The sequence below is a fragment of the Rattus rattus genome, chromosome 1 (assembly GCF_011064425.1).
Source record: "Rattus rattus isolate New Zealand chromosome 1, Rrattus_CSIRO_v1, whole genome shotgun sequence".
Lineage (NCBI taxonomy): Eukaryota > Metazoa > Chordata > Mammalia > Rodentia > Muridae > Rattus > Rattus rattus.
In genome coordinates this window covers 135,129,789-135,201,877 of record NC_046154.1, presented here as the reverse complement: position 1 = coordinate 135,201,877, position 72,089 = coordinate 135,129,789, and positions in this window count along the sequence as shown.

Sequence of the window (72,089 nt, the reverse complement as noted above, 5' to 3'; positions counted from 1 at the left end):
CATATTAGAATCTATGGCATTTCAGCTTCCATTTAAAGACCTGGGTTAGAATCTTTTCTTTTTCTCCCCTGTAAAATGTAATTATGAAGAATGGAGAAGCTTTTGAGCAAATTATGTGGAGTAGGAAATCTTAAAACAACCTCTTTTTAGGGCAAAAACACTCAAACCCGGTGACACGGTAATTCTCAGGTTGCAACAGACACAAAAGCTCGCTGTTAATGCTACGCTGTTCTCATTGTTAGATCATTGACAAAGATCACAAATAAAGATCCAACATCCTAAAACACACGGGCCTGATTCTGCATGCCGTTGTAATGAAGTCCTTTGAATTATTATAAATGCTTGAGCATTAAAAATTCATCAGTGAGGAGAGAGAGGTGCTCTCTATTTGTGGTGTTCTGAATTTAAACACAACCCACTAAGAATGGTTGATTGTCCCGAGGAAGCGCTGCTGACAGCCATCAGCGGGTCTGTGCAAATGGTATTTGGAAAAGGTAATAGGAGCTTCGGGAGTATATTTCAGCCGTATAATAAAGTAATTGTGAAAGTGTAATTGCAGTCTGCCTCCATACCATATTAGGGTAAGGCATGAGCTGGTAAGAAAACATGAGATCTGCAGAATTATTTTATAAGCTTGCAGGGCCTGTCTCACAGAATTCAGAGACTGTATCAGAAAAAAAAAATTGTAACTGGGCAGCGGTGTTTACCTTTTGAAATCTATTATAATGAACTTGAACAAAACTGCCAGTGATTATGTTACCATTTTACAAACATCCTGAACTTGAGAATGGCTTCCAACCTAAAAATGGCATTGGGTAATGTTGAACAACCAATTTCAGCTCCTGGAAGCATCAAAGGAAATACCCAGCACGGTCCCCCGCTGCTTATTTTTTGAATGATACCTGGTTCAAATTTCCAAAGACTTAAATATTTGTATGACTAGAATTTCAATTTTTAAAAATGTATTCCCTCAGCCACTTCATAAACAATCACTATTGGCTTATGTTACCGAGTCTCAGTATCCCACGGGCATCATCTGCTTTCCAGGCAGAACTTTAGAAGGGGCGAGAAACGCTACTTCTGTTCTCAGCACTCTCATCGAGGCTACAGGAATGACCAGGACTGAGAAAGGAAATGTGTGGACAGAAATGGGGACATGCCATGCTGACTGTATTCAGTGGTCATGGGAAAATTTAACGTTAGCTATTCCATTTCTGGTTCTCTCTCATCTTTCAGTAGAGTTACCTAGAGCATAGGTAAGATGATCACTTCTACAAGTGCACGCAAGTTTTAATAACTTCAGCACTTGTCATGGCACATAGCAACTTATGATACAGTATTTAGTGAGTATGCAATGAAGATAGAGAATACACATAGCCACATTTCTGCAATGACAGACAAAGATAAAGGTCCCATAAGGTATTATCACTGGGTGATGGCGCTATGTTAACATACACCCTACAATGATTACAGATGAAATCTCCTGACAATGGGTCTTTCATGATATACCCCAACACTGGATGATGCTTGGCTCTGTTTACAAATTCATTCCACTCTCCTGAAGTGAGTCCACAGCAGCCCTGTGCCACAAACTCCTGGAATCAGGTGAATGGAGTCTGTTTCTCATTGTTGTCCAGTTTTGTTCTGTTACAATGGGAACTAGGGAATAAATTCCACAAACAGTAGCTATATATAATGCATGTTCTCCCAGCCTGCCATTGTGGGCATAAGTTTGAGATATTTTAAGTATAAAATAGTTATCCTGATTTGGATAGAGGCAAAAATCAAAAATAATTATGGTCTATTGTGAGTTTCTTGGAGACAAAACATGTCTCTTGGAGGAAATTTCCACTACAAACTCTACAAAAAAACAGGTGAAGGAATATTGAGGGGTATAAAAGAGCAATAGGAAGGACTTTGAATTTATGGTAAGTTCTAAACATAACACTTGGGAAATTCTTCAAGCATATACATGAAATCTATTCATGCCATCCATCTAGCCATAGATGCTGTCTTCCTAATACTGAGAGGTCTGCCTAGCTGTATCCTTATGATGAAAAGGATGTAAGAGAACAGAGTCCCCTGTAGGTGGGAAAGAGTCTAGGGATAGGGAAAGGAATCTAAGACAGTAATGTAAAGGAGTCTTGAAAGTAACGAGTCATGTTACAAATTACATCAGCAAGAGGTGAAAAGAAGTCAGGCTTGTAGTGTGTGTGTGTGTGTGTGTGTGTGTGTGTGTGTGTTTGTGTGTCTGTGTGTGTGTGTGTGTGTGTACATGCATGCATGCATGTATGTGACAATGTCTTTGCCATTTATTAGGTCATACTCTCTCTTTGCCTCCAAAACCTTCACTACCACTCTTTAATTTCTTCACCTTTCCCTCCTTTGGACTTTGCAAATTCCTGGCATGTTAGTTCTTGTACTGATACCTAAAAATACAAAAGCATACTCAAAGACCTTCCTCCATCACTAACCATCATCGGTTCATCCTGTGACATGAGCACATTATTCTCCCAACTCCACCCACGCTGTCTGGCTCCTTCCCTCTTCATTGTTGCCTCTCTTCAAAGCATAGTAGAAAATTCCTGGTGCCAATCTTCTTGCTATAGCATCCCCAATGCCGAGATTACATGTGTGCATGTCTATTCTTGATATGTACCTTCTTATGTGGGAAAAGCATCAGTCCATTGACAGGAAGCATTTGACTTCCAAGCCAACTTCCCCTGTCATATTCTGTTTAGGTTAATATGCTCTTGAGAGCTACCACTTCCACAAGTGTGTATCACTCCACGAGTCCTTCCCATTAGCTAGACCCAATTCTTGTTCCAGTGCTCTCAATTCATTACCCAATTCCAGGAGTTTAAGCTACCACATCTTATGCTCTACCTTCTGTAGCACAAGGGCTCATACCTCCGTGTCTTTCTTCATTTTCAGTGTTTTGCATCCTTTGGCTAGAGTTGTTACAGCTTTTCCTACAGAAAACCTTTGGCTGTGTAGGTAACTAATGCTTACACAGGGCTCAGAAAGTCAGAGATTTGTTGCTCCTTGTCTTCTCCTACTTTCTTCTCATCAGGAGGAAACAAAGGCTCAATATCTCAATATTTATATAGTTTAATACTCAAGACAAGAGGCGGGTGTTCCTTGTTCCCTAGCTGGACCCCATATGCTTTTAAAAGTCCCTAAATTTGCTTTGCTGGGTTTCTTTAGATGTTTGGTTGTTTGCTTTGGTTAGTTTTGTTTGGCTGTAGAGGCTTGACCTCAGGCAGGTGGAACATGTACTTAACCATTGAGCTCTACTGCCAGTCTCTCTCCTTTCTTTGTTTAAGTTGCCTCATGACATTCGGAAAAATAGGAGTCTAAAACATAATCAAAGAGTCAGAAGTAATTTTCCTCTTCTTTGCCAACCAAATTTTAAGGCCAGCTGAAAGGCCGCCCCATCCAGGAAGCCACAGGGGTCCTCCAGAATCAATTCCTTGCCTATTTTCTGACCCTCCCACTAAACTTCAAGTTTTCTGTCATGGCCCTTATGCTGTGACTGCACCCCAGTTGCCTGGATCTATCTGGGGCCAGAGCTCTCAGCCTCTTTCTTGTCCCCTGCACATTCATAACTAGGCTCTCCCTCCAATAGCAATCAGTAAATACTTCTCAGTTTCTCACAAAGAATAAGAATGGCTTGTTACCATGACCAAAGCTATATAGCGGTGCCTTCCAAATAAAAAGTCTACTTATGCTGAAATATTCCGCTTCACCTGTGTGCAATTATTTATGTGGGCTCTGCACCAGACCAACCTGAACATCAGAAATTATAATAGAAATGGTACTAGGGCGCAAGTGCAGCAGCTGACATGGAAATGACCTTAACACTTTTACTGCTATGGTCTCTGTCTGGTGAAACTCACTACCAGAGTATCTGCTGAAACACGTTCAGACGAATACTTTCTTTAAAAAATCATTTTGCAAGTGTATATATTTTCTCTCTTGTCTGATCTCTCAGGAAAAAGTATGAAATAGTCTGCCAGAGCATTACAAAAATGTCACCCCATACAAAAATCCCAACATCTAAATGCAACAGCATTTGCTTTGGCATTTTAAAGACATAGTTGTGCCTTCATTCAGCCACCACCACACACAGCAGAGGCCATTTCCTATGTCCTAAAATGTATTGAGATAATATTTCAGAGCCCAGAACAGAGTTAAATTTGCGTGGGACATACTCAGGCCGTGAGGTCACCCCCCCTTCCGCCTCCCACTCCTTACATGTATTAAGGATGACCGCAACATTGACATTTTCTTGACTAATCAAAGTGACACAGAAATATAGCTTTGTTCTAAATTAACTAGCCAAATACCAAACTCTGAGATTCCATAAAATGAAAAAAAGAACAAAACCAAAAACAAAACAAAAAAAAAATCCCCCCAAAACAATAGACTGTGCCTTTATTCAGAATCCCAGCACGTGGGAGGCAGAAGCAGACAGATCTCTGTGAGTTCAAGGCCAGCCTGCTCTATGTAGTGAGACTCTACATTTTAAAAAGCCTCTTCTCTTTTTTATATATTAATCAGCTCTTTATTTACCTCGGGTTATTGTAGCTAAAGATATCTTACAAAGAAACTTTTACTTCACTTAAAAATCACCTATGATTTATATTGCAGACAGTTCAAGATAGTAGAATATGCCCACTAGTGCATCTTGGCAGAGAAGTGCTTCTTATAAATAAATAAATCTTTGCCTTATATGTTATCAACCAAAGTGGAATTTTTCTAAATTTATACTCGTAGGCTTATTAATGTCATTTAAAAACTGAAATGCAGTACAAATCTTCCACATCTCAGAAATACATTGCCTAGTCTCAGCCTTCATTCACTACTAGATCTATAAGCTCTAGTCAGAGAACTGACCTCAGTATATTTTCCCACTGGTTTAGGAGTCTTCTCTCTTCTCAAAGTACCATTAGGAAAGGCTAGTCAGAATGGAGCAAGAGAAACACTTCTCATAGCAAGTGCCATAAAAAAAAAAATACGTTCTGGCAGACTTTCCTCAACTTGTAGCTTAAGAAGAATTTATATCATCCAAGCACATTATAAGTGCAGAGTTAAAGAGAAAAAAAATCTCTAAATAGTTTTTTGTTCTACTTTCAAACTCTGAAGAAGTTATTTCACTTCATAAATGGATAACACATGATTTTAACACACACACACACACACACACACACACACACACACACACACACCACACCACCTTTCTAGTTTGGAAATTGCGTATAAAAGAGCACAATTTTGGCACGGCTGACCTGTACGGATATGGAGCTAAGCACAGTCATGAATTCACTCACTCTGATATGCACACATGATACGCAATTAAAATCTCCATTCATATTCCTGCCGGCTGTCAATCATGAGGTAAACCTTTTTGACAACACTCAGCCAAGCGTACCAGCGGACTGCTCCACAGGAACTTAAACAGTAGCAGCCTTGCTTACTGGCAAGAACAGGTTCTGTTCTGAGAAATCACTGGATTCTGAAGGCTAGACTCTTTCATTCAAAATGAAAATGTCAACAAGATTGCATCTGGAAAGCTATGTGATGTCATATCTAGAAAATAGAAACTACGTTTTAAAATATATCCTTTGCAACTAGGGAAAGCTCTCAAACCCCTTTCTCCTGTTTAGAACCATGAGCAAATGATCATTCTGAGCCAACTGCGAAAGAAAGCACTTATTTTCCTATTTCCACTTCATTATGTATGGTTTGCAGTTGAATTTTAAAACTTTAAAAATAGATCATGACTCTAAGTCCACATGAAAAGTGGCCATCCAGTTTATCAACCACTGGAGGATGTGACTTTTTTAATCAGGATAAGACTATGTAGCAGGTGAGAAATGCCATACCCATCAAAACTCCCAATTTATGGAGCTCTATAGAAAACGTTATGCCCATAAATTCTTTCCAGATGAACCCAGAAGAAACCCTGCTCATAAGTTAACTTCTGTTGAACATTGAACACAGACTGTGCCCTTCCTACCAGCACATTAGTGTGCTGCTTAAAGTCCCAAACCCATGAAGCAGGGCAGGGGAACTGAATGCAGCACGCTTGGTAAGTCGGCTGCTGTGTCTGTTTTGAGCAACTAACCTTGGATTACGAATTTGAAACAAGTTAATATTATCAGATGTTGAAATATCTGTCTCCTTATTTATTGGGCTGTGCACATGAGAGAGTGCCTGCATCCTGACCATTAACAATCATGACAAATTGCCTTGCTAATGAACGTTACACACTAAAAGTGCCATAACTGATTAAAGTACAATTTCCCACTACTGGAGAGAGAGAGAGAGAATTGGGGGCTCCAGCAGTGGGTGACTCTGATACTCTGCCAACAGGCCTCCAGGGCTCACTGAGATGTTTAGAAAAACACTTCCCGTCCATATGATCTTATTCCGAAAGCCTATGTGTATACAACAGGTTTTTAAACTGCTTAGGTCCGAGCTGATGAGCCACGAAAAATAGATGGGTCTTAACTATTTGGCCTCCTTGCAAATGTATGTTAAAGAATATTTTTAGTGCGGGCTTTCTTTTCTCTTGCTTCGCTTTCTTTCTCCCCACCCCACCCCCCAAACATTGCTTTGCATTTCACATAAAATCTTTCTTTTGTCAGTTCCTTTGTTGGTGTAAAATTGGCAGCAGTTCAAATTCAAAGTACTCCTATTCATTTACTGACCAATGTCATTGTAGTTCACATCAGCCGGAGAGGTAAGCTCTAAAAAACATAAAAGACTTGCTCTGCTACTGACGAATAATGTGTACATTTTTACAGAGCTTAAACCTTAATGCTTTCCCTGCAACTAACAATACAGTGTATCTTATCATTCCCTTTCACAAGCAGGCAGCTGCTGAAACGCTTGCCACTTCAAAATATCAATTGCTTGCCAGGGTTGTCCTCAACACACCCTGTCAAACTCATGTATGCTGTGCAGGGAAAACCGTGCTGGGCTGAAAGCTAGAAATTGTGTCAGATTCTGCTGTAAGGGTGTGATGTGCAAAGAACAATGTATGACAACCGTAGAGACTACAAACAATGGCACCGAGCCAGGGGCTTCATAGATCACAACTGTGCTGTACATATTGGATTGTAGGCATTATATATTTAAAGCATGACAAATGCACCATTGTACACTAGGTTTCCCTCACGGAAGCTCCTCCCACTAGCAGACTTGAGGGTGGGAGCACAGTTTTGTTTTGTTTTTCTCCTCTGAAAATATCTAAGCTTTCTCTCTCTCTCTCTCTCTCTCTCTCTCTCTCTCTCTCTCTCTCTCTCCTTCCTTCTCTTCCTCTCTCTCATACACAAATATACACTCAGGGTTATCATAATAGATAATGAAAGCCAGGAAACAATAGTATAATATGAGAAAGCGAGGTCTTACTCGCTTAACACTTTGTCTTCTCTCAAAGGACACAAAAACATGGGTTATGTTACATGACCAGTCACAGAGGCCAGGAAGACAACTGGGCTGTCACAATGTCTACCTAGCTGGCTTGCTGGTTTGCACAATTTTCCAACAAAATGAAAAGCCCATGCGAATATAATATTCGCATGTAGAAAATATGGCGTAGGAAATTTTTACTAGTATTAGTTTCCTAGTTATGAGAACAATTAAGAAAACAATATTTCACTACTACCTCAGACCTATAGACTAACATTAATTATTTTTTTTAAAAATTATAAGTATCTCTTCCCCTTACTTGATTTACTCTGAGTACATGAACTAATTCTGGTTATATGAAACTGTTTTCTTCTTAAATGTCTTCATAAATGACATATAAAGTTGGACTCGCCTCACTTTGCTATGCGCCTTCTTAATTACATAGGATCTCATGGCTGTTAAAATCCCAGACACTAATTCCGAAAATGACTGTGGAAAGGCAAACATGTTTATGGGAGATTAGTATGAATATATATTAATCTCTTCTATGACCTAGCTCAGGTTACAAAACCTTTATCACACAAGTAGTTTGGAGTGGAATTAACTCACTGGAGGCTAAGGAAAATAAAGAGATGTGCTGTGAAGGTCTTAATAAATATTTTGGAAAGAGGCTAGGTAGTTTAGGTGCTTAGGGCGATGACCTCTGCTGTGTTGATTAGTGGGACAATGATGCATTATTGACACGCAGCAGCTGTACCTGAACCACTACCACGAATATAATAGCCTTTTATAGCCATCAGGGGAGTGAGTAGGAGGTCTTTATTAACCACCAGACATGATTAGCACATTATGTAAACTTTAACAGGCAAATTATCTCTTATTGAAATATAATGTTGGTTATAACTAATTGTAAACATGATTTTCAAATGTCTCGTTGAAATATTCCAATGTCTTGGTAGCATTTGGCTCATTATTGGCTGGTAATGGATGAGAAAAACACGTTCTATTGTAGTATTAGAGGCACTCCCCAAAAGACAGAGTGTGCTACACAAGTCCGACTTTAAAATTCTCTAGTATTACAGGGTCAGTGATATTAGCATGCATGAAAACTTTCTTTTCTCCAATTAAGAAAGATTGTTCACACAACTGGTAAGGCTCTGCTGGGACTCCCTTCCCCCATCTTTTTATTACTTTAAGCAGTTCTTAAAAGATTAGTTTTGCAGTAAATTTTTTAGAGTTACCTTGAAAAATAACAGCATAATTTATTTCAAAAGCTTAATTTTGGGAGAGGAAAGATTATCCCATTAGCCTTAGTAACTGAACAGAGCTCTGAGAGTCCATTATGAGAGGTCTTTTATGCCCGAGCAGAAAGTCATTAACATAAAATAAATCATTAGCTTTGATATTAAGCTTCTACTATCTGCAGGTTTCTATGATTAATGTTCATGACTGCATCTGCCAGATGATAAAATATACTTTTGTTGAAAGGTTATCTTGCCTCTTTATTATTAACATTTCTCTTTATACAATTGTTACTGGCATTTTAGGCTAAGGAGTACTGGCTTCAAAAAAAAAGAACTGGTATTTACCATGTTGAAAGGATACCAGTGAATGCAAAACTTTATCCACTATTCTTTAAATTAACCATTTCATTGAGTTAAAGACTTAAAGAAAATCAGGTCGTGCACAGACATTCTTCTAATGCAACTGTAATTTCTGTAGACCCAGTTGCTGCATTTAATAATTCATTATTCATGTAATATTGTAAATATCTGACTCATATCACAGGAAAGGGCAGAGAGGTAATCTTGACTCCCTGAATTCAGGAACTTTCCTCTTGGGTTCTAAACTTCTGTCCTCTCTTCTGACAGTGCAGATCAGGCAATGATCCTATCCATAGCATTTTCCTTCTTAGGTAGAAGACTTCTGACCGTGGGGAAGAAAGTTTCCCGGAGAGGCATACCAATGTCTAAAGAAAGGGATCACAAACTGTACCTCTTCAGAACCCTTCCTGTTCATTTTCTCTTTTGCTCTGCAAAGATTTTCATTTCTTTCACTAACATCCCAAAGATTTCCTGATTTGGGACTTTTGAGAACACTTCCATCAGGGTAAGAGAAGTAGATATGGGCTGAGCATCGTGTTTGACTATAGCTTACCATTCTCTGAACCACTGGATCTCTTTTACCAAAGGGTCATGAAATAATCTACTTGCCTTGGCTTCTTAATTATCCTGAAGAAATTCCAATGTTAGTCTTTTTTTTTTCTATCTTGAATAAATGGGCAAATGGGACACACAGTTTTAGTGTCAGTTTTAGCCAACCTCAGAACAAAGCCAGGCTTCTCCAGACACTGATAGGCAGAGCAGGAGGGAAGCTCACCCTCTCATGGTTGGGTTTGTTTTTTTTTTAACCTAGAACTAACAGGCTTATGAGGTTTCTTCCTGAACTATCAACAAAAAGAAGTCTTTTTTTGAGAAAGGCCTGGAGTTTTCCTCAGAAAGACTTGGTTCTCTAGTCCACCAGGTTATGTAGCATATGTCCAATTAAAGTCTTGGCATTCAGAAGCATCTTTCCCCCTGAAATATGGCTAAGTTTCTTAAAAGGGAGTAATCCCCAGGGCTTACTAGGAGCTGTGATGATTTCCTTAATTGCTGTTCTTGTACACATTGATTGATGGAGTCTGCCAGTGAGGATGAAGTCTCCCGTGCACTTATGGCCAGATATAGATTGAGAACCATGAGAGGCACAGAAACACACTCACAAACCCAAACCATATATGATGCAAATACTCAAATACTGTCCACGCAATTTCTCTGGAGAGGCAGATCCTCACAATGGCATCCATGACATTAGTCCAAGGGCATTTGTTCATTGGTGTTGTGGATCAGACACATGTAAATCCATGTGGCTTCTCAAAACATAGCATGTTTTCCTGGCCCCTGACAGACGTTTTTATCAGCCAACCAAGCCTGAAATTCTCCAGGAATCCCTCCAACATAGATTTTTGCAAAATGCCACAACTTGTGGATAAAAAACAATAGGCACTTGGCTAAAGCCAAACCACTTAAAACTTTTAATTTAAAAAAATAGACAAGAGAAAATAACTCATAGTGACACCAGTGTCGTGAAATCTGGAACTGTAAACACAACTGTGATGATGCTTCCTGAGTGAAATGGAAACTGAAGATTCGTCTCAAAAATGGTCTTCAAACTTTTTCATCAACTGAGGTAAACTTGTCAGTGAGCAAGCTGAAGAGGGCTTGGAAAATACTGCTCCCCACATCGTGAAAGAACAGAGGCTTCTTCTTGGAAGGACCTTGCCCCTACCTATTCTGCTAGTGCTATTGTCCAAGCACACAGCAGGATAATGTCCCATTTCATACAGGAAGTTGCAAGGGAAACACATGCTAGGACCAGAAACGTTCATGAAGGTCAATGCTGACTGCACATGGCCAAGTGTGACGAAAGTGCTGCTGTAGTTAACACTCTGTTGGCCCCTCCATTATAAACCACACCGCTAAGCAGTCTATAACTCAATGTCTTTAATGAGAACTTGCTCTTCAGAATAAAACTTGGCGTAGAGAGATTCAAAGAAAACGAAACAAAACAAATCTCAAATTCACCAGAGCACATGTAAGCTGCATCATTTTGGCCGGCCAGGTTCCATGAAAGCAAGTCACTACCAACCCAAGCAGACCTTGGACTACTGACTCTGAAAAGCACACATTCAGAGAAGACTAACTGAGAAGAGGACAGCAACTCAAAAGAAAATGCAAGGACAAGCATGATATCTTTAGAACTAGTAAGAATTAGACACGCAGTTTAGACAAACTAGTGTTGTGTCTTGGCACTTCAAATGGAGGCTTCCTGTAGCCAAGAACTATGTTTGAGGGTCGCGGCATTCATGTTCACAGTGGACTGCAGTCTTTCTTCCCCTACAAGCAGAGTCTCTAGGACCTGGATGAGTTGCATGAGTTTACCCTAGGCCATGCTTAAAGATATTTTTTAAAGGTATAATCATTAAAGGTGTTCAATCAATTCATGATGTGTGTAGTTCTTATTTATTGAGATACGTGAAACACAACTCTTACTTATGACTTCCTGGAAATACTCAAGACTAGTAGTATTCAGTGTGGTCATAAGACCTAAATATAAGGTGGTTAGTTCAATAAACTCTGCAGGGACTACTCTTCCCGTTTTAGTTCTTTGTGGGTGTTCTTATGGGAATATATGTCAATGATAAATATTTTCTCTCTAGCACTGTAACACACCGAATGTGGTGTATATGCCAATTAAGAGTCACAGTCACATATTTATACTGTTCCAGAACCCAATAGAAACTTTCTTGTTTAGGATGAGCTCCATGGAGCATGTCTATAAACTCTAAGTGTATTGAGTAGTAGAAGAAAGATGAGATAGTTTAGAGAAAACAGCCACAATTACTTTTCCTCTGCAGCACCACATCTAAACTTCTTAGCCTATTACACTATGACAATAGTGTTGAGGTGGATGGGGATGGGGGCAGGGTATTGGGATTTTAAAAAGTAAGTAAGGGTCAGTTCTAATTAGCCATAAGATACAACCAGGATCCTTAAGAGAACAGGTAGGTTAACATGATGGTAATGATGATGTTAATAAGAAGAGGAACAAGGCAGCCAAACATACGATGTCAGAGGCCTGCAAAAAGGGCTAAGAGTAGACAGCACATCTCCCATGGGTTCATATGAACAGTGGGCAGGACAGTATCCAAGTCAGCTTTGTTCAAGAAGTGAAGGCAGTGGAGAGAAAATATGGGTGGGATATTAAAAGCATAGGTGCCCATATAGATATCCTTTTCCTCTAGCAGCCTAGGTTATTTCTCTTGAACTGAGCCCGTCACATGTACAAAATACTAGGAAAAGACCACTACAAACAGCTCATAAACAAAACCAACATGAATTTCCTTACCCCTTCAGGCTTCAAATTTATTTCCATTGCTATCTGACTCTTAATCTCTTTGCAAGCATGTTCCCAAAGTAATTTCAACCCTACAGTACATATTCAAGAAGATATTAAATATTGCTTCAGGTTTTATACCTAAGCAAAATATCAAGTCTACTTAACATGATCATCCAGTAACTTTTAAAATAGACAACAAAATTTCAGAATACTCAGCCACATATGCTATGTTAAAAATAACATTAGATCTCTGCAGACCTCATGACTATAATTTTGGCACATTTAAAAATTGGGATTGGTGACACTAACGTATCTGACAACGTCAAGATAACAACATTAAAGATTCTGTGTGCTATAAGATTCAGTGCCCCAAAGTATATAATGCCTTAGTTTTTCTTGTTTATAAATTCATTGACTAATAGAAGGTTCTGACCCATATAACTCCCAAGGAAGCTTTGATTAGACAAATGATGCATAGAGTATCAATAAACCGAGAAACACATCGATAGAAGTTCTAGGAGTTATGGCTAAGGCTAACTCCAATGCTTTAAATTACCTACTGCCCTCCCTTTCTTCCCTTTCCATCCCCTCTCCTCCTGTTCCCCCCCCTCCTTCTGTCCTCCTCTTTCTTCTTGTACTTATTCATCCAAACTGGAATAAGAGCTCCATGTCTGTGTGCTTGCGAGTCCAGCATCTTAGGCACGGCATGTGCAGCTACATTAAAATACAGTGACTAATACAGTACAAGTAAGAAAATAAGTCTGAAGATTTCATTACTGTGAATAATAATGTTTAATCAAAAGTTATCATAGGTGCAACATCTGTCCTTAGATGATTCTTTCCTCTGGAATCTTCGTAGAAAGAGTATTCGTTTTCCATTGCAATACAAAAGAACAGAATTCCCAGTGACCACTCCTCTTTAATTGCAGGTAGCTAGTGTTAAGCCTGAGTTTGTACGTAGGGCTCCCAGTTCATTACATCCACCAATGGATGACTCAGTGCATAAAAGCAGCTCCCGTGAGCAGTAAGCCCTATGATTCCCCTCCCACAGCTGGGCGAGGGAGGTCAGTATTCCTATCATTAGCCAAGCCAGAACGTAATTTTATTAGGACTCCTTACGTGGGCAGATACTGAGCAGTAGCGGAACACATCGCATCGTTGCAAAAATAAAGCGCCACGTCTTTGTCCCATTTTAGCATAAAATCTGTAAAAACGGTCTTTAGAAATGACACTACACTAAGAAACTGAAAGCTGTTATTATTCCTGTAGGTATATGTTCAAAATGATGATTTGACATCTCCAACTAGAACAAAAAAAAAATAGGACTATATTTTGCTACAGAACTCCAATTGGGAGCTCATTTAATCTAATTTCTTTGGTAACATTCAGTTCAATTAAGGGATACACTGTTACTTAAAATAGTCTAATTGGATGAAACTCTGATCTGGTACCCATCTTTCAATGTCTACAATAGCACTGCGCTTCCAAGAAGTGAAGGCTGTTCCCTCTATCCTACATGCTTCTGGCAGGGCTCTGAACTCCACTGCTCTTTCAAAAGCTGACCTACATAAAGCACACACCGTGCCACCAGTTCTAGCAGTTTGTATAAGGGAGGGGATGGCCTCACACACTTGCTCTAACTGACATCATGGACCTTGTCCCCCCAGTGGACTGTGTGAATGTGAAGGCCAGTTTGCACTGTGATATGCTCATCGTGTATCGTGCTCTTACAAAAGACCACTGGGTTAAACGGCTTCCAAATGTGCCTCCTACAGAGTTTATTAACTGAAAAATCTAAATAGTGTTTTGGCACTGGACAGAGCGGAGGGGCTGGGAAGTGTCAGTGGAGTAAAACAACCACATTTCAATTCAGAAAAGCTCAGCAAGAGGATATTCGTTTTCTCAATTAGGGTCTCTTCTGACATTGAAAAAAAAAACGCCACCAGAAAACTATATTTACATTTTGTAAGACCCCAAAGCATAGAAAGTTATGGTTCCACTGGGACTTAGGACACCGACTTTAAACAGTATAGTGTTGACAGGTTTAAGATAAAGATAATTAGTAATTTATGATCTTATCAACCTGTTAAAAACAAATAATCTAGCAAAGTAAGTGTTATTTCAAATAAACTGTGTATTCATTATAACTCAGAAGGAAAAGAGGTTTGCATTGCAATCTGTCTCTATGGGGAAGTCTGATTCAACTAGGATTCTGCTAAATATAGATATAGATTTTTTTTTCACCTTTCAAAACTTCTCCCCTTCTTTCACATCTCTCTACACCTCCCTGCTAAATGAGTGCTAATTGACTCAGTCCTAAGCAATTCAAACAGTGGATCGAGGCAGGAATTTTATACCAATGCAAATCACCATGGGGTAGGGAACAAGTGCCTGGGCTTTGTGAGATCTTGAGACCTTCTCAGTATGTTTAGTACAAGGAGCAATGACAAATATATTTGATAGACTGTGCCACAGAGGTGGGTAGGGGAAGAGTCCCTGGAGAAACCTTTCCATTCTCCGAGAAGAAACAAGGCTTATGACTTTGCATTTTTAAAAATCCATTATTCCCCGTGTAAGTTAAATAGAAGTCTTGCAACTAGTCTATAGAAAGGACGGCTAATTTGCATTTAAAAAGAACAGTTTGCTTCTTACACACAGGGTGACTTAAAAGGAACTTCAATGAACTAGTAAAGAAATGGTGAAGACTTTCAAAATTAATTCATTCCATTCACAGCACAACCCTCTAAAATTATTTAAGGCACTTAATTAGAAAATGATTTAATATATTGAAGTAATTCCTGATTTTTCCAAAGCATTTAACTTTTAAATTAAATCTGACCCTACTATCACAGGAATGATGAGTGAAATGTGTATTCAAGTCATTACCTTCTCTTTTGGAGCCTACATTCACTGATAAATGTAATAAGACTTGTATAGTTTTATTGCCCAAAATGATGCCGATCTTTTGATACTGGTAACAACTACAGAACAGGTTTTGAATCCCCAAGATCCACTTGCTACTTTAAAGAAAAAAAAATAATAGTACTCTGGTTGTTAGGGGGAAAGTATTAAGCATAAAACCCTGAGTTTTAAAGTCAGAATATACTCTAGGCTGCAAGAATGGTGTTACCAGCAGAGTGAAACTTCACTTCACCAACTCTGCTGTGTGTGCTGAAGTTCCCAGTAGCTTTTAACTTGCCTCTGGCCTCTTTGCCTAACTCTTCTTTGATCATAACTCTTACTGAGTATTACAGCGGACACCGCACCCAGTTGCTTCTCCGTGGCATGACTGATGTCTGTAGGCTTTGTTTCACTGAGTGCGTGTGTGTGTGTGTGTGTGTGTGTGTGTGTGTGTGTGTGTGTGTGTGTGTGTGTGTAACCCAAGAGTGAGAGCTGAGAACTACTAGCCTGTCTCCTAGTAGAGAGCCCAGGCGCCAGGCGTGCTAAACACCTCTATATCACATTTTAAAGTGAGGACTCCTCAGCAGACAAATGTTGGGAGTTTCAAAGACTTTCCCCCATAGAATTCATCTACTTGTCAGTGAGAAGTGCCTGAAAGGACTGGAAGAATCTGGTGGGCTTTTCATCAAACAAGAACTGGAGTCCAAAAGGCCCGCCACGCATTTCAGAGAACTAGTCCCCACCAAAGCATATCAGCCAGGACTGCTTAGACAAGTCCAACAAGCCCTAGGAGAGAAGAGATGTGGCCTGTGGCTGCTCTTGGGAGGCATCTCTCTGTGACCCTCTCGGGTTTTGCGTGCATGAAGCCAGGAGAGCAATGACTTCCCTAGAAACTCCTGGCTGTCCTATCCTTGGGCCAAGTCGAGCACCGGAGCAGTTTCACCAGTGTCCTTATTCTGGGTCACCAGCATAAAATACCTTTCCCCTGTCCCGGGTGGCCCTTGCACTGGTCGTCAGCAGACTATGGTGTAGCCCAGCCAGGGACCTTGCTTCAGCCAGGCAAAGAGCGTCGGAGCTTTACACTTGAATGCAAAGAGCTGGGCTGGCTTCCTGTAAACTTGCTATTTCCACACACCCCAAACGAGATCTATTCCCCCAAATCATAATCGGACTAGCCCACTGCGCCATGGGCCTCGAGGGCCGGCGTCGGAACTCTGGTTCTGTGGCCGGAACAGAAAACAAAAGAGTTACAGAATAATTTTCACGGTGCGGGAACGCCGGAGCCTCCGGGGTCCGGGTACCCCACTCCTAGTTGCTCCTCTGGCAAGTGATCCGAAGCAAGAAAGCGATGCCACGAGCCCCCGCTGTCCAAGAAAGGGAGGGAGAAGTAGGAACTAGAATATAAACTGAATTCTCCTACTCTGCCTCAGTTCCCAGACCCCAGACACACCCCCAAAGTATTCCGTGGGTTTTCTCTCTCGATCGCTCGCTTTTTTTTTTTTAAATGTCTCCCGGCAAACCTAAGCAGGGATCCTTAGTGGCGAACAGCAGGAAGGAAAGAATCCGAGCAAATCGTGTCACTTTCCGCACAATCGCGTTGTTTGGCAAACCCCCGGAGCTGCTCCACAATATTTACTACCCGAGCGCACGCAGCGCCGCGGCGGGCTGCGACCGAGCGCTCCCGGAACGGGCCTCTGCGAGCCGGCCCAGTCCGCCCAGCGGGCCCCATCGCGGTCCAGCCACCGCTGCCCCCCTCCCGGGATCGAGCCGCCAGAATCGGTGCAGACAAAAGCAGAGTGTTCACCTTGTTGCAATAGTAGGGGTCCAGGCAGGGAGAAGGTCCCAGACAGGGAGCGGCGGGCGCAGCAGCGGGCTGGGCTGGAGGTGGATAAAATCTTACGTCCATTTCACTCTCACATCAAGCAACTCCTTTTCTTTTCCTTTTTGAAAAAAAAAAGTGCTCAGAAGAAAAAAAAAAAGCTTAGACGGAACAGAGAGAGGCGTCTGGGCTCAGGAGTAAAAGAAACACCTTCCTTCCCTCACATCCGTTTGTGGTTTGTTTAAGAAGAGGAGGAAAAGAGAGAGAGAGAGAAAAGAGAGAGAGAGAGAGAAAAAAAACACAGAGGGTGGAAAAGTGCTCAACTCTCCCCCCCTAAGCCGCGGCGCGCACCCGTCCACGCCGAGCGCGCAGCCTGCCTGGTCCGCTCGGCCCCGGCGCTCTCGGCCCGCCGCCGGGCAGGTAACTTCACGCGCTCATTGTCCCCCCCGCCCGCCGCCCCATCCCCGCCTCCTGCGCCCTTCACCGCCCGGTACTCGCGCTCGGGCTCGGGGTACTGGGCGTTTTATTGGAGTCTCTGCCTTGCTCTGCTTTTGGTTTTTCTCCACGTTAGAGGCCTGGGATGGGGGAGTGATGGGGTGTGAGTGTGGTGGGGGGAGATCGGGATCGGAGGACACTAGAGTCTCAGACCGGAGGGGTGGCGACAGCAGCGGGACGCGGCCCAAAGGGTACAGTTGGGGACCGGGGACCAGGCGAGGGACAACCGCAGGGGGCAGAGGAGGGGAAATGAGGCCCGAGCAGTAGTGGTGGGACCCCGGGCAGCGTCCCTGCCCTAGGCAGCACCTCCGGGTGGGTGCCGTGGAGGTGGATAGAATCACACAAAGGGGCTGGAGAGTCGGAGCACGGGCTGACTGGGGCACCGCGGGGCTCACACAGCAAGGGGGCGCTGTGGAGCACCCCCGCCCAGCACCCCGCAGTCCCGCCCCCCTCCCCACCCCATTCTCCGAACTCCCCCACCACTTACTCCCGCCTGGAGTAGATGCACTGCCAACCTCTGCACCACGCGGGAGGTAGAGGAGAGGGTGTCCCGTAGCGCTGCTCCGGAGCCTGCAGGGAGCGCAACCTCTGCTTCATGCTAGTGGGCAACTGACCAAGGGACCCCAGCTGATCGCAGTGCGATGAGCAGTGCTCCTGGAGTTAGTGCTCAGAGGGCATCCGCACTCTGCTTGGGTACTCCGCAGGAGGGTTTGCGGAGGCTGAGCCTGCCCTTGGTGGACTCACAAAAAGACCCTAGGGGTGCTTAGAAGGGTAAATAAGGAAACAGTTATCAGCACACCATGAGCTAACATCTGGGACTGTTAGTTGCCTCCTGGAATTATACTTTCCCTGCTGGATTCCCAGTAGTACTCTTGGAGCCTCACTTCCCACCCCAGCCTCCATAACCTGCAGTCCGCTTCCCTTTTCTCTCTTGGCAGGTAGGCTAAGGATACCATCCACATTTAGTTTTATTTTGTCAACCCCCAAACTTGCAACATTGTGTCCCCTGGCATCTGAGAGCGTTTGGGGGCCCTGATGACTGTCCAGTGGACATCCTCCATTCTCCAGAGAAAGACTTCAGAGGGAAGTCAAAACAGGAGTGGGCAGTGTTTACCTTTCGAGGGTGAATTCCTCATTGCCGCACACCTCAGAGGCCCAGGACCCGGTAAAAAAAAAAAAGCTGGAAGTTCGTGTCCACGGGTTTCCAGCGTCGAAGAATGTGTGGAAACAGTCTCCTTACCTACCCCCAACTTTTTTAGAGCACGGTGAGTAGTAGCCAGCTACTCTCTGTCTCTCCGCAGCCTTTTCCAGGTTTCTCGTCCCCTATAATTATTAGGAGCACAAGTCAAATGCAAAGGATCAGGGGAAGCTACAGATGCCCTGTAAGGATGATAAATTAGCATCCCTGGGTTCTCTCCTCTAAGCAAAAGCCTTTGGGAACAATTCCTTGATGTTGCTCTCCACCTCTGGTAGCCTCTTTCTCTTAAGCTGTTATCCTCGGTCTTACTTTTATGGGTAGCAAGAACACAGCCTCTTACCTTAAGACTGAGACAATGAATGTTGGCATAAGGAAAAGAAGAGTCAGGAAGGATTTTTCTCTCTGCATTCAAAGCCTTTGAGTCACAAAGTAAGTGGAAAGATGATCTTTCCTCTATTAAAGGTCTTTATAATAACAATAACAAGAAGTTTGGCTGTTCATAACATTGGTTTTAAAATTCATTTGTAGATGTTAAAGTATGTGTGTGTGTGTGTGTGTGTGTGTGTGTGTGTGTCCTCCCAGGAAAATAAAAAGCCTGGAGCTTTAAACGGAACATATCTAAAATCAAGTTTCTGTCATCAACAGATATCATCAAATTATACCATATAAAGTTTGAGCTTTATAAACTTCCCTAGGATTCATAATCAACTTCTGTTTGGCCCTTGAATCACTAGAAAAATGGATTGGTTTATACCTGGAATGGTTTTTCCTGTCAGTGTCTTGACTCCTTGGACATACTGGATGTGCCATACCACTTCTTTCTGCTACCATTATGGGAAACCCAAATGCCAGGGACCCCTGTCTTAATGCTACAAGCAACCTGATTTCTTTCACAGGAGGCGTGTGGAGTCAAAGTGGGATGTTTGAGCTTTGCGTGCTGAGAAATTTGAGCTACTGGGAAGAAAGTGCATTCACCACCAGAGATCTTAACACTAAAGCATGCTCATCTCAATATAATAATTCAAAATACCCACCACTGTCTAACATCCTGCCCAAGGTCCACATTATACTGAATGCTAATATTCCGTTCCACTGGAGGGAAATCTAAGTAGCTACACTTTGGAGTAAACACTACTTTAAAAATGAGATAGTTCTCTTCATAGCATGCTACGTTTCTCATTCATTTCTCCATATAGAACTAAGCAAAGACAGACAGACGTACAAGCTGTACATGGCTATGATAAGTACCAAAACCACCACAACAAAACAATACTTAAAACAGCAAAGCAACGAAGTAGAGACTTTCCTAGACATTCACGAATGAATAATAAAAATGTGGTCCAGGGGCTGGGGATTTAGCTCAGTGGTAGAACGCTTGCCTAGCAAGCGCAGGGTCCTGGGTTCAGTCCCCAGCTCCGGAAAAAAAAATAAATAAAAAATAAAAATAAAAATGTGGTCCTTATACACACTAGGATTCTATGTAGCTGTGAAGGAAAAATGAAACCAAGAAAATTTCAGGAAAATGTGTGGAATTAGAAAGTATTATAGTGAGTTAACTCAAAAGGACAAAAATTGCATTCTGTCATACGCAGACCCTAGCTTACAGCAGTTGTATGAGTGTATAAAAGCAAGAGTAAGTGTGTCTATAGGGCATGCAGCTATACACATACTTGAGATGGGACTGCAGAGTTGAGGAAGCTGGGAGGGCAGTAGAACATAGGAGACAAAGAAACACAAGATAGGACAGGAAAGTTCAGTGGAAGGGTTCAAGGAGGGACGGTCAGAGACACGAGGAGAATCAACAAAGAATCAACACAAGTCTTGTTGGAAAATGTCATTAAGGATAGTTAATACTGTACATGTGCTAGTTAATAATAAGTTTTTTAAAAAGGTGCAGGCAGAGGAATCAAAAAGTTCAAGGTCATTTTCAGCTATGTAGAAAGCTGGAGGCTAGCCTCGGACTACAAGAGTCCTTGTCAAAAAAAAAACATAAACAAACAAACAAATAAATGAATTATAGTAAAGTAATAAAACACACTGCTGAAAATGGTCCCTAGATGAGGTCCAGTCTTTATAATCTTTTCCAAAGTTGTTGGGTCAGTGACATCATCTTAACAGCTTTCACAGTTGCCAAGCATTCAGGGTCCATTTATTTAGTGTGGGCCTGGCCTAAGGAATGGCTTTAGTCCACTGGCTTTAAAATCTTCAGGAAATTTCATGAAGTATTATTTTTGATAGCTGAGTAGTACTCCATTGTTTAGATGTACCACATTTTCTTCATCCATTCCTCTGTTGAGGTCCCTCTGGGTTGTTTCTAGTTTCTGGCTATTATAAATAAGGAGGCTATGAACATAGTGGAACATGTGTTTTATTACATGTTAGAGCATCTTTTGGGTATATGCCCAAGAGTGGTATAGCTGGGTCCTCAGGTAGTACTATGTCTAGTTTTCTGAGGAACATCCAGACTGACTTCCAGAGTGGTACCAGCTTGCAATCCCACCAACAATGGAGGAGTGTTCCTCTTTCTCCACATCCTTGTCAGCAAACGATGACTTCATGAAATTTTCAGGCAAATGGATAGATCTAGAAAATATCATTCTGAGTGAGGTAACTCAGTCACACTTGGTATGTACTCACTGATAAGTGGATATTAGGTTAAGAGCTTGGAATACCCATGATACAACTCAGGGACCACATGAAACTCAAGAGGAAGGAAGACCAAAGAGCAGATGCTTCAGTCCTACTTAGAAGGGGGAAGAAAATAATCAAGGGAAGTAGAGGGTGGGAGGGGCTTGGGAGGAAGAGAGGAGGGGGAGGGGAAAAGAGGGGAAGAATGAGGTATAGGAGGAGATGGAGGAGGTGTACAAAGGGTCAGGAATTTGAACAGAGGTGTGTAGCAGTGGGGATGAAGAACTGGGGATAGCAACCAGAAAGTCCCAGATGCCAGGAAAGCAAGAGCCTCTCAGGACCTCACCAGGATGACATTAGCTGAAATACCCCCCAAAAGGGGAGAGGCCCCTGGTTGAGGGATGGGGCCACCCACCCATCTCCAAAGTTTTACCCAGAATTGCTCCTGTCTAAAGAAAATACAGGGACAGAGTGAAGCCAGAGACTGTCCCACATGGGGATCCAACCCTCATGCAGACACCAAACCCAGACACTATTGCTGATGCCAAGAAGTGCTTACTGACAGGAGCCTGATACAGCTGTCTCCTGAGAGGCTCTGCCTGATCCTGACCAATACAGATGCGGATGCTCGAAGACAACCATCGGACTGATCACAGGGACCCCAATGGAGGAGTTGGGAGAAGGACAGAAGGGGAAAGACTGTAGAAGCTGGAGGGGCCTTATCTAGCATCAGTGGGAGGGGAGGCCCTTGTCCTGTGAAGGGTTGGTGCCCCAGTGTAGAGGAATGCTAGGGCTGTGAGGCAGGAGTGAGTAGGAGGGTGGGTGGGGGAGCACCCTCAAAGAAGCAGGGTAAGGGGAGATGGGACAGGGGATTTGCAGAGGGGAAACTGGGAAAGGGGATAACATTTGAAATGTAAATAAATAAAATACCCATTTACAAAATAAAATCTTCAGGAAAACCTCTGGTCTGTTACTAAGAAGGCCAGGCAAACAATGACAAGAGCAGTAAATGTTCTTAGATGTGCAAGGTTGTCTTCCGTAGCTGTCCTAATGTGATCCACGAAGAATTTAAGGACACTAAGAGAAAAATGTGTGTCTGTAAACAAGCCTCTCCGTGTTAATGTCATGAGAGCAATGTTTTGACTTGTAAAATACCTATGATATCTTAGACATCGTCTGAATATCTTTCCAATTATTTTCATGGTCTCGTTTAATGTTATAATTTTATAAATTATATTGGAAAGCCTAAGCAAAGCATAACCAGAGTATGATTTTGCTTTCACCCATGTTAATTTTCATTATAGTTCCATAAATTGCTGCGTTTTGAAATTTGCAAATATTTGCACTGACCACATTTCACGTTTACTGATCCTTTCTGTTGTACACGCACAAGCCTTAGATCCCGTAAGAATCTCACCTAATCACATACACAGAGGGTACAGAATTATGAAAGTTTGTTAAAAATCATTTGATAAAAATGGTACTCCCTGTTCAGCATATTTTGTTAGAGATTGCTAGTAGTTGCTCTCCAAAGATAAACATCCTTCGTAGACAACCTATCAGAATAAACCATCACGTATGGGAACTGACTGTATAGGGACTGGATATATAGGGACTGGATATATAGGGACTGGCTGTATAGGGACTGGCTGTATAGGGACTGGCTGTATAGGGACTGGATGTATAGGTACTGGCTGTACAGGGACTGGCTGTGTAGGGACTAGGCGTTAGTCCCCAACTTCCACTGAGGTAATTGTATGACAAAATTTGGACTCACTCCTTTACTAACTGCAAGGATGGATTTTCAGAGCTAGCTGATTCAGTCCCTTTCCCGTGGAAGACAGTCCTAGCCCCTTAAAAGCCAACCATTCGGGCCCTCTTTCGGCTCCTGGTATTGTAAAGCATGATGTTAATGCAGGTATACGCAGATTCGCCTTTCCCAAGGCATGATGGGAGAAGTTCTGTGTTTGTTTCATTACAATCTTAATCGACACCCAGTTCTCCTCATTTTTAAAGATTTCAAAAACATCATTAATGGTTCTGATGGGAACTTTTACATTTTCTCAATTTACTTGTTAAAACTCACTTCTGTCCGGGGTTATTTAACATTTTTTTCTAAAGTAATTTAAATGTAAACTAGAATGATGTGCAATAAGTAATATCTTACAGCAGAGGAACAGAAAGCACTGAAGTTTATTTCCTGGGGAGACGAGTGAGAAATGACTAGATTGTAAGTCTTTCAACCAGAAAATAAAGGATTTCAGAGTGATGAAGAAAGTTTGAAGGAAATGCTAGTGGCTGCGCAGATACCTCACATGGCACTAAATGACTCATAAAATGCAGTATTTCTTACATAATATGGGATGTGTGCCGTGCATGTACATCCCACCATTGAGTGTGGCACAGTACTTTGATCTTCAACAATATACAACATTTGCGGCATAATAACGGCAATAGAACTCTTCAGTTCTTTTACACTGCAGTGATCCAGTTTTCTCTCATCAGGATAAACCGTTAGGACGAATCCTTTCAAAATCAGAATTAGTTCCTTGTAGAAGAGGGAGACTACAATTATCCTTTAAATAGGAGCAGCTGCAACATAGTATGGGCCTGAAACACGTCGGTGAAGTGTTTTTTTCCAATGCAATTAAGGAGATTTTTTTTAATGCAAACTAATATTCTGTTAAAAGTCAGTTGAAAGGTGAGTAGGTGTTGAATTGCTGAGATAAAAGCAAGCGTCGTTTTGCTTACCTGAGTTAATGTTCCCGCTTGAGTAAATGTTATTTTGGTGAAAATGGATAGTCAAGATTCATATTTTCCCATGAAGAGGGGCCCCAAAGGGGACCAAGGCAATACAAGAGAAATATGATTTTGATTTACCTGTGAATTCTATATCATATTTTGAAATGTTTTCATAGCTGGTTTTCCAAAAAGCGCACATCAACTGTAGTACTTCAGTTTAAAGAGGGAAGGAAGTACTTAGAAGGAAAATCAGAAACTGCAGAATGTGAGGAAGTCAGTGCCCACATCCAGGAGGAGATGAAAAGGGGTGGGAACTTCCAAGATGATTAAAGGATTGGAAAATAAGGCCTTTAAGAAAGAGGAAAGGGGACAGATAGCTAGAGAAGCCAACGCAGAGAGACAATGCAATGGCCTAAAATGCTGAATATCAAGGTTGTTATCAGATCAGCAGTACCAGGGAATGGCACCTCCAACTTCCTATGTGATGTTGCCTTAAATATTGCAATAAACCTAGTTTATCTAATATACCATACAGCTTCTCAAAATGGCTCTTAAGATGATGACCAAAGAAGTGGATTAAAGATCTATTTTTAAAGTAAACTCACCGTGGATTTTGAAAGGTCCATCGAGATTAATTTACCTATAATTGAATGTATAGGTTTGTAAAGTTGTGATAAATGTGTGTGTGCGTTCAGGAAGCAGTACCATAATCACAACCTAGACTCCCCATCAGTTCAAGTTCCCTAAGCTTCATTGCTGTCAACCCTTTCTCCCAACCCTCAATCCTGAGAAACTAGTCACCTGATATTTGTCACTCTACCTTTCTGTTCCAAAGCATCCTATAAATCTCCCATTCAGTATGGAAACTCTATGTCGATTCTCATAAAATATTGACATGTATGTATGTTGTTATGAAGATCAGTAATGTGTTCCTTTCCATAATGGAATAGTATTGTGCTGTGAATATAAGTTAAGGTTGTTTTATTTTTCCTGTCCACTGGTTGATAGCTGTTTGGGACACTTCCATTTTAACTATGAATCACAGTGATATGAAAATTCAACCACAGGAGCTTACATGGATATATATTTATTTTGAATAAATAAGAATGACTACAGTTCACATGTTTTTAAAATTTCAAGAAAACACTAAGCTGATTTCAGAGGTGGACATGCCATTTTTCAACTCCATGTATTAAATGAAATGTATCAGCTCAGGATCCCCGAGACCAAGTTCTTAGACCAATTTCTCAGTAGAAAGGAGATTTATTTTCCCTGGAGGGACAAAGGGTAGGTATAAATGGACAAAGCCAGGAGATAGAAGAAGAGGAAGGGGAAGAGAACAAAGGAGAGGGGTATTTGTTTCAGAGTGAGACAAAGGATTCCTTCTGTATGGGGGGGAGACAGATGAGGCACATAGGAAAATAGCAGTTAATAAAGGTACAAGGGGAAACCCTGTGTTTGGATGAGGTGTTTCGTTTTAATTAGGCATGTTAATTAGGTGAACCAAAGGGGGATTTTGATTGCTGGACTTCAATATTTTGATAGCTGGACGTTGGTAGTCAGGCTCAGGAGGAGGAGTTGGACAAATTAGGGAATAGACTTTGGGGGCTAGTTTTAGGAAAGTAATCTAACAGTTTTTTAACAAGGCAGAGAGAATTGGGGAGAAGAGCAAAGCCTGCCAGAGCCAAGCTCCCATGCTTGAGCTGGCCAGAGCCCCTTCAATGAGGACATATGAGACATCTTTGCCAATACCTGGCGCTGTGAGACTCTAAGCTTATCATGACAGTATACCTGTAGTGATGACTCATTTGCCTTTAGAAATCCCTGTGGATGTCTTCATATCTGTGACATTTTCCCAACTACTAGGATGGGTAGGTGATTTCATAGTTTGTCATTCATGTGTTTTGGTGAAAATTCCATTAAAAATTTTCCTTTTCCTAACTGTTCATTTATTCCTTAGAATGGTAGGTTAATCCCTTCTGTTCATTTTTCCCATCCCCTCTCTCCACCTCCTCTTTCCCCCAGATCTACTCCTACTCCATTCCGCTTCAAGAAAAAGAGCAATCCTCTCACAAATATCAAGAGAACATTGCTTAACAAGTTCCAGTTAAGAGCAGGCACAGGCAACTGATTAGGAGGATATGGTGGTGGTGCTATTATGAAGTGTGGTCTTGCTGGAGTAGATGTGGCTTTGTTGGAGGAAGTGTCTTTCAGTCTTCCTTCCTGCTGCCCGCAGAACCAGATGTAGAACTCTCAGCTCCTTTTCCAGCACCATATCTACCCATGAACTGCCATGCTTCCCTCCATGACAATAACAGACTAAACCTCTGTAAGCCAGCTTTAATGAAATGTTTTCTTTTCATAGCAATAGAAATCCTAACTAGTAGAAAAGAGTCCTAAACATAGGCTAAAGAGTAAGAGATAGCTCTCACTCCCACTGCTGGGACTCTCACAAGAACATCAAACCATACAACCATGACGTATATACAGAGAACCTAGCTCAGACACATATCTGGTCTGTGTTTATCACTTCAGTCTTTGTGAACTTGTTTGAGCCTCACATAGTTGATTTTGTGGGCAGAGTTCTCATGGTGTCGTCAACCATTCTGGGTCCTCTAATCCTTTCTGCCCTTTGTCTGTGGGGTTCCTCTCGTTTTACCTAGTGCTTGGCTGTGAGTCTTGTCGTCTACTTCCATCAGTTGCTGCATGCTCTCTGATGACAATTGGGTTAAGTACAGATCTAGGAGAATAACAGGATAGCATTAGGAGTTATTTCTTTGACTTTATTTATTATTAATTAATTTTTTATTTATTTATAATCAGTAGTGTTTGGCTCTATCCTAGGTCTCTGGGTTAGCCACCCTCTGGTTCTTGGCCATCCAGGCAGTGTCAGGCATGGCCTCTCTTTCATGTGTAGGCCTCAAGTTGGATCAGTCATTGGTTGGCAACTGCCACAAGGTCTGTGCAACCACTGGCCCAGAATAACTTGCAGAAAGGACATATTGTAGGTCAAATGTTTTGTAGCTGGGTCAATGTTTTATTCCCACTGCTGAGAGCCTTACCTGGTTTTAGAAGAAGGTTGGTTCAGACTCTGTATCGCCCAACACTAGGAGACTTCCCTAGGGTCACTCTCATAGATTCCAAGGAGTTTACACTACTCTAAGTTTCTCTCTTGGTTCCCCAATTCCACCCATCTCTTCCAGTTCTTCCTCCCTCCCTTACTCCCCTACCCGATCCCTTCTGTAGTCATCCCCACCTGCCCCCCCAGTCTACCCACAAAATCTATTCTATTTTCCCATCCCAAAGGATCCTATGTGTCCTGTATAGAGCTCTCCTTCTTACTTATCATCTCCGAGTCTAAGTAGCATTGTAATCCTTTACTTTCCAGCTAATATCCACTTACAAATGAGTCTATACCATGTTTGCCTTTCTTGGTCTGCATACCTCACTCACAATATTGTATTTCTAGTTACATCCATTTACCTGCAAATTTCATGATGTCATTGTTTTTAAAAGCTGAGTAATAAGTCACTGTGTAAATGTACCACATTTCGTATGTCAGTTCTTCAACTGAGGGACATCTGGATTGTTTGCAGGTCTAATTATTATGAATAAAGCTGCTATGAACATAGTTGAGCAACTATCCTTGTGGTAGGATAGAGTGTCTATTGGGTATATGTCCAAAAGTGGTATAGCTGCGTCCCGAGGTGGATCCATTTTTTCAACTTTCTCAGGAACCTACATACTGATTTCCATAATGGTTGTAAAAGCTTGTACTCCCACCATCGATAGATGAGTGTCCACTTTGTTCCACGTCCTTACCACCATGAGCTGTCAATTGTGTCTTTGATCTTAGCCATTCTGATAGGTGTGAGATGGAATTTCGGGGTCCTTTTGATTTGCATTTTCATAATGATTAAGGATATTGAATATTTCATTTAGTGTTTCTCAGTAATTTCCTCTATTCAGAGTTCTTTGTTCAGATATGTACACCATATTTTAATGGAATTATTGGTTTTTAATACCTAGTTTTCTGAGTTCTTTATATATTTTAGAAAATAGCCCTCTACCAGATATGAAGTTGGTAAAATCTTTTCTAATTCCACAGGTTGCCGTTTTGTCCTCTTGATGGTGTCCTTTGTCTTAGGGAGCTTTTGAGTTTTATGAGGACCTCTTTGATTGTTATTCTTAGTAACTGTATTATCAGTTTTTTGTTCAGGACTTTATCTCTTGTGCCAATGTGTTCAAGGCTGTTCTCCACTTTTTCTTCTATTAGGTTCAGTGTATCTGGCTTCATGGTTAGGTCTTTGATCCACTTGGACTTAAGTTTCATGCAGGATCTGTATTCTTTTACATACTGATATCCAGTTAGACAAGCATCATTTCTTGAAGATGCTAACTTTTTTCCAGAGTGTATTTCTGGCCTCTTTATCAAAAATCAAGTGTCCATAAGTGTGTGGGTTTATTATGTCTGGGTCTTCAATTAGATTCTATTGATCCATGTTTCTATTTTTATGACAATAACATGAGGTTTTTAAAGTTATTACTATTATAGATCTCCAGTGCAGCTTGAAATTGGGAATGATGGCACCTCTAGCAGTTCTTTTATTGTTCAGGATTGCTTTTTTATCTGTCTTCGTTGGTTGGTTGTTTTTGTTTTTTTCGTATAAAGTTGAGAATTATTCTTCCAAGGTCTGGAACTTATTGTGTTGGAATTTTAATGGAGATTGAATTGAATCTGTAGAGTGTTTTTTGTAAGATGGCGGTTTTAATTAAGTTGATACTACTGATCTATGAACATGGGAGATCTTCCATCTTCTGATATCTTCTTAAATTTCTTTCTTCAAAAACTTGAACTTTTTATCATACAGGTCTCTCACTTGTTTTCTTAGAGTTGCCCTATGATATCTTCTCATATTTATGGCCATTGTGAAGGGTTTTGTTTCTCTGCTTTCTACCTCTGCTTGTATATCATCTGTGAGGGTTACATATTCTTTTGAGATAGCTTTATATTCTGCTACTTCACTAAAGTATGTCAGCTATAAGAGCTCCCTGGCAGAATTTTTTGGGTTTCCTATGTATAACATCATTTCATGTGCAAATAATGATACATTGAACTTTTTTCCTTTCCAGTTTACATTCTCTGGATCGCCTTCACTTGTCTTATTGCTCTAGCTAGAACTTTTAGTACTATATTGAATAGATATGGAAATAGTAGACAGTCTTGTCTTGTTTCTGATTTTAGTGGAATTGCTTACAGTTTCTCTTTATTTAAGTTGATGTTGGTTGTAGGCTTGCTGTATATTGCTTTACTATGTTTCAATATATCCCTTGCATTCCTGATCTCTCTAAGACTTTTCTCCTGAATGGGTATTGGTTTTGTCAACGGGTTCTTCAGCATCTAATGAGATGATTATGTGAATTTTTTCTTCCAGTTTATTTGTGTGATGGATTACATTGACAGAATTTTGTATGTTGAGCTATCCTTGAATCTTTAAGATGAAGCCTCCTTGATCACGGTGGATGATCTTCTTGCTGTGTTCTTGGGTTTAGTTTGTAAGCCTTTTATTTAGTATTTTTGCATCTGTGTTCATGAGAGAAATGATCTGTAAACATCTGTTAGGCCTATTTGATTCAAAAGGTCTGTTAGCTTCATTATTTTTCTGTTTGGTTTATGTCTGGGTGACCTGTATATTGGTGAGAGTTGGGTACCTAAGTCTCCTATTATCAATGTATGATTTAAATTTTGGTAGTATTTCCTTTACAAACATTCATGCCCTTGAATTTGGGGGCATAGATAGTAAGAGTTGAAAGATTATCTTGGTGAATTGTTTCATTTGATAAGTATAAAGTATCTTTCTCCATCTCTTTGATGAATTTTGATTGAAAGTCTATTATGTTAGATATTAAAATATGTATACCAGCTTGCTTCTTAGGTCCTTTCACTTGGAAATCTTTTGCCACACTATTTTTTCCCTGGGTTAATGTCTATCCTTGAAGTTGTGGAATGCACAGAAAAAGAATCCCGTTGTCACATCCATTCTGCTCGTCTGTATCTTTTTATCAGGAATTCATTGATATTGAAAAATGATAATGCCCAACATTTCCTATTGTTTTGTTCCTGGTATTGTTGTCAATGGTGGGAGAGAGAGACAGAGAGAGAGAGAGAGAGAGAGAGAGAGAGAGAGAGAGAGAGAGAGAGAGAGAGAGCGAGCACGTATGGGCATACACATACAAAATTCCCTTCTTTTGTTTTTGCTGGTGTGGGATTATGTATTTCCTATCTTATCAGTCGTGTAGTTGAAACTCCTCAGGTTGGAATTTTTCTTATAGGACCTTCTTTGAGGCTGGATTCTTTTAAATTTGACTTTATCAAGAATATCTTGTTTTATCCATTTATGATCATTGAATTGGGGGGGGTGATTAGTCCTCTAGACTGGCATGTGTGCTCTAATGGAGTCTTCAGAACATCTGTTTAGGACCTTCTGATTTTGAGAGTGTTCATAGAGAAATTATGTGTAATTCTAATAGGTCTGCACCTACATTTCTTAGGCCAGCCTTTTTCTCCTCCTTTTTAATATTCTTTTTTTTATTTTGTATGTTTAGTGTTGAAATTGTTACATGATGAGGAGAATTTCTTTTGAATCCAGTAGATTTATTTGGTGTTCTGTAAGTAAGCTTCTTGTGCCTTTATAAGAGTGTCCCTTCTTAAGGTAAGAAATTTTTTCTCTTAATATTTTGTTAAAAATATTTTCTGGATTGTAGAGTTGAGATTTCTTCTCTTTATGCCTATTATTCTTAAGCTGGCTCTTTTTATACTTTTCCAAATTTCCTGGATGTTTTGTGCCAGGAATTTTTTAGATTTAACATTTTCTATGACTGATGTACCAGTTTTTTTAATTGTGTCTTCAATGCCTGAGATTCTCTCTTCCATTTCTTGCTTTCTCTTGCTGAAATTTACCACTGTGGTTGTTTAAATTCCTACATTTTGTATTTCCAGAATCCCTTCATTCTATGATTTCTTTATTGCTTCTATTTCTACTTTCAGGTATTGACCAGTTTATTCATTTCCTTCAGCTGTTTGTTTTTCTTGGCTTTCTTTAAGGGTATTATACATTTTCTGGAATTTTTGTTTCTTCACTTTCTTTACAGGATTGATCCATTTCCTCTTTAAGGACCTCTATCATCTTCATGAAGTTGATTTGAAGGTCATTTTCCTATGCTTTTCCTATGTTGGAATATTCAGGTTTGCTGTCGTAGGACAGTAGAATTGAGCTCTGTGGTAGTGACATACTGCCCTGGCTGGTGTCTATTATATTCTTCCGCCAGCACCTAAGCATCTGAGCTTGGGATAATGATAGGTCGAGTGCTGATTTCTGAGTTTTTCTTTGTTGGTTGAGTGTTTTCCCCTTTGGTTTCTGATTCTTCTCTGGTTTTTTGACTGGAGTGGCCTGTGGTTGAGTAAAGTGGCTCCACCCAAGATTGGTGCTGGGGTTACTTATGGTGGAAGAGCATGTCCCCTGTTCTAGCAGAGTGCCTCTACTGGAGTTCGGGACTAGGAGTTCATTACAAGGAAGGGAGCAACGGTTAGGTGTGTCCTTAGCAGGAGCTGAAGAAGTAGAGGTGGTTCGTGGGAAAGCAGCCTTCAGGAGGCTGGTGTGGCCTCTGCTGAGGCAGGTGGTTTCTACTGGAGATATGGGCTAGAGTTGGTGAGGGGGGACAGTAGGGAATAAGCTGAGCATGGCCTGAGAAAATATTGGCATGGCCTGAGAAAATATTGGCATTTTGTAGGTTGGGAGGCTTGCTTGTTGCTCCTTTTGTCAGCATTGCTTCTGGTGAAGCATGGGGCTTCTGTCAGAGTTGTGGACAAGAACATGGAGAGGAGAAGGGTGTGTTGTCAAAAGTATACCAAGGGAGCACTGGGGAATATTGGCAGCCTGCAAAGGTTGGGGCTTACTTGGGGTTCAGGTTGTAGACGTGATCTATAGTGGGCCAGGATATGGTCAATAATCAGATTTCTAAATAAGAACACTAGTCCTCAAGTGGCTGTATTTATTTCAGATATGTCAACCAAAAATTCAGACACTTGTAACTAATTAGGAAAAGAGTAGCTTCAGAATCCACATTACTTATTACTTTACCAAAATGAAAATAGTATATAGGACCACTTTTAAAAGATGAGGCTTGGAATTAATGGATGGAACTATTCAGTGACTTTATTTCATATGGATAAAAATAGGCAAATTTTCCCCTTTGTCCTGTTCAAAAGAAAAAAAAAAACCCAAAACCCAAAAGGTCAGGTCTTTGCATTGCTGGATGTGTGTTTCCTAATAAAGGGTGTTTAAAACTTTTTTCTTACAGTCTTTGAATTCGCAATAAGAGATTTATTATAAGAGATTAAAAATAAAATGCTCTTTATTACTGAGTTATAAGAGATATTTATTTATTTTAGATGGAAGTCTGCTATCAAAATCTACAGAGAAACACACCACTAGAACTAATAAAGTAGTTTAGAAAGCTGTAGGAAGCAAGGAGTTTGCAAAAGCAATTATATTTGTGTGTACAAGTGACAACTGCTTCTCAAAAAAACCTATAATATAAAAATTACTTTGGAATGAGTACCACAAAGAATTTAAGATATGTACACCATGAGAAATGAAATAAGACCAAGAAAAATGATAAAAATTCTGTTTATAGTTTGGGGACCTCAATATATTTAAGATGTAACTTTGTCTTATATATCATATAGAGTAAAAACTTCAAAAATTTCTAGATCTTCAGTTGAAAATAAGTTTACCTCAAATTTGTTTATGAAAACATCGGCATTTTGAATAACTTGTGAAGAATCACAGGCAGCACATTATCTTATTTGTAACGTTTCTTTAGAGGCACAGCAATGCAAACCAAACGATGCTCGCCTGTGGAGAGGCGCAGAGCAAAAGAGCGCACTAGACAAGTTTGCAGACAGATCTTCACGTACATAATCAATTGACTTATCAACCCAGCAGCTTCAGTAATTCAGTAGGAAAATCAGATCTTTAAGCAATGTACTTCTTTTGCAAAATTTTGATATCAGTATGTAAAAATTAAGCTCAATTCATACTTAACCAAAATTAGGAGAGCACAGACTTGCTTATAAACCAACATTATAACAAGACCATATAAGACCAGGTCATTGTGATGAGTTTGAGATACCTCACGATGACACAAATGAAGGACTTGAGGATTTATCTCATCGATAGAACACTTGTGACACAAGGCTCTGGATTCAGTCTCCAGCATTGGGAGAAAACTAAACTAAATAGACTATCTAAGAGACGGAGCACAGACTGCCTTGGTTAAAAAAAAGTGCTCTCATCCCTGCCACACATCGCACACACACAGACACACACACACAGACACAAACACACACACACACACACATACACACATACACACACAGACACACACATAGACACACAGACACACACACAGAGACATACACATAGACACACAGACACACACACAGACACAGACACACACACGCACACACACAGACACACACACACATGCACAGACACACACACACACACACAGATACACACAGACACATAGACACCAAAGCACATACACACACACACACACAGATACACACAGACACACATACAATTTGTTGTCCTGCAAACACATGGATGCCTAAAGACTTTGCAGCTACTTGTGTAAGAATTTCCTCACTACTGTATTTTCATGACAAATCCAACCATCTTCAAGCTTAAATCGGACAAGACTTCAGTAAGGCTTGTCACCCCTCCATCCTTACAGTGGGTTTCTTCTGCTCTGATTTGTTTAAACTTTTCTTCATTCATGATTGTATCTCCATTGTCTTTTTCCCACCCAATATCTGAAATAAAAAGAAGTACAAAAAAAACTAGTCTTGAAAAGGCAAATAGTGTCAGGTGTTGACCTACCCGGCTTTCTGTTCATGTCATTCAGGGACACAGTGTTTTATGGTGAATACAGTACTCTAAAAAGACTCAGCCACTTCCTTTGCTGTGGTTTATCTTTTCCTCAGAGAAACCAGAATGAGTTTTTTTTAAATAAAATGATTGAAAAGGTACACTGAATCTCCAATTTAATTATTCCAATTCCTGCAGAAAGGTCTTTCACAGAGGCTGCTACTTGGTAAATGCGATAAAGTTCAAATGCATTCTTAAAAATTGCAAATTAATTTATAAATTTCCATTCAAAGTTTGAGCTTGCTATTTTCAAATAGAAAAACACATACGATTACTTCCTATTGATTTGGTATCCCTAAATCTAGAGTTTAAGTTAACATTTAATCACTTTCTGGAAGTTTCCAGAGGTGCGTGATACAAACCAGAGGGAAGGACTGCTGACCATGATTGGAGTTCAGTTAAAGTTTCTTCCCTTTGGAAGCCAGGTTCTGATTTATGTTTCCCATTCGATAGCTCTCAATCTTTGTGTTTTCACAGAGCAAGTCACTTCCCATACTCTTCCTAGGCTCTGAGTTTTTCTGGATTTTGTTTTTCTGTTATGTGCTGCCTGCTTTCCCTTCCATGTCCCATTACTGACCTCTGTTCTGCTGTCACCACAAGTACTACTATCTGCTAAAACTCCACTGGGCTGTATAAGGCAGCCTAACATTCCCTTTCCTTGGCACACTTGGTAACTCTTAATGGAACATCTTTTATGTGTTTTATCCTATTTCTTTCAGTTGGATAAAAGGCTCTGAGAAGGTATCATGGTGTCCAGTTCATCTCCAAGGCTCTTGTAGCATCTGGCACAGTTTCTCCAATAAGAAATTTCAATAATTATTAATTTAGCTGGACTAAATTAATGTCAAACCACTTTCTTGTTACTGTGTATTGACAAAATAATTATAACAAGTTCATAACAATGGTAAGCAGTAGAGACAGGATTTGAGTACAGGCACACACAGTTCACCACACTTTGAACCTCTCTTTGTTGCCTTGGCAACAGACAAGATATATTGTAAAGCTGTTAGTGCAGTTATATAAATTGGCTACAGTTGCAAAAATACAGAAATTGCCCTAATGAAACTTAACCCTGATTGTGTGACGTGTGTATGATATGTGGTGTGTATGTGTGTGTGTGTGTATATGTATGTATGTATGTATGTATGTATGTATGTATGTATGTATATTTGTTAAAGAGATGGCTCTGGCTCAGTGGTTTAGAGCACTCAATGCTTTTGCAAAGTTCTTTGGTACAGTACCCAGTCACATGATGTCTCACAAAAGTCTAGAACTTCAAGTACAGGGAATCTGATGCCCCTCTCATCTCTCCAGGTTTCTGGAGAGATTATGTTTATATGTATACATGCATGTATGCATGTATATATGTGTACATTTTTATGGTGCTGGCTATCAAACCTAGCACCTGTTTGTTACTCAAGCATTTAACTACTGAACTACAATGCCAACTCTTTGCCCAATGTTTTCATTTTATGATCAATTTATTTATTATGATTTTCTTCTTTTGTTTTCTTCCATTTTTAAATTTTTCTTTTAATGGGTATTCAACTTGTACAGTACAAAATTGTTCTTATCATTTCCCCTAGGAAGTAATAATACTAGAATGGAAAGTAGACATTGTTGATAGTAAGGAGGTGACCCAATTTAAATCTAATTATCCAACTTTTCTTTTAATTTTTAAAGCTCATCCCTCTTGTCATTCCCATTGCTATTCTCATAGGTTTCAGTCTGGATCCTCAAAGATTTGACAATAACTATCGCTTATTTATAAAGCAGCCAAGAAATAAAAAAAAAACACAAAAAGAGAACCTCCCAATTTTACAAATGTGCTTCTTCATATAAAGCTCATTTTTTAATCAATTGACATATGCCAAACAAATGCTATATTTCCATTTCATTTTTGTTTGCTCGTTTCTGCCTCATAAGGGCTTTTAAAAACAACCCTGATATTCCACCTCACACCATTCAGAATGGCTAAGATAAAAAACTTAGGTGACAGCAGAAGCTGGTGAGGATGTGGAGAAAGAGGAACACTCTTCCATTGTTGGTGGGATTGCAAACTGGTACAACTAGTTTGGAAATCAATCTGGAGGTTCCTCAGAAAATTGTCCATTACACTAGCTGAGGACCCAGCTATACCTCTCTTGGGCATATACCAAAAAGATGCTCCAACATACAACAAAGACACATGCTCCACTATGTTCATAGCAGCCTAATTTATAATAGCCAGAAGCTGGAAAGAACCCAGATGCCCTTCAACAGAGGAATGGATTTAAAAAATGTGGTACATCTAAACAATGGAGTACTACTCAGCTATCAAAAACAATGACTTCATGAAATTCGTAGGCAAGTGGAATGAACTGGAAAATATCATCCTGAGTGAGGTTACTCAATCACAGAAAAACATACTTGGTATGCACTCATTGATAAGTGGATATTAGCCAAAAAGCTCAAATTACCCAAGATGCAATCTACAGACCACAGGAAGCTCAAGAAGAAAGATAACCAAAATGCAGATGCTCCCACTCCTTCTTAAAGGGGAAAATATTCATTGGAGGGGATATGGAAGCAAAATTTAGAGCAGTGACTAAAGGAATGGCAACTCAGAGCCTGACACACATGTGACTCATATACATACAGCCACCAAAACCAGATAAGATTGATGAAGCTAAAAAATGCCTGCGGAAAGGGACTGGATATAGATCTTTCCTGAGAGACACATCCACAGCATGTCCAATACAGAGGTCAATACTAGCAACAAACCACCGAACTGAGAATAGGACCCTCTTGGGGGGAATTACAGAAAGGATTGAAAGAGTTGAAGGAGCTTGCAACTCCATAAAAACAATAATGCCCACCACCCAGAGCTTCCAGGGACTAAACCACTACCGAAAGACTATACATGGACTGACCCAGGGCTCCAACTGCATATGTAGCAGAGAATACCCCTGTTGGGGAACCAGTGGAAGGGAAAGCCCTTGATCTTGCCAAGGTTGGACCCCCAGTGCAGGGGAATATGGGGGAGGGCAATAAGGAGGATGTATAGGGGGAATATCCATATGGGGGAGGGGGAAGGGAGAGAATGGGAGCTTACGGAAAGGAAACCGGGAAGAGGAATAACCTTTGAAATATAAGTAAAGAAATATATAATAAAAAATTAAAAAAAGAAAAATTGGTAAGCTCATTGTCTACTAAGTATCATGTATGATTTTATAAAATGTATTTCTAATATGTACTGTATATAGATAATATAAGATATTATTGTATATTGTAATATAGTTATATATACATATATGTATATAATTAAAATTAAATAAAATTAAAACAAAAGCATATCATAAAAACTATTGAACAAAAAAAATGTTGTGTTGAAATACCAAAATTACAGTTTATGTTCTTTTTCTCTTTTTAACATTTTTATTGTATATTTTTTATTTAATTTTAAATGTTTTTCCCTTTCCTGGTTTCCCATCCATAAACCCCCTATCCTATCCCTCCTCACCATTCTTCTATGAGGGTGTTCCCCCACCCATCCACCCACCTCTTCCTTTCTCCCTGCCCTGACAACCTCTACACTGACTACCTTGACAGGACCAAGGGCTTCTCCTCCCATTGATGCCTCAGAAGGCTGTCCTCTTCTACATATGCAGCTGGAGCCATGAGTCTGTCCTTGTGTACTCCTTGGATGGTGGTTTAGTTGCTGGGAGCTCTGGTTGGTTGGTATTGTTGCTCTTATGGGCTTGCAAAGCCTTTCAATTCCTTCAATCCTTTCTCTAACTCCTCCAATAAGGATCTCATTTTCAGTTCAATGATTGGCTACAAGCATTCGCCTCTGTATTTGTCATGCTCTGGCCAAGCCTCTCAGAATACAGCTATACCAGGCTCTTATCAGTATGCACTTCTTGGCATCAGCATTATTGTCTGGGTTTGGTGGCTGTATGTCTATGTGCTGGATGCCCAGATGGGGCAGACTCTGAATAGCCATTCCTTCACTGTCTGCTTCAGATTTTGCCTCTATATCTCCTTCTATGAATATTTTTGTTTCTCCTTTTAAGAAGGACTGAAGCATGTGAACTTTAGTAGCTTTTCTTCTTGAGCTTCATGTAGTCTGTGGAGTCTGTAATCCAAGCTTTTGGGCTAATATCCATTTATCAGTGAGTGCATACCATGTGTCTTTTTTTTTTTGTGATTGGGTTACCTCACTCAGGATGATATTTTCTGGTTCCATCCATTTACCTATGAATTTCGTGAAGCCATTGTTTTTGATAGCTGAGTAGTACTCCATTGTGTAGATGTACCATATTTTCTGTATCCATTCCTCTGTTATCTCCTACCTACTTTAATTCTTTTTTAAAATCAATTTTATAACGAAAAAGCCCATAAAAATACACCACACTTTGCAATTAAACAGACACAAAATCTGTGTATCACAATGAACTATTTTGAAGAGCCATTCTAAGGCTATGGGACTTCCCATTGGATTTAGATTTTCACTATTGAATGTATTTCTACGCACTTAGCCTCACTGAAAACAAACTCCATGACAGAGTTAGAACCTGAAATACAATTTGCTTTGTATCTTCTTTCATAACTGGTGTTCGTTACCTGTGCTCAGTCCTTCTCTATCCCCTAATGTTTACCCATTTTTTTTCTTTTTCTACATGTTATACTGAACCCTTACACAATTTGTTACAGATATTATCTATTACATTCATATGGGGAGAACATGCAGGTTATTTTTTCTTTCTGAGATTGTTTGGTTTCACTTAACATTATACATTCTAATTCCTTCCATTTTGCTGAAATTTTAGGATTACATTTTTCTCTAGTGCTGAGTAGTATTTGTAGATATTTTTTTTATTTTCAGTTCCTCTGTTGATAGACTAATAGACTGATTCTAAATATTTCCAATAGCAAATCAAGCACAATATCTGTATGGTTGGGTTTAGAGTTCTTTTTTCTTTTTGAGGAATCTCTCAACTGTTTTCCACAATGACTGTATTAATTTACAACCCTTACCAACTGTGAATAAGGGTTCCTTTCTAGCCATATAATCTCCAACCTTTTTATCAGAACTCTTAATGATAGCTACTCTGATTGACATGGACTCTCAAACAGTTTTAATCTGCATTTCCCTGATACCTAACGGTTTTTAGCACTTTTCAAAACATGTATTGGCCATTCGTGTTTTTTAAATTGAAACCTGCCCAATTTATTTGCTCATTTATTGACTAGCAGCTTTATTTCCTTGTTATTTCAGTCCTGTAAACCTTTGTAAAGTCTGGGTATGATTTCCTTGTCTAAACTGTGGCTGGTAAAGAATTCTGCCATCCTGTGGGCTCTGCTGACTGTTTCCTTTGTCTTACAGAAAACAGAACAAAACAATACAAAGAAAACCAATAACACAACAAACAAACTAAAACAATCCTGAATACTATAAGAACTGCTAGAGATCTATCATTCATATTTCAAGTTGGGAATGAACTTGAAATGCTACAGTAATTAAAAACAAAAAACAAACCCCCACATGGTGTTGGCATACACATGGAGAAATTGATCAATGGACTCTAATTAAAGACAGAGACATATACCCACACACCTATGGAATGTGATTTTCTTTAAAAAAAATTAAAAAGCCAGAAATACACTCTGAAAAAAGATAACATCTTCAACAAATGATGCTGGTCAAAGTGGATGTAGAAGAATGCAAATTGATCCACATTTATTCCTCTGCACAAAATTCAAAGAGGGGATAGCAAGGAGCACATTAGAACAGGAGAAAACTTTCTGAATAGTCCACAGATAGTATAGGTACTAAGGTCAACAATCGATAAAGAGGACCTTAAGAAACTGAAAAGTTTCCGCAAGGCGCAGCACACTGTCAATCAGAAAAAGAGGCCATCTACACAATGGGAAAAGCTTCTTACCAACTACACATCTGATAAAGGACCAATATCCAAAATGTAGCAAGAACTTAAGAAACAAGATATCAAAAACCGAAGAATCCAATTAAAATATGGTGTACAGGTCTAAACGAAGAACTCTCAGTAGAGAAAAGTCAAATGGCTGAGAAACACTTAAATGAATATTTAATATCCTTGGCCATCTGGGAAATGCGAATCAAAAGAACTTTGAGATTCTATCTTACAAGGTCAGAATGGCTAAGATCAATAACACAGGTGACAGTTCATGATGGTGAGCATTTAAGGCAAGGGAAAACTCTTCCATTGCTGATGGGAGTGCCAACCTGTGTAGTCACTTTGAAATTAATATGGTGGTTCCTCAGAAATTTGGAAACTGATCTATCCCATGACTCAGCTACACCACTTTGGGGTGTATTCCCAAAGGACTCTTTATCCTACAGCAAGAACACTTGATCAATTATGCTCATTGCTGCTCAATTCATAATAGCTAGAACCTGGAAACAACCTAGATATTCCTCAATGGAAGAATGAATAAAGCACATGTAGTATTATTCTACTTCTAATAAAAGAAAACAATGAACAGCAATGACATAAATAGATAAAACTAGAGAAAAAATCATCTTGAGTAAAGTAGACTCAGAAAGATAACTATTATATTTCTTCACTTATATGTGGATATTAGTCATCAAATAAATGTTAACCAATCTACAGTCCATAGATTGAGAGAGGTTAGGTATAGAGGAAGGGGCTTGGGTGAGAGGTGGTATATGGATCTCTTTAGAAGAAGAAATAGAATATACTTCATCAGTGTGCTGATGGTCGGTAGGAACTGCAGCAGGGAGGGGTGGAGGATTATGTGGAGGGAGGCAATGTGGGGAAAACAACAGGAATTGAGGGGCATTGTTGGATGATATAAACACCTAGTGTATTGGAGACTTCCTAAGATATGTGAAGGCAATTCAAGTTAGGTCTCCTAATAATGGGGGCTGTGAAGTAGCAACTGGGCATCTCTCATCACCAAGACTTTCAGTACTAGGCCTGGTTTATATCCATTTGATCTGTTGGTGCAGGAGGTCCCATGGAAATCCCCAAACATTCCAGATTGTTCTTAAGACAATAGGTTGCTCTCTGCAAACTGACAGCAGTGTGTGTGTGTGTGTGTGTGTGTGTGTGTGTGTGTGTGTGTGTTGCATTGTTGATGATAACACCCACACAACTTGTTAAACAGGGAGAGGTTAAAAGGTGCCTATATGGATCCTTCACCCCGTCTTCTTATGTCTTTCATGTGGGAAGATACTCTGCAATAAACCAAAAGAGAAATGTAATCACAAGCATAGCCCTAAAATCTTTTTTCTACAACCAATCTCTTCTACCTGAAAGATACGCCAGTGCAATAGTGGTACAAAGCTTGTGGGAGTAACCAACCAATAACTGACTTGTCTTAAGGCCCACTCCATGAGATGGAGCTACAATCAACACCGTTTGCATGACCAAGAACAAACAACCTATGGTAAACCAAACACTACTGGTCTTAAAAACAAGGATGAACAAGATGACTCCCAATGATACTCGACACTCATACACCTGTGCCTTCTTTGGCTGTTTCCTGCAGAAACAGATGCTGAGACATTACACAGAGAGAGCCTTGGATCTCAGAGCCTTAAGGGGATAACTCCATCAAATCTCTCTCCTCAGACTTCAAGAAACACAACAGAATTGGAAGCAGAAAAGAGTGTAAGAGCAAGAGGGGATAGAAGACAACAGGAGAACCAGGCCTTGTGCATCAACTAAGTAAGACACATATAAGGCTGAACCAGCAATCAAAAGGCCTAGGTGGGTCTTCTGTGTATAAACACCAGGTCCTCAGCATAAAGGTGTATACATTTTCATATTTTTATGGGATTCCTGGGTGTGTGAACAAGTCGTTTCTTGTTCTCATGCCTGAACTTGCGGCTTTTTCTTTTCCTCTTAGGTTATCTCCTTCAGCCTCAATGAGATGCTTTCTGTTTTATCTTATTATATTTTATTTTGTCACGTTTGGTTGTTATCTCTTACTAGACTGTTGTTTTCTAATAAGAGACAGAAAAAGAATGGATCTGGCGGAAGGGGGTTAGAGATGAACTGGAGAGAATAGCTGGAAGAAAGACTAATTGAGATACATAATGCACGAGAAAAGAATCTATTTTCAACGATAGTGAAAAACAATGAAAAGGAAAGATGTACGGGTTTGTTTTTGCTTCCTGTGATTTAACATAAAGCTTCTCATATGCTACACAAGTACTCTACCACTAACCTATACCTCCAGGCTCCCCATAAACACTGCTCACTTTGTCAAGGCTCTCCCTCCATACATCCCACCCAGCTTGGATAATTTTTCTGTCACAATGTCTTCCATAGCATACCATGAATTATTATCCACACTGGTACCATTCTCAGCCTGTACGGAGACTGATCTCCAGCACTGAAATTCTGACTTGCCTTTCACAACATCTTCTGTAGCTGCTCAATAACAAAGAGGAAAATGGAAGCCATCAACAAAGTCAGTGATCTTAGGAGCCAATTCAAAATAAACTGATGGAAGACAAAAAACTACAACCTAAAGACCAATGAATTCTGATCTATTATTTATAAATAATTTTTAATGAATAATAAGAGAGCAAATATTGTTTTTAAATGAAAGGACACAGTCAATTTACTAAAAAGTAAGTAAATCTGCCCCCATCATTTTAAATGTATGAATGAAAACTTAAAAAAATTTCTCCTGGACTTCCATCCCGGCCCCATACATAGAAAGAGTGAAAGGGAAAGATGCATATATAATGGGGAGCATAAATGATTAAGAGAAAGACAAAAACATCATTTATGTGTAAGCTTGCTAGCATTTAGCTAGCTAGGGCTTTTATCAAAAATTATCCCTGGCCAGGGGTTTGCAATTACCCTCTGCACTCTTGGACATTGAGAGCTCAGTACCGGTGGCTGTGCAGGCTTTGTTTTCTGAAACCTTCTTGTCTTGAAGTTGAATCTCACATGGTCTTCCGTTTGTACTCAGACCTCCTTCTAAAGTATCCTTCTATTGGATGATGACACAGCCTAAGAAGCTCATTTTTCAGAGTTCTTCCTTGATATATGTGCCATTCTGAGTCCCAGGTTTGAAGTTCTGCATTTGAAGTCTTGAAAACCATACTGTACTTCAGAATCGTGACTGGTGAAGGCTACCAATAAATAACCAGGTAAGTCATACATCAGTGTGTGTTTATGAACAACCCGATTAGAGTACTATTAGCAATCTCTAGGGTTTATACTGGTTAAATAGGAAACATGCTTCCTTACATAGTCTTGAAAGTTTTGGTATTACATCTTGTTCCTTTTACCGTTATTCAGGATTTTTCAAGTCGTAACAAAGATAATAGAAGCATTGCATGTAGAAAACATACAATCATCAGAAGCAGAAATTGACCAGATGTTCCTCTACTTGAACACACAAGGAAACTCTATTTTCTAGCTTGTCTTACAATAAGATTGAGGCTTCTTGAGTTTGGGCTGACGAATAGAGGAAGGAAAAAAAAAGCCACTCCAAAGTTTGACCTTAAAATGACTTATTTTTGAATTCCACATCTTTCTCTCTTTTCTTCGAAGTTTATCAAATACGAGGGATATAATGAAGAGAACCCTAGGCCACTCTCAAGATGTGGGGAAAACACGGTATCTGAAGTTGCCTTTGTACAGTCCCTTTAGTGGAGGAAGGCTAGCTGCAGTTACCTGCATTCACTGTCCTGTGTGTTAAACTGCTGGGTTCTAGGGTTATTGTGCAATCAATTAGAATTAATTTTTATGGTAAATATATTACCATGATTAGCTCTGACCTAGGATGTAAACTGTATCATCAAAATGAAAAATGTGTGCACCTTTGAAACACTTTTCTTCCAGGTAACAAACTTAACATCTGATTATGAGTACACAAGACAAGCTTGTAAGCAGGCAAAGGCAGTAGGAAGAAAAGTCAAGAAAAGGAAGAAAAGTCAAGTTTATTCTCATTCATAAGAAAAAAATGTAAATAAGCTATGGAACATTGCTCTCCTAAGCCTACAGAGCTATCGAGAGCAGGAAACGCTCTGTGTAGTGATCTGGAAGGATGGTAGTTACATACAGTAATTTGTTCAGGAAACCTGCGGGCAAGCAAACATTTATAGCACAATTAATATCTTTTATTAAGGTCACATGCATAAATGTTAATGAAATGTTGTTAAGGCAGAATTAAGAAGAAAAAGCATACATCTTTATTCAAAGTAACTACGTTAAGCAAGTAGTATTTAAATAGTTCAATTTGAGCTTCACTTTCTTACACAATTCCCTTGCAACAGGATTTTTTTTTTTGCCTCAGGAAATAGAATCCATTTCTCTTCATCTGAATTAGAACAGGAACTTGCAGAACAACAGAAAAATGGCCGGAAACATGGTCTCTGAATTCTAAGCCCAAACACTTAGCTGGCTTGGGACACAGGCTCTTCTCTTCCTGAGCTATGTCAGTTATAGAGAGGGCAAGTTTAGGGTGGCATGGTGGGTGACACGAGTCAAGGTTAGAAAATGACAAAAAGAAGGCAAGAAAAGGCAACCATACCTGAAACTAGTGAGGCGACCAGCCACCTGCAGGACCCCCTTCCCCGATTCCTCTCTCTTCTCTTCTCCTGTCCTCCCTCTTCATTCCTTCTTCTTTACTCTCCCTCCTCTTCGTCCCCTCCTCTTCCTATCCTCTTTAATCATCTCCCCTCCCTTTCTTCTCTCCTGTGTTCCCCTTCCCTTCCATTTTCTCTCCTCCCATTCTGTCTCTCCTCTTCTTCTTTCCTAACCCTCCCCTCCTCTGTCCTTACTTCTTTCCTCTCTCTTCTCTCCCTCCCATTCCCTTCCCTCTCCTCCTTTCCTCTCTTCTCCCCTCTTTCCCTCCCCTCCCTTCTCCCCCCCTCTCTTCCCTTCCTCTCCTTCCCTCCTTTCTTCTCTTTTGTTTTCCTCCCATCCCTTCCCCCCATTTCTATCTCCCCTCCTCTCCCCTCTCCCCTTTCCTCTCCTCTTCTCCTCTACCTTCTCCACCTCTCCTTTCCACTCTCCACCTCTCCCCTTCTCTCTTCATTCTTTCCTCTCTCTCTCTGGCTTCCTTCTTCTTTCAGCATTTCTTCAAGCAATGATTAGCAGATCCCCTTCATTGTCTTCTTCATTCTCTTGCTTCTCATACCTTCTGCTCAGGGCTTGAATCTGCATGAATCAAGCTCTTTCCCAGGGCTTCATCTGTGTGAGGTAAGCTCCTTCCCACTGAGTTCATACTCAGACCTTCTCTCTATCTCTTCTAGAAAATACACTATTTTTCTTAGAAGTCTCCATAATGGTGTTGAGGACTTCAATAATCCATCATATTACCCTGTAGTGGTTGACCTTAGGAAATTAAAGCATGACTGACCCCTTCATCAAGCCATTTTCCCGGCACAAGTAATGTTAAAAATTACCATGACACAGCAAAGCGATTATCTAGATCAAAATGGTTTTAGAAGTTCAATTTTTCGGTGCACTAAATTTCTAATGTTTTTATGTTTTAAGTTCAAGAGTATATATATATATATATATATGTATTGAAATAGAAGCACTTGTATATGTGTAGTACATAATAAATGTGCTATTAATATATGCAATGTAAAATAAATGTTCATACATTATACATTATAATTTATATATGTATGTATTTTTCATTGTCCTCTGGTGCTGTTCTGTGAGACAAATGAGTTATATAAATATATGTGTTTTTATGCTTGTCTGCAGCACGTGTGCTCAACTGACCCCTTTTCCTAGCTATCAAGGAATGTAAAAAGCACACAACTCTATTTGTAGTAGTGGACAATTTCATTGGGATGGGCACATTTCTATATGAGTAGTCCTCACAGAAGAAATATGAAGCACTATGACAGTGATGGGAAAATGAATGAATGACTGTCCCATGGGTACAGGACATGGATAGGTGCTTTCCAGAAGGAAAAGGCTGAAGTCATATTTATGCAGTGAATGATACTAAGAGAAGTTGATATTCTTGCCAGTTGTATTAAATGGAGGCCAAGCATCACACAGTCAGTCAGCATTTGTTCAAACTATGATTAGCAGATCCTTTTCCAAAGACAATGGAAACATCCAGTGTGTAGAACAGTGTTTTGATACAGAAAATAAGAGCTGAATGGTTTCCAAACAGCCCTGCGGTGGAAGAACAATATTAACAGCAGTTTTTTAAAAAGCTGAATTAAAAAGTCATTTAAAATCAGACTTCAATGCGGTATTTTTCTTTTTAAAAGAAAACATGGAATTTTACTCAGGCTCATTGTGATTCTTTAGAATGGTAAAATACGGGTCTTTTATTTGGTACAATTTTGTGTTTGCTGAGCAGAAGTGTTCATTTGCTGCTACATTTCCTAGCATCATTATTAATAATCTGCTTGTATGCCAGTTAGTGCACAGGCAGTGACGTATGCTGTGCTCAGGAGCTAATCCTTCTCGTTAACACAGTGCCACACATTGATCAAGATTCACAAACCCCGTGAAGGAAGAGGTGAACACAATTTGGACGACAAAAGCTACTCACGACTCCTACATAGTAACGGGTCAAACATCACATACTCTGTTCGTGGTCGCCCTCCTGAGTAGTCAGGGGATATGGGTCAAATCCCAGCTAGTCCATCACTTTACACCCACCACAGGCTGCAATGGGTTTTAAAGTGCTACCACTTTTCTAGAAAGCAATTTGACCACATGTGTGGAGAGTTCCAAGAGTTTATAATTTTGTTAAAACAATATGGAATCCAAAACAGCATATGAAGAAATAATCAGAGATGTAAAGATTTTCGTATACTTTTTATAAGTGTGAAAATACTAATATTTTGTGCGTAGTTTGAAAATACAATTGTTAGCAAAATTAAGCATTATGGCTATGGTTAAGTGTAGTGAAGCCAACAATAATTACATTCTTGAAGAACATTTAATGATAGAAATATTTAAGGCAAGTTTTTCATTCAGTTTGTGTGTGTGTGTGTGTGTGTGTGTGTGTGTGTGTACATACACAAAAGTCAGACAGAGAGACAGAGGCAAACAGATAGACACACAGAGACACAGAGAAAGAAGCAAAAAAATCATGAAATGTTTGAAAAGTAACTTCCTAAAATATATAAACCAACGTGCTTTAATGAATGATGGAGTGTCTGAAAAAAAATGAAAACAATATTGGGGTGGGCAAGAATAGAGGAAATTCCTGGGTAATTACTGAAGTGAGTCTCTCATTTGGAGAGATGTCTTAGCTTGTTTAATGAGTCTGGTGTGCTGAGGTTAAGGTACACTCTAAGGCTGTGCAGTGGTAAAATGCCTCCAGTGTCCCTGTGTGTGTGTGTGTGTGTGTGTGTGTGTGTGTGTGTATGTGTGTGTGTGTGTGTACATTTTGTGTTTGCGTGTATGTGAGTGTATGTGTGTATATCCATGTGTGTTTCTCTGTGTGTTTCTATGTATTTGTCTACATGTATATTTGCATTTATGCAAACCTGTGTGTGTGTGTTTATGTGTGTCTCTGTCTGTGTATATATGTTTATATGTATTGTGTGTGTGTGTGTCTGTGTATGTGTGTGTGTGTATGTTTGCATGTGTGTGAGCTTGTGTGTGTGTTTGCTGTGTTTCAGTGCACATATTCAGAGGCCAAATGATGATATTAGATTTCCTGCTTTCACACTCCACCATGTTTTGTTGAGAGAGAATCTCACTGAACCTGGAAGTCACCTTGTGGCTAACAAGCTCCCTGTTTCCACTCTCTATAAGTAATGGGTAGAACATGCTTGGCTCTTTCTTTTTACATGAAAACTGGGGCCTCCGGTCCCTACCTATGTGCCCTAGACTTAACCCTGTGGCACAGTTCTCCAGACTCAAATCTTACCCAGAGAGAACTGTTGTTCTCCCAAGAGTGCTGACACTGCTAAGTCCACAGGGGAGACCAGCGTTTTGCTCCAATAACTGGCCAAAGAGGGATCTCCCAGGAGAACACAGGGCTCAGGAATCATGGGCCAACAGGGGACAGGCTCCTACCAGTATCTATGTGCATGCCCCAGAGTTAACCTTGTGGCACAGCTCTCCAGACCCAAATCCTACCCTGAGAGAGTTGGTATCCCAGGAGTGTTGACAGATCCAAGTTCACAGTCACATAGGCCCAGAGGAGGGATAAGATCCAGTAAGAGACAGAAAAAACAACTAGTACCAGAGATAACAAGATGGAGAGAGGCAAGCACAAGAACCTAAGCTACAGAAATCAAGGATACATGACATCAGGAGAAACCAGTTCTCCAACAACAGCAAGTCCTGGACAACCCAACGCATCAGAAAAGCAAGATTTAGATTTAAAATCAGATCTCAAGATGATGATAATAGGAAACCTTAAGGACATAAATAATTCCCTTAAAGAAATACAGGAGAACACAGGTAAACAGATAGAAGCCCTTAAAGAGGAAACACAAAAATCCCTTGAAGAATTACAGGAAAACACACACACACACACACAATAGGTGAAGGAATTGAACAAAACTATTGAGAATCTAAAAATGAACATACAAACAATAAAGAATTCACAAGGGAAGACAACCCTGGAGATAGAAAACCTAGGAAAGAGAGGAGGATGCAAGCATCAATAACAGAATACAAGAGATGAAAACTCATCAAAGTAATCCACTATATATAAAAAACTCAAATACAAAATCCCACATGATCATTTCAATAGACGCTGAGAAAACATTTGACAAAATTCATTTATCATAAAAGTCTTGGAAAGATCAGGAATTCCTGGCCCATACATAAACATAATAAAAACAATATACAGCAAACCAGTAGCCAACATCAAATTAAAGGGCAAGAACTTGAAGCAATCCCACTAAAATCAGGGACTAGACCAGGCTGCCCACTCTGTCTCTCCCTATTCAATATAGTACTTGAAGTCCTAGCCAGAGCAGTTAGACAACAAAAGGATGTCAAAAGGATACAAATTGGAAAAGAAGAAGTCAAAATATCACTATTTGCAGATGATATGATAGTATACTTAAGTGACCTCAAAGTTCTACCAGAGAACTCCTACAGCTGATAAATAACCTCAGCAAAGTGGCTGGATAGAAAATTAACTCAAATAATCAGTAACCTTTCTCTACACAAAGGATGAACAGGCTGAGAATGAAATTAGGGACATGACACCCTTCACAATAGTCACAAATAATATAAAATATCTCAGTGTGACTCTAACCAAGCAAGTAAAAGATCTGTATGACAAGAACTTCAAGTCTCTGAAGAAAGAAACCAGAGAAGATCTCAGAAGTTGGAATGATCTCCCATGCTCATGGATTGGCAGGATTAATATAGTAAAATGGCCATCTTGCTGAAAGTAATCTACAGATTCAATACAATCCCTATCAAAGTTCCAACTCAATTCTTCACAGAGTTATATAGAGTAATTTGCAAATTCATTTGGGATAACACAAAACCTAGGATAGTGAAAATTCTTGTCCACAATAAAAGAACTTCTGGGAGAATCACCATCTCTGACTTCAAGCAGTATTACAGAGCAATGGTGATAAAAACTGTATGGTATTGGTACAGAGACAGGCAGATAGATCAGTGGAATAGAACTGAAGACCCAGAAATGAACCCACACACCTATGGTCACTTGATCTTTGACAAAGGAGCTAAAAACATCCAATGGAAAAAAGATAGCATTTTCAGCAAATGGTGCTGATTCAACTGGAGGTCAGCATGTAGAAGAATGCAAATTGACCCTTTCTTATTGCTCTGTACAAAGCTTAAGTCCAACTGGATCAAGGACCTCCACATAAAACCAGGTACACTTAAACTAAATAGAAGAAAAATTGAGGAAGAGCCTTGAACACATAGGCATGGGGAAAATATCCTGAACAGAACACCAATGGCTTATGCTCTAAGATCACCAATTGAGAAATGTGACCTCATAAAATTGCAAATATTTTGTAAGGCAAAGGACACTGTCAATAGGAGAAAAAGGCAACCAACAGATTGGGAAAAGATCTTTACTAATCTTACATCTGATAGATAGCTAATATTTGATATACACAAAGAACTCAAGAAGTTAGACTCCAGAGAGTCGAATAACCCGATTAAAAATGAGGTATAGAGCTAAAGAAAGAATTCTCAACTGAGGAATCTCTAATGTCTAAGAAGCACCTAAAGAAATGTTAACATCTTTATTCATCGGTGACATAGAAATCAAAACAACTCTGAGATTCCTTCTTACACAAGACAGAATGGCTAAGTTCAAAACTCAGGTGACAGCAAATGCTTGCGAGGATGTGAAGAAAGAGGTGGTGTTTTGTTTTGTTTTGTTTTTTTGGTTGGGATTTCAGGCTGGTACAACTACTCTAGAAATCAGTCTGGAGGTTCCTCAGAAAATATTGCTACCTGAGGGCTCAGCTATACCACTCCTGTGCATAAACCCAAAAGATGCTCCAACATATAACAAGTACACATGCTCCGCTATTTTCATAGTAGCCATATTTATAACAACCACAAGCTGGAATTAACTCAGATGTCCTTTAACAGAGGAATGGATACAGAAAATATGGTCCATTTAAACAATGGAGTACCACTCAGCTATCAAAAACAATTACTTCATGAAATTCATAGGCAATTGGATGGAACTAGAAAATATCATCCTGAGTGAGATGACCCAATCACAAAAGAACACACATGGTATGCACTCACTGATAAGTGAATATTAGTCCAAAAATTCAGATTACCCAAGATAAAATTCACAGGCCATGTGAAGCTCAAAAAGAAGGAAGACCAAAGTGTAGATGCTTCAGTCTTTCCTAGAAAGGGAGCAAAATACTCACAGGAGGAGACATGGAGACAGAATATGGAGCAGAGACTGAAGGAAAGGCCATCCAGAGACTGCCCCACCTGGGGGATTCATCCCATTTACAGACACCACACCCAGACTCAATTGCCGATGCCAAGAGGTGCTTGCTGACAGAAGCTGTCACCTGAGCGGCTCCAATAGAGCATGATAAATACATACGTGGATGCTTGCAGCCAATCATTGGACTAAGAACGGGTTCCCCAATGGAGAAGTTAGAAAACGGACTGAAGAAGCTGAAGGAGTTTGCAGCCTATAGGAAGAAAAACAATATCAACCAAACAGACCCCCCCTCCAGAGCGTCCAGGGACTAAACCACCAACCAAAGAGTACACATGGAGGGACCCATGACTCCAGCTGCAAATATGGAGGAGGATGGGCATCAACGGGAGGAGCGGCCTTTCGATCTGTGAAGACTTGATGCCACAGTGTAGGGGAATGCCAGGGCGGAGAGGCAGGAGGGAGTGTGTGGGTGGGTGGGTGAGCACTCTCATAGAAGCAGGGGGAAGGGGATGAGATAGGGGGTTTGGGGAGGGAACCAGGAAAGGGGTTCCCTACATTTTATAAATAAAGAAAATATTCAATTTAAAAAAAAACCTGGGACCCAGCCTCAGTAAATAGTCTTTTCTTTTTATTGTTGCTGTTTTATTCCCCATGGTTTCAATTTTTTCAACCTTACAATACCAAATTCTATACTTATATATGTATCACTATATCATACAACCTTTACATATACAGACATACACACATGTGTGTGTGTGTCTATCTATCTATCTATCTATCTATCTATCTATCTATCTATCTATCTATCTATCTATCATATCTATGTATGTGTATATACACAACAATGTCTGTCTCTTTGATCTAAAAAAGGTCAAGGGATCGCATGTGAAAAATTTCTTCCCAAAATTAGTTTTTTGGTGTCTTTTCCTAAGTCAAAAGTCTTAACTACTGTGAACTTGTTAGACAGTTGATAATTTATATTCCCCAAACCCTACTATTCCTGATGCTCTGTCATTCCCTTGATTTCCTATGCCACACATTACTTAGGATGTTGAAAATGGATGCTATCAATGTTTACCTTTTAAGTTTACCCACGCATGTGTTTATGTGTGAACTTTTAATCATCTTTGTCATTATGACAGCAATTAATTGGGGGGATGGGTTCACACAGATACTAGAATGAATATCAAATGCTTTATCATTTTCCACCAAGTGTTTTTGAACCATATACTTCTTATTGTATTAGAAATTTTTACACTACAACTTTCCTTGCAAATTAATTTTGATGATTTTAATTTAATGACTATTTACATGAAGGTATCTAAAAATCTTACTTCTTTAAATGTATGTCACCAGCCTCTTTTTAAGAGTGCCTCCATTTGAGGTAGTCACTGTGACTAGCATGCATTTGCATTTATAGTTTTTCAGAGAGTCTTGTGAGATGTGTGTATCTTACATATTTGCTTATGTGAAAATTATTTTTCACGTTTGAATTGTTTAAAAAACTGATTACTTAAATGTACTAGTGCTCATCCTGTTTGCTGGAAACTAAAAGCATTAATCTGTGCTCTCATGCCATTGAGGGTTACAGTAAGAAATAAAACTCAATTTTATTCTTTATTAATGGATGCTGGATGGTCTTACGTTTTCTTTCTCATTATATGGAGAAACATGAAGAGTGCATATTAAGCATTTTTAGATCTCCTGGAAACCTCCCCACCAACAAGAAACGCACCAAAAATCACACAATCCTATCTCTCCAGAACTCAGTTTCTTTCATTTCTTCCTTTTATTGAAAAATATATTATTTTCTCATGTTATATCTTGATTACAGTTTCTCTTCCATATTCCTCCCAGTTCCTTTCTACATCCCCTTATTCCAGATCCACTCTCTGTCTCTCATTAGAAAGCAATAGGCAGTTGTTTTCTAAGGCATGACAAAAAAAATCAAATGACAAAATAAAATATTGCAAGACATAGCAAAACCCATCCTAAGAAGGCTTGACAAAGCACTGTATGGTAAGAAAAAGAGCCCCAAGGGCAGGCACAGGAACAAGAAACCACTCACTCACACACCCTAGAGTCCTATACAAATATTAAAAGGAAAGATAATATATGAACAGAAGACCTGGTGAAGACCCGTGTAGGCCTGTGATTGATGCCTCAGTCTCTGTGAGTTCATTTAGGTTTTGCTTCTCATGGTGTCCTCCATTTCCTTTGATTCTGATGGTCCTTTCACCTCCTCTTCTTTGGAATATCCTGAACTCTGACGGGAGAGATTTGATGAAGCAATTCCATTTACAGCTGTGTGATTCAAGGACTCTCTATCTGCATAATGTCTATCTGTGTCTCTACTTCTGTTCTGCCTTTGTTCCTGCCTTCTGCAGGAGAAAGGTTCTCTGATGGTGAATGAGTAAGGCACTGATCTGCAACTAGAGCAGAATATCTTCAAGAGACATTTTAATTTATCATCTTTCTTCCTTCCTTCCTTTCTTCCTTCCTTCCTTCCTTCCTTCCTTCCTTCCTTCCTTCCTTCTTTCCTTTCTTCCTTCCTTCCTTCCTTCCTTCCTTCCTTCCTTTCTTTCTTTCTTTCTTTCTTTCTTTCTTTCTTTCTTTCTTCTTTCTTCCTTTCTAGCATTCATTCATTTATTCATTCTTTCGTATTTGTTTCTACCATATGTCTCTGAGCTATCTACTCTCTGGTTCTTGGCCAACCCAGCATGTCCGCTACGGGTTCCATTTTGTTGAGTGGGCCTTAAGTCAAATCAAATAGTAGGTGACTACTCCTACAAGCTTTGTACCACCATTGCCCAAGTATAACTTTCAGACAGGACAGATTGTAGGTCAAAGGTTTTGTGACTGGCTAGGTGTTTACATTTCTCTTTTGGTAGTATTCAGAGGACTTTCTTGTACCAAACACACTATAATCCTATAGTGGTTAAAGCTTTGTGTAGGTATCATCCTGATTTCTCAATGTGCAATGAGTTGCCTGGGTGTTGTCCTCAATAATGCCCCCATTCCTGTCAGATAGTAACCTGTTATCTTAGCAATAGTCTGGGTTGTTTAGTAATTTCCATGGGACCCCTTGACCAACAACTAGATTGAATGCAATTCAGTCCTGGTACTGGAAGTCTTGTTTGGTGACAAGAGATGGCCCACCGAGACTCTGTATCTCCCATTATTCTCCAATTAGTTTTTAATTTTTAAATTGCATGTGTTTGTATCTGGGGGCAGGTAACGTGTATGTGAATACAGGTTCTCATGGTCTCCATAGGTGTCATACCTAATAAACCTGGGATATAGACAGTCACAGTCTGAGATATGACAGAGGTTACAGTTTGATATGGGTTGAGGGAGTCCTTTGCAAAACTAGCAAGTGCTTAGAAACACTGAGCCAACATTCCAGCCCAATATCATCTTTTTAATCTTTGAATTAAAAAGTAATAACTTGGTTGAGTATATGTGCAGCTCTCAAAACATGTTGCTGTGAATCTCAAATTTTAGTCTGGGATGTTTTCTTCAAGTAGTTCTTTGGTTATAGTTTCTGGATCCACTGTTATAGTCTGCTTCTCATTGTGGCTTTTATTTGCTTTTCAAAGGCAACTGTGTCTCTTCTGTGTCTTCACTCTAAGCATTTCATTTCCTCTTTCTCCCTGGGACCTCTTCTTGTGTTCTTAGAGTTCCACAAGGTCGTGTGCACATGGACAGTGCAGATGGATCTGGGTGTATTTACTCTGGATGGTGTGAACAGTTCCTAGGCTTGTTTTCAAATTTCCTCCAAAAAGAAAACTGTGCTGAACAGCACATACCAATTTTATTTATATTCTACAAAAGGCAATTGCTAGTCTTATCCTGGCTGAGTCCCTGGCCTGCTGAAGTCTAGAATGTTCATTACAGTCTCCTCTTCTGCCTTTGCACACCATTTTCCATCTCTCCTGCAGACTGACCTCTAAGACGGTGCTTTCTGTGGTACATTGACTTCATTCTGGGATCTACTCCTTCCGGGTGACCAAATGCATTCCTCTTCCCAGTGGGAGATTCTCAACAAATCAGATGACCATATGGTGCAGTGAGCAATATAAGAAGAGAGATCATTGTAACAATTTGCAATTTGGTTTGACCACAGAGGAATTATGTTTGCCCTTGGGTTTCAAAGCATAGTTCTTACTTACACAACTAAATTGGGTCATCTGATTTCTCCTTAGTCTCACTCATAATCTCAGTGAATTACTGATTTCTTTTGTCACTTAAAAATAATACAAAAAAAAAGTCAATGTGACTTCAGAGCAAAAGTAAAGAAGCATGATTCTGTGATTCTGGATTTCCTGGATGTTTTGGACCAGTAGCTTTTTCCGCTTTACATTATCTTTGACAGTTGAGTCAATGATTTCTATGGAATCTTCTGCTCCTGAGATTCTCTCTTCCATCTCTTGTATTCTGTTGGTGAAGCTTGTATCTACAGCTCCTTGTCTCTTCTTTTGGTTTTCTATATCCAGGGTTATTTCCATGTGTTCTTTCTTGATTGCTTCTATTTCCATTTTAATTCCTTCAACTGTTTTGATTGTGTTTTCCTGGAATTCTTTCAGGGATTTTTCGATTCCTCTCTGTAAGCTTCTACTTGTTCTCTAAGGGAGTTCTTCACGTCTTTCTTGAAGTCCTCCAGCATCACGATCAAATATGATTTTGAAACTAGATCTTGCTTTTCTGGTGTGTTTGGATATTCCATGTTTGTTTTGGTGGGAGAATTGGGCTCCGATGATGCCATGTAGTCTTGGTTTCTGTTGCTTGTGTTCCTGCGCTTGCCTCTCGCCATCAGATTATCTCTAGTGTTACTTTGTTCTGCTAATTCTGACAGTGGCTAGACTGTCCTATAAGCCTGTGTGTGAGGAGTGCTGTAGACCTGTTTTACTGTTTTCTTTCAGCCAGTTATGGGGACAGAGTGTTCTGCTTTCGTGTGTGTAGTTTTGCCCCTCTACAGGTCTTCAGCTGTTCCTGTGGGCCTGTGTCTTGAGTTCACCAGGCAGGTCACTTGCAGTCCGAAAAGTTGGTCTTACCTGTGGTCCCGAGGCTCAAGTTAAGCTTGCAGGGTGCTGCCCACCGGCTCTCTCATGGCAGCAACCGGGAAGATCTTGCCCGCCCCTTCAGGGAGCCTCCGTGCACCAGGGTTCCAGATGGCCTCAGGTGTTTTCCTCTGGAATCAGTAATGTGTGCAGAGAGCAGTCTCTTCTGGTTTCGCAGGCGTGTCTACCTCTCTGAAGGTTTAGCTCTCCCTCCCACGGGATTTGGGTGCAGAGAACTGTTTATCCGGTCTGTTTCCTTCAGGTTCCGGCGGTGTCTCAGGCGCAGGGGTCCTGCCACTCCTGGGCCCTCCCCCACGGGCATCCAGAGGCCTTATACAGTTTCCTCTTGGGCCAGGGATGTGGGCAGGTGTGGGCAGTGTTGTTGGTCTCTTCCGCTCTGCAGCCTCAGGAGTGCCCACCTGACCAGGCGGTGAGGTCTCTCTCCCGGGTTTTGGGAGCAGAGAGCTGCTGCGGGCCGGGATCCGAGGGTGTGGGACTTCCGGTAAACACAGGACGTGTCCGGTCCTAGAGGAATTCTGCCTCCGTGTGTCCCGTGATCACCAGGCCGCTTTCTTGTAGCAGAAAAGTTGGTCTTACCTCAAGTTCGCTCGTGGGGTGCTGCCCACGGGCTCTCTGTGGTGGCAGCAACCGGGACCCCTAATCCTTTCTTTAAACTGGCACTGATCATCAGCACAGTGGGCTGACACTGCTGACACACACGAGGTTATGTTGCTCTCCAACCAGTGAACTCCATCTTGTCTGTCCTTGCCAGTATACCAGCGCTGGAAGGCCTTGACCTGAGCCAAGGCTGTGAACTGCTTTGAGATGGGCTTGAAATGCTCCAGGACCATTGGCAACCACAGGTGTTGCCCTTGAATATAGCTGACACTTTGGTGTTTCATGCCACACAGGGCTGTCTTCAGATTGATGAGGATCCACTCCATGAAGTAGGTACTGTTCTTGTTCTGCACAGTGGACATCTGTTCATCTACCTCCTTGACCCAAATGTAGTCACAGAGTATGGCAACATGGTTCGATTACAGCCATTGTGTTTGGAGTTTAACATATGCTGGGTGAGCTCTGGCACAGCCAGGGCTTGGCTACTGGTAAGCTAGGGAAGCTTAAGCAAGTGAAGAAGCTGTGTGTGATGGATCTTCCTGTGAGGATGGGATTCCCCATAGTTCTGTCTGTTCTTAATTCCCTCTCTTCAGCCCTTCCACTTTTACTCCCTGCCTTCTGTGCTTCTGAGAGGCTTTCATCAGATAGTTCTGAATGGACTTGAATTTGTCCATTCATTATATCTTTCTATCTCATCCTCCTGGGAGGATTTGCAAAAACAGTCCTGACTTAAGGTTTTCTCTTCGGTGACATAGCTAACCAAGGTCAAATATAGTATAAGAATTAATAGAAACTTTTAAAAGTAAACAAGTCATAGTTTTTAAGTTTCACAAAATTCGTACAGCAGAAAGAAAATTCATGTTGAGCCATTTTATTCTGTCTGGAACAACTGTGAGGTACGCCGCTTCATTGTGTATCTATCTTTCTGAGTTACCCAATTTATTGAATTGAGGCAGATGTCATATATGCATAACTTTTAATGTAGCATATTTTTATAAAATTTCCTTTGATTTACAATATTTAATTTTTAGCATGCCTTAATTCACAAGTAATTTTGTCTTACCTGTGCTTGAATACAATGAAACAGTCCAATAAAAATTTCAGACATTTCCTGGGGTGGATCTCATAAGGAGGGAAAAGGTGGTAAGGAAGAAAATATGGGGAAGTACAGATAAGACTAGGTGCTATTTGAGGGGTCATACTACAGTAGAAGATTCTTAAAATATATGCATATATGAATGAAATTTAAATGGCATCATCAAATACTGGAAGAGACGAAGCCTTAATTCAACATGTCTTGCTACCAAATGAAATATCCAGTGTCAGAAATAGGTTGCATCTAATTGAGATGTTACTACACAGAAACCCCCAACCTATTGCCAAGACCATTGGTTGCTCTGCATAAACTGATGGCAAGACCCTATTACTTAAGACAACACCTGCATACCTTATTGAACAGGGAGGAGCTGAGGTAGTGCCTAAATATAGAACCTTCATATCTACTGTCTAGTGTCCATGGTATTGAAAGGTACTCTGAATACTACCAGAGGCAAAAGGTAAACACAAACCAACTTACAAATTCTTTGATCTATAATGGTGACCTTCTTTCAAGATATTCTGGTGAAGTAGTGGCACAAAAGTTGTGGAAGTAACCAACTGCTATTGGGTTATACTTAAAGTCTACTCCAGGCTCTGAGACCTATGTTTGGCAGCGCTCAGAGGGTCAAGAACATGGACCTAGAAGAAAACCAGATACATCTGTTCTGCTCAAGGAATATCACAATAAAATTACTGCTAAAGGCATTCTGCTATATCCATTCATCAGTGCTTTCTGGGCCATCATCAGAGAAGCTTTCTCCCACTTTAGAGGAGAAGAAATTCAGAAACCCACAACAGATATTGTTTGAAAGTAAGAGATCCTGGAAGACACAATCATCAGCAGGACATTTCCATCCATCAAGTATCTCCCTTCAGGTCTCAGAGAACTCTATGGAAGAGGTGGCAGAAAGATTGTAAATGGCAGAAGGGATGGAGGACACAAGGAAACAAGGTCTTTTAGATACAATAGGGTTGATACCCATTAACTCATAAAGCCTGTGCAGCATCCACAGGGACTACACTGGTCTAAGCAAGATGGGATCCCAGCTCTGAGAGGGTAAGTAGACACAAGCCCTCATGCCTAACTTAAAAGCCATCTCCAATTTTGACAACCACTCACAAAGGAAAAACACATTTTCTCCAATTGAGTTCTACCAGGTGTACAAATCACATTTAAGGTCGGACCCCATGCACAACAATATTAATTAAATGGTGTTTTCAGATTTTGTTTGTTATTTTGTTTTGTTTGGGGGTTTGGTCAGATTTTAACCTAACAGAACATTTTCGCGGGTATATTTTTGTTTAACTTTCTGTATTTTTATGAGATATCTGTGTGCGCGAGAGTGCATGTGTCTCTGCTTGTGTTTCTCATTTTTCCTTTGGCTATATCTAAATGTATGTTTGCTTGGTGTGTTCCATTCTGGTTTTTCTTGTTGTGTTTTGTTTTCCAGTAAGAAATAGAAAGAAAGAGTATTAAGTTAAATGGGCGGTGAGGTGGTAAGGATCTGGGAGAAGTTGGGGGAGGGGAAACTGGGATCAAAGTATAGTGTATAAGAAAATCTAAGTCTAATTTTTAATATAAGTACTGCAGAGACTGCTATATTCAGAAGCAAGGAGGCTTCTTGAATAGATGGGGCTCCGACTTCTAAAACACTACAATCCATGATGAAAAGCAGATCTGGCGTAGCAGCAGGAAGGACCTTGCTCAGCTGCAGCAGCAGGGAGCAGGGCAGGCATCTCCAGTGGCTCAGGGTGACAAGGATGAAGGTAGGTCTGAAGAACAGTTGCTATGGCAGCTGAGACGAGGGACAGCAGTCGCCAGGATGCAGGTAGCCATGGTGAAGGGAGGTATCCTGCAGATTCTACCCTCCCATGTGCATGCTGGCCAGGAAAGAATTTTGGGCAGGCATTCAGGAGACCCTAGCACAGCAGACTGGAGTCTATGACCTCTGTGAGCTTTCTCATATAATACAAATCACTGGATTTTGACAAATTCCATTATAGAATAGGCTTTCAAAAGTGGCACTTTGTTTCATTCAGACACAGCTCCACACTCTGTGCCTGAAATACTACTCACAGAATGTTGTGACAAGTCAATACAGATCCAAGTGCATCAAATTAATAAGAGAATAATAGAAAGCATTGCTCATTAATCCCTATTACTAATGTCCACTGGGAATACAAGAGTTAATATGACTTTTGAAATGGAACGCTTTCCTTAATTTAACTAGATGATTCCAGATTGGAAAAATGCATATAAAATACAGCCAAATGTTCTTCCTTTCCAGTCATATCTTATCAGTGTCAGTTGAAGACAAAGCCTTGTTGTTGAGAATTTTCAAGAGAATCTTTCAAAAGTAGTGAAAATCTGAAAAATAAAAATCAGCTTCAAGTCTGTTTTGCATATTTTAATAAGGTGTATCAAAATCCATTTTTTTCAGTATAATAATTAATTAGAACTTCAGAAACAAAATAACTTTCCTCTGATTTTATCTGGATTGAATGAGGGAATGTAAGGCAGTCCTTAAACACACTAATAACGTCGTTTTGCAAGTTACTGAGCTTTGGGCTCTGATCCACAGTTACAAAAGTCCCCCTCCATCTTTACTTGTAGAAGGACAGACGCTCAGACACTGACAGAATTCATGATGCATGAACAAGCCTGGTCATGCTTTTGGGAAGGCTGATGACTTTGTCCAATTTGGGGGACTTTAGGAAGGTAGAAGCTGATCTTTTGAAATACTAGCTGAAGTGCTCAGCTCTATTGACTTGGAAGACACGACATATGACAGAGACTGAGGCAGAGGCAAGAAGGAGGATTTCTACTCTAGATAATGGCAGAGAAGTCATGTTTCTGAACTGCAATGAAAGCACACAGGCCCATGCACGCACACACGGTACACACACACACACACACACACACACACACACACACAGCCAGAAGAGAGCATCAAATTACTTAGAGCTGGATTTACAGGTGGCTGGGTGCCAATGGGTGATGCGAATTGAAATTGTTCCTCTCGAAGAGCAGCAAGTTCTCTAAACGCTGGATCACTGTTCCAGCCCCCAATTCTGACTTTCTAAGCCAGATAACTTGCAGAATTATATATTGTCAAAAGTATAAAGTTTCCACTAATAACCAACATTCAAATGGCTTATAAATAGTATTCCTCATAAGTCTGCTTAGAAAACCATCTATTTTGATATGCTTGGATCCATTTTATTAAATATATTTTCAGGTAATTTTGTCAAACAAGTGACCGTCATGTAAAACTTTCAAGAAAATGATGATAGTAAAATAAGCTTTGAATTATGAAGAGGATATTTTAATGCATATGGTGTCATTCATATTATTTGAAATGCAGCTAAGAGTTAACCAAGAGTCTAACCCAACTGTGAAAGGTCTTTTGATAAACATACACACTCAGTAAAACTGAGAAAAAAGGACTTAGAGTGAACTTAGCACAGAGGAGAAATGGTCAGGCACAAAGAAAGAGCTCCTTTTAAACAGCAAGTGTGATGCCTACTACATTTGCTTCTCTTCTGATGTTGTGTGTCAAGGTAAATTACAACCAAGTCAGGAAAACCCATAGTAAGCACACCTGAGAGCAAAAAGCAAGCAGTTATTTACCGTGGGTGAGTCCATGCTAGGATCTGGTCCATGTGCTAGGCTTGCACATACAAACTGAGATGAGAGATTTACACCTGCCAAGATGCATCTCCTTTTGATTCTAAAACCTTCCCAAGGAAGACTCTGCTGCAGTCCTCTTTCTATTGCTGTGGTAACCACCATGATAAAAAGAAACCTGGGGGGTGGGGATGATTTTATTTTATGTCATCATCTATCACTGGGGAAGTCTGGGAAGAAACTCAAGAAAGGAACATGGAGGACCAAAGTGGATGGCTAATCACTGTCTTGTTCAGTGTGCATCTAGGACCACCCACACAGGCATAGTCCTGACCCCCCACTGTGGAATAGGACATCCATAGCAAGATTTAATCAAGAAATGGCCCCACACAGGCTTGCTTACAGGCCAATTTGGTTGAGGCATTCTCCCAGTTTAGGGTTCTGCCCTCCAAAATGACTAGCCTATTTCAAGTTGACATAAATTTTAAGCAGAACAACCTTCCTGCCTAGCTCTTCTCCATTCTTGCCTCTCTATTTCTGCCATTCCCTTTGTTTTAGAATTATTTTTATTTATGTGTATATATGAGTACACACATTTATGTCTGTGCATCACATGCATGCAGGTCTTGTGGAGGCCAGAAGAGGGAGTTGGGTTCCCTAGAACTAGAGCTACTCTGTGGGTGCTGGGAAACAGGCTGGGTCCTCTGTAAGAGCAGCCAGTGTTCTTAACCACTGAGCCATCTCTCAAGCCCTCTACTAATCATTTTTTAAAATATCGCCTGCAAAGATCTTTTAAAACACTGTTTAGAACAAAGCCATTTTTTCTGCTTAGACCTCCCCAAATGCACTCCCTTCCCAGGACATGCACCTGCTACAGCCTAGGAGTTTTCCCCTATAGCTCCTCCTGACTTTTCCCTCCACCATTACCTCTCTTGCTCACTAGGCCTTAGCCACATTGGTCATCTAAGTCTTAAAGTACAGCACTTCCTCCCATGCCACAGCGTCTTTGCTCTAGCTTCTAGTGTTGTCCACACAGATCTTCTCAGGGTGGCTCCTTCCTTTCTCGATATTTAGCACCTGAGACCGAGAGCCACCCTGTTGCAGTTGCATTTAATCTCTTCATATCACATTACCACATGCTTATGTGGGCATGGCTACATCTCCCTGAAACACGACTGTCATGGCCACACTGTTGCCTTCTTCTAGTTCTTACCATGTGGGCTTGTTCCCTGTGAGATGCACACAGGGTATGGGCTGCCATGAAGAACAGATGTATTATATCTCAGTGTTCTGAGGTCCCCTGTGTTTGTTTCTTCTCCATTGCTAGCCTTCTCCATTTTACTAGAGATTCTGACTTCAATTGACAATTTCCCCCTGAAGAACCAGAATTTTTTCATTATTGTTACCTATTTTGTCACATCTTTCAATGCTGCTAATATTTGGTTTTACCCATATTATTTTCCTGTCTATTTGCTTTGAGTTTATTTTCTCTTCTTTTCCCAGTTTCTTGGTTGAAAGATGACTTACTGATCTGATACCTTTTTTCTTTCCTAATGCAAGCATGATTGCTCTCAAGTTGACTCTCAGCACTGTTCATTTTACATTGTGCCTCCCATGTTTTGGTGATTATTGTTTTACATTCTTTAATTTCTTTACATTTATTTCATTTAATAGGAGGTATTTAGAAGTGTCTTTAAGTTCCAAATATTTATGTATTTTCCTGTTGTCTATCTACTATTGGTTTTTAGTTTCTTTCAAATGTGGTGGAGCACATCCTCTATATTACTTCAAAATTATTAGGGTTGCTTAAGGTTCACTTTATAACCCAGGATATAATCTAACTTGGAGAATGGTCACGAGTTCTTGGCAGGGTGGGGGTGGGGTCAGGGAAATGTATGTTGTACTGTTGTTGAAGTGTTCAGTTCAGTTCAGGAATGTCAGTGGAGACAGGTCGTAGGTGTCCTTGCAGGATTCTGTCTTAGTCTTAGTAGTTTTATCAACAACTCTATGATATGAGAAACAATGTAAAGTCTCCAGATGAGACTTCAGATTTCTACATTTCTTCTTTCCACACATTTCACAGCCTGTGGCTAGGTATGTGCATATTCAGAAATACTATGGTTTTCATGTTGATCTTTCTTCAATGTGTAGAATTTGTCTAACAATTTTCTTTGTTCTGAAATTTACGATACTCGATATTGATAGAGTTGCTCCTGTTTATTTTGGTGATGCTTTGCAATATATAAATCATATACCATGTAATTCACCCACTAATCTGGTAGGCTTTATAGATTTTGGGCAGCCATTATTACAAAATATTTGAAGACATTACTATTGCTCACGAGAGAAACCCCATATTCTTCATCGATCTCCCTGGTTTATATAGGTCTAACCAAACTGTTTTTGTACATTGGCCTTGCAGAATTTTAGCTTAAAAGGACTCGTGTAAAAATAATTTTCTGTGCCTTTTTTTTCACTGAGTGAAATATTTTTCAAAGTTGTTGCATCCATAGAATGATACCAGTACTTTACTCATTTTTAAAGCAAAATAATATTTCATTTTATGGGCATACCATTTTTTTCATTTATCATCTAGTAGACTTTTGAATTGTTTCTGTCACTTAACACACAAGTTTTGTGTGTTATATGTTCCTGTTTCTCTTTGGTGTCTAACCACAGGTAAATGGCTATGCTGAAGGGCAATGCTATGTTGAACACTGTGACTGTGGACATCATGTTTATAGCTGCACTAGTACCTTTGCTATTCTACGTCTTCACCAACACTTGTTGCTTGCTTTTTTTTTTATCCTGCTAAAACTAGTGACTGCACAGTACTATTTCATTGTTGGTCTTTCCCCTAATGATGAATGTCGGGGTATATTTTCATTTGTTTATTGGTCATTTCCACATCAATGAACAACTATTTCCTCTAGTTGTCTTCTCATTTTGGTGCTAGGCTGTCTTTCTGTTTATTATCAGGTTGTGAGTATTGTATGTGTAGCCTATAAAGAAGAAGCTCTATAAATACGTGGTTTGAAGATGTTTGTCATTTCCCTTGGTGAGTTATCTTCACTTCTTTGATAGTATACTTCAAAAGATTACCTGATCTGTTGTTACACACTTCCTTTACTTGGAAGAAGTCCAACTGATCTTTTTCTTCTTCAGTGTTTACATTTTTAGTGTTAGGACAAACAGCCACATGCAAAAACACAAACTTAGACATGACATCTGACATTGTGCCTGACACTTAAACCAACTATGTCCAAGACCTGATGCTAGAAAGAAGAATGCAAAGTCAGTTTTTTGACATGGGTGTAGCATATTGCTTCTTTCTGATACTTGGACTGCTTTTGCTGTCTCCATAACCGTGTCAAGAATCCATAGCTGTATGGTTTCAGTGGTACCCTGTTTAGATTGGAAACTCTCCCTAGCAAGGATTTCAGTTGCATCAGTTCTAGCGTGCCTTTTTGCTTCCACTGGGATTCATCCTATCCCATTTACCTTCTGTTTAAGTGACTTTATCTTGGGTCATTAAGAGGGCCACGAGCTGCTGTCACAAAGCTGCTCATCTCCCACTTCTATTCCGGCTACGGTTCTTTCACAAAGCGACGTGTCATCAATCATTGCTTTGTTGGGACAGAGAGAAGAGAAAGAGTGATGGGTGTTTTAGAGTGAGGGTTACAGTGTGCCAACTGTTGTAGCTCTTCTCAGACAGCCTTGCTACAGTTGCTGGGATCTCCAGCTTCCCCCGTCAGTCTATTGATTGCAAGAAAGGAGGCCGAGCACATAATTCACTAGTTGAAATTCTGCCAGGCTCTGATTTCTTTATTTGCAATACTGAATCTTATAATGCTGCTGATTATTCTTTGTATGAGAAGGAAGAGATGAGACGTTGTGCACATAAAGGCGTGGCCTTTGTTTGTGTTATCTGCAGATTAGCCCTGTTTCAAAGTAGACCTTCTGTACTACATTGATGTGCTGCTTTGCTTGGAAATGATGTTCCAACATAGGATAAAATATTTAGTTCTTAAAATCATATACAAAGCCTTTTAACTATATCAGACTCTTTCTACTCAATCACACCTACATTCAGTCTTATTTGGCAAAAGTTCTCTTACCTCCTATTTCTCATATTTAAATATTCATCCACATACATTTATTCACTCATTAAAAGAACATCTCAATTTTTCTGCCTGTTATGTTTTATTTTCCCAAAAACCTGTATTTGACCGTAACACTCTGGAGTAACTTTACTGAAACTTTAACCCATCAGACTTTTAGAGTTGAATCACGAATTTTACTAACATCAGGGTCTTCATAAAAGGGGGTGCAGTGACTATAGAAGGTTGCTAAATATTGGAATAATAGTTTATATTTTTTGAGTTCTCTGTATTCTAATATAAGGAACCAAGTGAGAAATCTAGGTCTAATAATTTTTGTAAAAGTATGAAATTATGTATGCCTTGTAGGAAATGGCAGGCATTCACTATATCTATTTTTTTTTCTGAGCAGATAATTAAGCTGCTTAACTATATTTCTTAACACTTGCATTCAATGGAGCATGTGAACAGCTTTAGTCAATGGAATTTGAGCATAACTGTAGGTGTCATGTCTAGACTGAGGGAGAGAAAGAAACGAGGTCATCTCCCTCCACATGTTCTTCTACCCCGTTCTCACTAGAGACCTTTCAGTTGTCTCTGACCTTTCAGCTCTGTGGAGAAGATGGGGGAGGTGCAGATGACACAAATGAGCCCACACTGCACAACCTATCTTCCGATCTTCATGGAACCATATCGAAAAACACTATTCTTATACTTTAAGCATCATGACCATGCTGTTTTATTATCTATCTGAATATTCTCATAGGTATCCTCATTCTGTACATATAATATATGATTTTGAAGTCTTCAATGGCTTTCTTTATTTTCACATTTTGTAAACTCTATACCCAATAACCTTATAAATATTTATTTATTTTTAATGCCATGGAGCATTAATAACGCCCATCTAGTAAAAGGAGATTCTTCAGATATTCTTGTATTCTAAAATAACTCAAAAGTTGTCATTAATATTTACTTGTGTTTATTAATTTTATCTTGACTTCTATGTAAATGCTAAATAATGCCTAGAAACCAATATTCGCATAGCAACTCAAATCTTTTAGATTTGACCAAGACATAACTCTTTTTCTCAGTTAAGATATCTTTCTGTGGTACTTTTTGGTTCATAGCAAAATTGAGTAGAAGATATGTTTTCCATAGGCCCCATTTGTCCATTAACCACCCCATTATCAACATTCCCATCCAGTTGGTACCAGTGAAGACTGCAATGTTTTACCTTTATCTAAAGTTCATTGTTTACAACAGGCTCTATGTTCATACTGTGCCTTTGATGGATTTGCACAATGCATACTAACATATATTTGCCATTATAACATGACACAGAGCATCCTTGGTGCCCTGCTTGTTCACCCCGTCCCAGAAATCCTGGAAACACAGGCTTTTTCTTTTTCATTATATCATACAGTTGGGATTACATGGATCATAGCTTATTTATATTGGCTTCTTCCCTTAGTGATGTCATGTATATTTGCTGAATATCTGAGTGGTTTACTAGCTCACTTCTGCCTAATGTTGACCAGCAGTCCATTGTCTAGATATAGCACAGTCTATCAATTCACCCATTGAAAGATGTCTTGGATGCCTTCTTGTTTAGGCAATTATGAATGAAATTGCTTAAACAATAACATACAGTTTTTGTGTGAGCATGCATCGAATTCTTTTGAGTAAATAATATCAAGATGTACAATTGCTGGATTTCATTTTAAAATGCTTAATTATTGTAAGAAATTGTTAGACTGTATTCCTGGTTAGCTTTAACTGCCAACTTGACACAGCCTAGAGTCATCTAAAAGGAAAACCTCAGTAGATCAGAATGCTCTGTGAGCATGTCTATGGTTAATTTTTCTGATTATTAATTCATACAGAAGTGTTCATAGTGGGTGGCGTCATCCCTAAGGATTTGGCCCAGAGCTGTATAAGAATGCTGTCTAAGGAAAACTAGCTGCCAAGAAACTTAGAGATCTGCTGGTTTCTGATGCACTTCTTTTTTTAAGGATAAAAAGGGTTTATTTGTCATACATGTTACAGGTTGTAATAGAGATGAAGCAATGTAGCAATATGAAGATACAGAGTAAGTCAGCGATCACAGGGATCTTTGGCTTACTGGGTTGCTCTCCCTGCATTGCTCAGCTGTCTCTCTCAATCATCCCACACCCATTTGCATAAGGATGGCATCTTCCATGGTGGACTGGGCTCTCCCATATCAACTAACTATCGGATGCACTTCTTAACTAAATTAGTTGCTTGGTCTGAGCTTCATGGAATAGCATGCAGTCCTGCCTTGAATTTCTGTCCTGATTTTCCTTAATGGTGGATAGGACTCGGAAACATAAGATGAACTAAACCATCTTCCCTCATGGCTGCTTTAGGTCATGGTATTTTATCAAAACAAAGGAAAAAAAAAGACTAGAACCCTATTACTAAGGGTGAGACTGCTTTCTTCCACAGCCCCATCAGTGCATTCTAGATTTGGGCCATTGTTGTAGGGGTGGCAAAATCTCATTTCTACAAGAGGATGTAAAGAACATGTTGTGGTAATTAATCCTCTGCATATCTTCTCTGGTGAGTTTCTATTAGGTCTGCTCTGTTAGTAGCACAGGTTTGTGCTTCCTTTTTGCTAAGCTTTTTTCTTGATTGGCAGTTTAGTTGCAGTATATTCTGGAGAGGAAAACCTCTTTTTTGGAAACTCCTTCACAAACATATTGCCTCATTGTGTAGCTTTGTTGTTTTAATTTTGGCAATGTCGTTAGCAGAGTTGTTTGCTGACAACCAGCAGATCCACCCTTGCTTTCCCGGACCACCCCTCACCATGGCACTGACTGATGGTTTTTCCTCTGTTACATTATAGGATCTTTACACTTTTTTATCTTGTGTTTAGATTTGTGATGTAGCTTGAACTAAGTTTTGCAGTTTTAAGTTTTCTTGCTGTGTTCCTTAAATGTCTCTTTTCACTCAGCCTTGACTCTAGTCTGTGCTTCTCACTGGTTTGATGTAATAATAACCTACTGAAAATCCTTTAAGTTGTTGCCCTTTGCATTAATGTTGAGACCACAATCCTTACACATTGGCCACAATGGGTCTTAGAGTTTCACATTCCTGTCTGGTCTTGTTTCTTGCTTCCTGTATTATAACCATTTCTTCTTTGCTCCTTCTGTGGCATGGAAGGTCTTCCTACCTAATCACTCCTCTGAGAAGACATCTTTCATTCTCTCACATTTTAAGTCACATATCTGCTTGCCCAACTTGCCAAGAAACCTATGTTGGATTTAACCACTTAACACTAAACTAGAAAATTCTCAGCTAGCATTGCTCTTCAGTCCTTTACCTGATTCCCCGTGTATGCCTCTACATGCCTTCTACTTGTACCTTGCACATTACGTACACAACATATTTAGTTTGTTTCTTTTTGACAGATACCTACTACTTTTCTTCCTACCAGAATAGAAGCTCCATGGCAGAGGACATCTTGGTTTTTTTGTTCACCAGTGCATTTAAGACTTTCAAGGTAAATGCCTGGCATATCACACATATTTAAAGAATGGACAAATAAGGTACCAGAAAGCATAATTTTTCTTTTAAAAATTATTTATTTGTTCATTAATCAGTATACAAAATATTGTGTTGTATTAGAGCATCTGAGCGGTGTGTATGTGTGTGTGAGCGAGAGGGGGGAGGGGGAGAGAGGGAGAAGGAGGGTGGGAGGGGGGAGAGAGAGAGAATGAGAGAACATATGTATAAGTAGGTGCAGAAGCCAAAAGAAGCCAGAGGCAGCCCATTTCTCTGGAGGTAGATTTATAGGAAATTGTGATCTGCTTATCTTGCTTTGGGAACTAAACCTGGATCTTCTTGCAAGGGCAAACTGCTGAGCTATTTTTTCAGCCCCCTCATTAGAGTATGGCAAACATAGTTTATTTCTGTTGATTTTATTTCTTCAGTTCTTCTCTCAAATCCTCTGGTCCCCTCATGCTTTTTTCCACTACTTACATTTCCTCTCAACACAAAGAATAATTTTTAATTGTTAGATACCAGTTATTTTTTAATTTGAAAAGAAATAATTCAAGAGATTTTGGGAAGAGTCATAGAAACATAGAAATATGTAGATCAACAGTAAGCATGTAAACAGCCAGCATTATTTTTCCAATCAGATTGGAGGGACTTTCCAAACAACAGAAGGCCCTTAGAGCTGAGGCATAAACAGAAGCCAGAACTGTGGACTAATTAGATTCTACAATGCAGAATATGAACAAATCAAGTCCTTGAGACTGTTTTCAAAACTCATTAAAACACACCATTCATATTAACATCATAAATCATACTTGGAATGTGTTTTTGATTTGCTTTATTAGCCCCCCTGGTTTCATTAATGTGGCTATTGATTACTTATAAATTATTATCAAAAATTTGCTTATCCTTGTAGCTTCTTAGCTAATATTCCTTCAGATGTATTCACAGAAATGTTAACAAGCATTTCATAAGAACTGGGCTCAAAGCTCAAGAAGGTTAAGGAAACATGTTGAACAGTCTTTCTTACTAACCAACTGCATCTGGGTTTGAATATTTAGTAGACAGCATTTCCCAAATAAATTTGATCGTTGAAGCTAATAATCAAAGGCTGTCTCAAGTTTTCAGTATGATGGCACAGCTAAAACAAACGCTCCAGTGTCATATTCACGGTAACACTTGTGCTTCTATAGTTCATATCTACACAAATGATTGCTTAGCAAGAGTGTTTTGTGGGCCTGAAGTCTGTGAATTTGAAGTTGCATGGGGTGATATATACTTTTAGGTGGAAGGTCCAGCTAGAACACTAGCCAGAATTTGAAAGGAAGATAGTAAACATAGAAGGGAGAGAAGTCTTAACACAAATGATAGAGTGAGAGGTGTGGAAAAGTATAGCGAATGTTCTATTGTCGAACTCAAATTTCAGGACAGATGTACAGACGCTCAGGAACTCATGACTCAGGGTTGATGATCAAGTCTACGGCTTCTTGCTCCTTTCCTCTCTGCCATTTCTTCAAACTACATTTTTATTAAATTTCGCAAGAGTAAACAATATTCATACAGTATGAGATTTTTCTGGCAAAATAGCAGGTTATCTCTGGAAATCAGACTATTGTGGCCATTGTTGCTCTATCATTATTAGCCAGTGTTCAGTTTCAGATCCTAAAGGACATCTGATTAATAATGTGTATGGCACCATTGAAAACCCATAATATGCATACTGTAGAATGCTGCTTAATGTCAGTAGTAGGAAAAAAGAGCTTGGTGTCTGGGAGAAATGGCCACAAATTCTCCACAAATTTGTTATATTTAGTGGGGAGATAAAAGATGGATGTTTTTTATTAATTTGGTTTTGTCTAACTATTAAAAAAATTTATTTGGATTTGTAAAACTGTACCATACTGAGATAACTCTGGGCATAGAAAAATCAAATTGGTTTTTGATTATGCCATTGCTGGCCTGCAAATAATTATTTTGATATGATTATATATACATAGATATCTAACATATATACATATATAATATATAAAAATAAACATAACAATATATACAATAGTTTTGTAGATAGAGATAAAATTTAATGTTATTTTTAGATGATAACTTTTAAATAAATTTGACCGAAATTTGTATAGAAAGAATGTTTAGGGATTGGTGGTACATTTGAATGAGAAGTGTGTCATTTTCTATTATGTCATCTAGCAGTTAATCTGTAGTTTTTCAGATGCTTATTTAGTTAGATTTGTGCTATGGAGTAGATGTTTTTCTATGTTGCTGAAGGGTTTTATCAATTGGTGTCTTTTCACCCTTGAGCTCTAGTTTTCACAGAGATTTCAGCAACCTCCCTATTCACAAATTGGTGAAGGTTTTCATGTTTTTTATGTTTTACTTTTTTCCCTTGTAGCTTGTGTTGGTTTTTAGCAGCTTGAATTTCAGGGCCAGAGCATGGTCTATCACATGATAGTAATGACTTAGTTCATCGTCTCTGCTTCCTACCTTCCGTCTTAATGTTGGAATCGAGAAGCATGCAATTAACTCTGGGGGAATGAAAACGAACTTTTCAACGTACATCATGCAGTTCCAGGTGGAAAGCAGGCTGCCTGTAGAGACATACAGACCCTGGAAAAAACGTGCCTCTATAGAGAAGAGGCTGCAACTGAGACAGTACCTGGGTTTTTGCTACCACCTCACAGATACATTCTTATTAACATATCTACATTGTCTTTGTGGCTTAGAAAATGAAATGAAAGAAAATTATGTTATACACATTGTGCTCAGTAGTGTTTGTCAACTTGACACAATTAGAGTCCTCTGGGAAGAGAGAACCTTAGTTGAGTAATTGCCTCCATTAGACTGGCTTGGCAGCATACTTGTGGGGCATTTTCTTGATTTAATGATTGATTTTTGGAAGTCTCAACCCATGGTGGATAACCCATGGATAACCCCATAGTCGTTGTTCCTGGGTCATATAAGAAAGCAGTTTGAGGAAGCCATGGAAAGCAAGACAATGTACAATTCTCCATGAAATCTGCTTCAGTTCCTGCCTTCAGGTTCCTGATTCAGTTCCTGCT